The following is a 72,089-nucleotide window of genomic DNA, read 5'->3' as shown; positions in this document are numbered from 1 at the left end:
TGTCACTATAGGCCTTGTTAACTCCTCTCTAAACATAGTGCTTATGGTTTTGACCATAAGGCTCTATTTTGATTTCATCACTCCAGATTACAGTGTGCCAGAAACTGAGAGGCTTGTTAAGGTGGTGGTGAGCATATTGTAACCAGGCTTTTTTGTAGCATTGGTGCAGTAAAGGCTTCTTTCTGGTAAGATCCATTACATTGTTTTGCAGGTCTTTTGATGGTTCTTTTCTGCTCCCCTTGGATCGGTATCTATCCTGCTCAGTGCTTCCACATGAGAGTTAACTCACTATTTATACACACTCTAATTGCAATTTAAAAAGCCACAGATGTGGGAAATTAACCTGTATTTGCCATTTTAACCTGCGTGTGTCTGTACCAAGGCCAAACATTCCAAGGTATGTAAACTTTTGATCAGGCCCATGCAGGTTATTTCTGTTATCACTATGATTTAATCACTTCAATACCAGGCACTTTTACCCAGGGGCGGACTGACAACTCATGGGGCCCCCGGGCATTAGGGGATCATGGGGCCCCTATGTCCTTGCCCAAACTCCAAAATTCCTATGAAAAAAAAAAAGTACCAGGGGCATCTCATGGGGCCCCCTACTGACCCCGGGCCCTCGGGCAGTTTCCAAATGGTCAGTCTGCCCCTGCTTTTACCCCTTTCCTGCCCGTGCCAGTTTTCAGCTTTCAGTTCTGTCACACTTTGAATGACAATTGCTTGGTCATGCAACATTACCCATATGACATTTTTATCTTTTTTTTCACACAAATAGAGCTTGCTTTTGATGATATTTAATCCCTGCTGGGTTTTTATGTTTTGCTAAATAAATGAAAAAAGACCAAACATTTTGAAATTAATGTTTTTCTTTATTACTGTTATAACATTTTGTAAATAATCTTCATAAATTTAGGTCAAAATGTTTGCTATATTTCTTTGAAAATAACCCAAATCAGTGTATATTATTTAGTCTGTAGGAAAAATTTAGAGTTCACGAACTATGGTATATACAGTGGAGAAAATTATTTGATCCCCTACAGATTTTTGTAAGTTTGCCCACTTACAAGAAATGAAGGTTCTATAGTTTTTATCATAGGTGTATTTTAAATGGTAGAAATGAAGGGTCCATAGTTTTTATCATAGGTGTATTTTAAGTGGTAGAGACAGAATATCAACCAAAAATCCAGGAAAAAACAAAAAAAACACACAGAATACAAATGTTATAAATTGAGTTGCAGTTTGTTGAGTAAAATAACTATTTGATCCTCAAGCAAAACATGACTTAGGTCTTCGAGAAACCCTTGTTGGCAAGCACAATGGTAAGACATGTCTTGTAGTTAGTTACCAGGTTTGAGATTTTGGTCCACTTTTCTTTACAAATCTTCTCAAAATCCTTAACGGTTTCCATACAGGGCACTTTTACCCCCTTCCTGCCCAGGCCATTTTTCAGGTCTCAGCGCTCTCAATTGCGCGGTCATACAACATTGTACCCAAACAAACATTTTATCATTTTCTTCATACAACTAGAGCTTTCTTTTGGTGGTATTTAATCACCACTGGGGTTTTTATTTTTTGCTAAATTAACAAAAAAAGACCGAAACTTTTGAAAAAAAAACAAAACACATTTTTCTTTGTTTCTGTTATAAAAGTTTGCAAATAAATAATTGTTCTTCATAAATTTAGGCCAAGATGTATTCTGCTACATGTCTTTGTTGAAAATAACCCAAATTAGGATGTATTAGTCTGTAGGAAAATTATAGAGTTCACAAACTATGGGATATATCTGAATATTGATCAGTCCTGAAGTACTGACATACAAACTAATTTCTTGAGGTCCAAGAATGTCAGAACAGTACAGATATCCTCCAAATGACCCCTTTTTGCACAGTAGACAGTCCGACGTACTTCATAAGAGGCATGGCGAGTTTTATGAAGGTGTATTTTTTTTTTACATAATTTTTTGGAAAATTAAAACATTTTCTTTTACATACTGCCACCAGTGCAGTACAGTGTCATCATATAACTGGCATGGCGGTGATCAGGGACACTGACTGGTGACAGTATGAAAAATATATAATTTTTTTTATTTTTTATTACTTTTCTTTTTTTTAAGATTTTTTTTTTCATATCTCACTATGACCAAAGTAGTACAATGTTACCATAGTAACATTGTACTACTTTGGGGAAGTGATCAGTATTTTTTTTTTTTTTTACACAATTTGCTTATAGAAAAGAATTACTGTTCTATAAGCAAGCATTTACCTGAATGACATCGATTCATTCAGTGTTTTTTTTTTCTGTGCTTAGCTGTGATTTGGCCACAGCTAATCACATGACACAGCTGGGCTGTGATTGGCCCAGCTTGTGCACGTGATCGCTGTAACCATTCATAGCTAGACACACTAGTATACAATGGATGGCATGAATGAAGCCATCTATTGTATACAACTGTCATGTGACCTGCTGTGATTGGTCAACGGGGCCGGTACTCAATCTGTCATCGGCCGTGTCCAAGCTACAGAATTTCAATCCATGGCAGCGTATTGTGTTACCAATGGTAACTGTGGTCCCAACTGCCTTGAGATCATTCTCAAGCTCCTCCCGTGTAGTTCTAGGCTGATCCCTCACTTTCTCATGATCATCCTTACCCCATGAGGCAAACTTTTGCATGGAGCTCCAGACCGAGGGCAATTAATGGTTATTTTGTAATTCTTCCATTTGCGAATAATTGCTCCAACGGTTGTTTCCTTCTCACCAAGCTTCTTGCTGATGTTCATGTAGCCCATTCCAGTCTTCTGCAGGTCTACAATCTTGTCCCTGATGTCTTTTGACAGCTATTTGGTCTTGCCCATGGTGGTAACTAAGAAGGAGTTTGTGTGGACCAGTTGTCTTTTATACGCATAACGAGTCGCTGTTAGGAACACCTTCCTAAACTGAAAGGACTAATCTGTGTACCACATGAGCACATAGCCAGTCTGTGGGAGCCAGAAATATTGTTGGTTGTTAGGGTATCAAATACGTATTTTACTTACTGAACCTCAATTTATACCATTTGTATCGTGTTTTTTCTGGATTTTGGTTGATATTCTGTCTCTATCATTTAAAATACACCAATCATAAAAATATTGATGAGAATGTACAATACAAATGTAAAGCGCTGCGTAAAATTGACAGTGCTATATAAGTACCTATAATAAATCATGGACCTTTCATTTCTTTGTAAGTGGGCAAACTTACAAAATCAGCAGGGGATTAAATATTTTTCCCACTGTATATATCTGAAAATTGATCATTCCTGATATACTGCTGGCCTAAGTCACCTTTTTTTTTTTAAGTAGACCGTCCAAGGTATTTTAGTAAGAAGCATGGCAAGTTTTTTTAAGTTGTAATTTTTTGTCACAATGTTTTGGAAAATGAAGAAATTAAAAAAAAGTCAAAATTTTTAAAAATTCTTCTTACTGTCACAAGTGCTGTACAGCATAATCATATAACTGGTGGGGCAGTGATTGGACACTGACAAGATGTAAAAAAATACAAAAAAAAAAAACTTGTGACTTTTTTTCCCCATACAGTGTTACCATAGTAACTCTAATTGTGCTTAGCTGTGATTGGCCACAGCTAATCAGATGGCTGTGCTTGGGCCTATCTGTACCATGTGATCACTGTGACCAATCAGAGCTCATCACAAGAATACACAGTAGAAGACATAATTCAAAGCCTTTCATTGTGTTCAATTGACATGATCTGCGGTGTGTGGCCACAGTGATGGTACTGGCAGCAGGCCTGTACAGTAATTTAGTGGCTGTGTCAGGTGGATGCAGCGGGTAACAGATTGTGCCAGAGCACGGCCCATGGCTTGAGCCTGGGAGGATGTCCTATGAGGTGTTAAAAAGGAGTCAAACCACCATGTGCTAATAAATGGCTTCATATAATCACTATTCTTAGATAAAAGTTTTTGGCATGATTAGTCATATTTTCTATATCCATGACAAAATGTCACAATTTCTGCCAGGGTGTGCAAACCTTGGGCACAACTGTATATGAGAACTGATTGTCACATTCATGTTAATAAAATTGATCCGATACTTTACTAAAACCAAACACGATCATGGTATACATGTGTCAAAAGCCTGTATATATCACACAACTATGTTATGCTCATATTTATGCACCTGTATTTTCATGTGTATGCACATTAGCACACACTTGCAGCTAAACAAAATATGGTGGATTCACACTGCTTCTGAAAATGATCCTATTGAATGGTCTTTTGCAACATATCTTCACAGCATAACTACTGTATAATGTCATGGATCTCAAGGGCTTTTGCCTCTGATGCCTCATGAAGTTACACATGCCGCGATTCTTTAAGTCGCATCTATAGCTACCTTTTCGATCGAACTGTGCAGTCCTTTGTCCATGAGTGAGAGTATTCATCATTTTGCACTTCTGGACTCTGGGGGCAGCTACACTTCTCAAATTCCATAGAAAAATCAGAGCGCTTGTGAGGAAAGCCCGGAAATAAATGCAATGGCGTACATATACAGCAGTCAATATGTACAATACAAAAGTTTAATAGACCAATAAAACCATCCATGAAATAGTATGGTGCAAGACAAGGACTGGCCAAAGCCACGGGCTGAAAGGAATGTTGGAAGCTGCTTACTTGTATGTAGACATGGCTGTAGGGAGCCTGGATGGTGAACTTCATAGATTGGAAGAGTAGTGAACTATTGACCATCTGTGGGGCATCCTCAAACAGAAGGTTGAGGAGCACAAGGTCTCTTAACATTCACCAGCTCCGTGATGCCGTCATGGAGGAGTAGAAGAGGACTCCAGTGGCAACCTGTGAAGCTCTGGTGAACTCCATGCCCAATAGGGTTAAGGCAGTGCTGGAAAATAATGGTCTCCACACAAAATTTTGACACTTTGGGCCCAATATGGACATTTTCACTTAGGGGTGTACTCACTTTTGTTGTCCGCGGTTTAGACATTAATGGTTGTGTGTTGAGTTATTTTGAGGGGACAGCACATTTACACTGTTATACAAGCTGTACACTCACTACTTTACATTGTAGCAAAGTATTATCTCTTCAGTGTTGTCACATGAAAAGATATAACAAATTATTTACAAAAATGTGAGGGGTGTATTCACTTTTGTGAGATTGTGTGTGATTATATATATATATATATAGACACACACACACATACACACACACACAATGAATATAAATGAACTGAAATGCAATAAAGTAACAGATTACAAGTTACATTTTTTATCTATAAAGCACTAGTATATACCATTGATAAAATAATCAGATCTAATTAATATAATGTGTAATAATATAACTGTAATGCAAATATATATTGAAAAATGTGTAATCGGAAAAAGAAAAAAAAGGAAGAAAGAAGAAAGGGAAGGAATCAACCATAATATAGGTACACCCACCCCTTCAGGGTGGGGCTGTGCTTGTTTGCTGATGGTGGAAAGATCTGCTGGAGTCATCCCTTAACTCTGTGTGAAACCACTGGTGTTTTATTCCCATACTGTGAGCATCACGATGGATGAGCCTGATCTGTGGAGGAGCTTTTTAATTATAATGCACATTTCATATGCGCTTCTGGTGAGTGCATTCAAGAGAAGTAATTTATCATGGAGTCACCTTTCACCATGGATATTTTTATGGACTATTTATTGATGTATTCGCTTGGATGATTTTATTTATATTGGACATTTCACTATTGTCACTATCACAGTGTTGTTTGACCACCTTTCGCTATTAGTCAGCACAACACTTTTTATCAGTTATTATGATTCACTTTAGTGCCACTTTTAGAGTGCTTCACTTTTTTCTGCGTACTTTCACCATTGTCACTCATTTTATTAGTATATTTTACTGTGATTCATTAATATTTATATTTCTATGAGCGCTGCACTTTACATTATTTAGCTCCCAAAGGTTAACACATCGAGTAGCTGAAAACACATTCCTACTGCTCATTAGATATTTCAGTCTCTAATGCAGGCCATAAACGAAAAATCGGTAGTTGCTGCCATGGATGCTGCCACCAATGCTTATGAAAAAACGGCCGCTTTTCATAGATTTTCCAGCATGACCGATAAAAAGAAACGAGAAGAACCGTGAAAATCGGCTGACAACATTGCCCCACTAACGGTGCGAATATTGGCCAATTTTTCATTCGGATGAAAATTCGGCTGATAAAAGATCCGTCTATGGCCTGCATAAGTCTTTTTTTCCCCCACTTGATTAAGGGAGTAGTCTTCTTAAATTCTGATACAAAAAACAATGGAGAACCACCTGCGCTACCCTGAATACACTATTGTTCTAGGAATGGGTTGCCGCTGACACCTGGTTATACACCTGGATAGAATGGAATCAAAATTGGTGCTGCGCTCCCACACTTATATAAATAATTAAATAAAAAATGAGGTTTCAATTACACCCCTAGTAATTCCTCCTGTGTGTAATTATCCCAAACTCAATTTTTCATATTATTATAAAATCTTATGCAGTGATAGTCGTTGACATTGAAACATCCAGTAAAAACAATATATATACCCAAAGTATCTTTACAGTTCTATAGCTCCGTTACTCCTAAATCAGGTGGTATAACCCTATTTCACAACCTTCTACAATGTAAATCAGAATTTAACAAGTAAAAAATGAGGTGTCAATTACACCCCTAGTGAATCCTCTGTGTAATTATCCCAAATTCAATTCTTCATATTATTATACAATCTTATGCAGTGATGTTTGATAAACCATATGAAATAAAATAATGTGCAAAACGCATAAAAACACAATACATAATCCCACTTGTGTCCCTAAACCGGGTGAAATCACAAACATGTACTAAACCACACGTGATAAAACACTTGGTATAAATAAATGCCCAAAGGTGCAGCCGAAATAGACTGACAGATGGCACTATTGTGCCTATAAAACAAACAATAGGACGGTCAGGATAAATGGACCCTGACTATGACAATCTACAAGGACTATAACAAATCCTTCAACATAAACGTACGACCACCACTTAACAAGTGCCCACATGTACCAAAGTATAAATTGCCGTGCTCTCGTCCCTAAACTTGGGACTATACTGCTATATAAATAGCAGGAAGAAAAAAAAATAAAAATAAATAAAATATTGAGTGAATCCACAAACGAAAATCCCGTGACACTCTATGATAAACACTAGAGATGAGCGAATCGAACATGGCAAAGTGGAATTAGTTTCGAATATCAGGAAAAATTCGATTCGCGCCGAATCCGAAAATTAGCAAACTTCGGATGCACGAATCGAATTTTCCCAAAAATGGCGGCGACATGTGTGGCGACGGAGCGGGGATCTCTGGGAAGGCGCGCAGACAAGGCGCGCTGACCCATAATGCATTCATTCATGACGTGATCGCATTAGCCAATCAGCAGCCAGCCAGCCAGCACTGTGTAATGGTGGAGCTATAAATTGCGGCCATCTTACAATTCTCCATTAGCCTCCAGTCATTCAAGAGAGACAGACCTGTCTGTATTAGGGACAGAGTTAGGGCCAGAGAGACTTTAGGGCCACAGAATCGTTACTCAGGGACACAGAATTGTTACTCAGGGACAGACACAGAATTGTTACTGAGGGACACAGAATTGTTACTCGGGGACACAGAATTGTTACTGAGGGACACAGAATTGTTACTCAGGGACACAGAATTGTTACTCAGGGACACAGAATTGTTACTCAGGGACAGACACAGAATTGTTACTGAGGGACACAGAATTGTTACTCGGGGACACAGAATTGTTACGGAGGGACACAAAATCGTTACTGAGGGACACAGAATTGTTACTCAGGGACACAGAATTGTTACTCAGGGACAGACACAGAATTGTTACTGAGGGACACAGAATTGTTACTCAGGGACACAGAATTCTTACTCAGGGACACAGAATTGTTACTGAGGGACACAGAATTGTTACTGAGGGACACAGAATTGTTACTCAGGGACACAGAATTGTTACTCAGGGACAGACACAGAATCGTTACTCAGGGACACAGAATCGTTACTCAGGGACACAGAATCGTTACTCAGGGACACAGAATCGTTACTCAGGGACACAGAATCGTTACTCAGGGACACAGAATTGTTACTGAGGGACACAGAATCGTTACTCAGGGACACAGAATCGTTACTCAGGGACACAGAATCGTTACTCAGGGACACAGAATCGTTGAATTAAAGAGTATGTCAGACAACACGCAGAGGAGTGGCAGAGGAGGCAATGTTTCAGGAGCGAGCAGACGTGGCAGCAGAGGAAGGGGTCGAGGCAGCACTAGTCGCAGCCAGAGGCCAGTGCTCCCGGTGTCATTCAGCGGTCGTGTCTCCACCGACAACCCTGCCGTCTTTGATTGGTTGGCTCGGTCGTCTTCCTCTTCCCAGGTCACCTCTGACACCTACAGCCAACGGTCGGTGGGTACGTCAGACACAACCGTTAGTTGGCATGGCCCGGGAGCAAGCCCACTGAAATCACGTGTCCTCTACCTGCCCCTGTCCTTTGGTGTTCCCTCACCAAGCGAAGTATCGCATGCTGTGGGCTCAGCCCCACTGTACAGTGAGGAAGAGCTAACAGAGGGCGGTCAGGAACGGGGGGAGACATCCGCCTCTTCAGCAGCCAGGCGAAGAAGTAGTGGCGAGGAGAGTGGCTCGGTAGCCGGTCTAGAGACAGGTCTGTCTCCTGACCCACACGCAGCCGAGGGGGCTAGTAGTGAGGCGGAGACCCTAATTGATGATGATGAGGCTGATCGCACTTGGCAGCCTCGTCGTCATCAGGCTATTGCTTCCGCATCATCAGGAGAAGAGGGTGCCAGCTTGGCAGCGAGCAAAACAGTCGGTGGGTTGCCCAGGAGACAGCAGGGTCGCAGCAGTGTCAGTGGAGGCAAACGGCCACGGAGTAGAGCACCAGCTCCACTGCAGCCTACCACCACGGCCAGTAGTGGTGCCGGTGTGCACGGAGGAAGTAGCAGTCAGCCAGTGAGGAGTAGCGGGGGCAAAGTTTCCTACTCGGCGGTGTAGCAATTTTTCGTCAAGCCGCCCGAGGAAGTAAACGTAGCCGTATGTCGACTATGTGGCCGGAAAGTCAAGCGTGGCCAGGGGGGACTACAGCGTTGCTTCAGCATATGCAGCGTCTCCATTCAGTGGCCTGGGAAAACCGTGATAAAGATACGGCGGTTCTGCCTGCCCCAGCCCCCGCTTCATCACCCGCTCCGTTACTTGCTCCGTCACCCGACGTCAATCGCCCTCTATCAGCCAGTCAAGGCTCCAACACCTCTGCTGAGGGGAGTTGTCGCTCGTTGGCATCTTCCGCTCGTTCAGATGCTCCTTCTCCTGCTACTCCTCTTCACGGATTCCGTCAGCAGTCTTTCTTGGAATCCGTTTCCAAGAGACAACAGTTTGCGAGCACGCACCCGACGGTGCAGAAGCTGAACGTCCTCCTGTCCAAGTTGCTGGTGCTGCAGTCCCTCCCTTTCCAAGTGGTGGACTCAGCACCTTTCCGAGAAATGATGGCTTGTGCCGCGCCACGGTGGAGAGTGCCAAGCCGGCATTTCTTCGCCAAAAAGGCAGTGCCAGCCCTGCATTCACATGTAGAAGAGATGGTGGGCCAGTCTTTGAGCATGTCGGTCTCTGCCAAAGTGCACGGCAGCGCCGACGTGTGGAGCTGTAACTACGGTCAGGGACAGTACATGTCATTTACGGCCCACTGGGTGAACGTGGTGCCGGCACAGCCACACCAGCAACTTGGACAGGTCACGCCGCTTTTGCCTCCACGTTTGCACGTCCTTGGTCCAGCAAAGATGTCCGCCTCTACCACCTCTTCTTCCGCCGTGTCCTCAGCCGCCACCCCCGTGCCAAGTCCCATTACCCGACCGGCATATCACATGTGCAGGGTGCAACGGTGTCACGCTGTGCTGCACCTGGTATGCCTTGGCGAACGTAGTCACACAGGGGAGGAACTTCTGAGTGTAATGAACAGAGAAATCGACAGATGGCTGTCTCCGCGCAAACTGAAAATCGGAACCATGTTGACCGACAACGGAAAGAACATGGTGTCTGCTCTGCGTCAAGGAAGGTTGTGCCATGCGCCATGCATGGCTCACGTGTTCAATCTGGTTGTCAAGCGGTTCCTAAAATCCACCATCCCACTGCAAGACATCCTTAAAATGTCACGTAAACTTTGCATGCATTTCAGCCATTCCTACACCGCAAAGCACACCCTCCTTGAGCTGCAGCGGCAGAACGTAATTCCACAGCATCGCCTGATCTGCGACGTTGCAGCAAGGTGGAATTCAACCCTACATATGTTAGACCGCCTTTACGAACAGCGAAAGGCCATCACCGATTTCCTGATGTTACAAGCGGATAAAGGTACTCCCCTGTGTAACTTAGATGTCAGCCATTGGCAGCTCATGCGTGACACCTGCCGCTTGCTCAGGCCCTTTGAGGAGGCCACGCTATTCGTGAGTCGGCAGGACTATGGGATGAACGACGTCATTCCTCTGTTGCACGTCCTGGAACAAATGCTGTTAACAATGGCTGGTCAGGGTGCGGTAGACGTGGCGCACAGATCTCAACGCCACATGACCCCTGTGGGGGCAGAACAGGAAGAAGAGGAGGAGGTAGAGGAGGACATTGGTGCTCAGGAATTATTGAGTGAAATGGGTGGTTTTTCCACTCAGCGGACAGGAGTGGAGGAGCAGGAGCATCTGGTAGAGGAGGAGGAGGAGGAGACAGAGGACCCAGACGCACCGTGGCAGTATGCTGTGGAGATGGAGGCAGGGAGTCCCTCGCATTCCTTGGCACAAATGGCCCATAGCATGCTCGGTTGCTTGCGTAGCGACAGCCGAATAATAACCATCAGACAGAGGGATGACTTTTGGCTGTCCACCTTGTTGGACCCTCGCTACCGTTCAAAAATGGTGGCCTTTTTCACACCTGCTGAGAGGGAGGCCAAAATAACGTACTATAAAAACCACCTATGTAGTCAGTTGGTCTCTGCCTTTCTGCTCCAACATCCATCCTCAGACACTGTGGGCCCTGTGCGCTCGCGTTCCGCTGCCATGGCAGCAGGGGAGGGGTGGGGTGGTAGGAGCAGTGGCAGCTCCACCAGCAGCGGCTGCCTCAGTCTGCAGTCGATGATGAGTAGCTTTCTTCACCAGCGCAGTGAGGAAACTACTAACCAGCCGCAGCAGCAGCAGCATCAGGTGGACCTGGAGCAGGACCTCAAACAACAGGCTTGGGCCTACTTGGACAGCACCCTGCCAACCAAGGTAGACAATCCCCTTGACTACTGGGCAACGAAACTTGACCTTTGGCCCCAACTAGCTGAATTTGCCCTTGAAAGGCTGTCATGCCCGGCCAGTAGCGTGGCATCGGAGCGCGTGTTTAGTGCGGCAGGAGGTATTGTAACTCCGCGGAGGACACGACTGTCCACCCAAAGTGTGTAGAGACTCACGTTTGTGAAAATGAATCAGGCGTGGATTAGTCTGGATTTCAGACCACCAGTTCCTGACACAACTAACTAAATCCGCCATGAATCATGCCCCAAACGTTATTATTTTTAACATAGGCCTCTGTATGGCCTTCAATTTAAGCTGCTTACGTTTCGCCACTCTGCCATGGGCCCCTGTACCGCCTCCTCTTGCTGCTGCCAGGTCCAGAGTGTGTCATGGGTCCCTGTACGGCCTCCCATTGCTGCTGTCTCCATCGCCACACTCTGCCATGTGCCACTTTCAGGTCTCCTCACACTGCTGGTGGGTTCCATTTTGTCATAGGGTGCTGGCAGATTACGGGCCTCCCATTGCTGCTGCCAGGCCCGTAATCTGCCATGGGCCCCTGTACCGCCTCCTCATGCTGCTGCCAGGTCCAGAGTGTGTCATGGGTCCCTGTACGGCCTCCCATTGCTGCTGTCTCCATCGCCACACTCTGCCATGTGCCACTTTCAGGTCTCCTCACACTGCTGGTGGGTTCCATTTTGTCATAGGGTGCTGGCAGATTACGGGCCTCCCATTGCTGCTGCCAGGCCCGTAATCTGCCATGGGCCCCCGTACCGACTCCTCATGCTGCTGCCAGGCCCGTAATCTGTCATGGGCCCCTGTACCGCCTCCTCATGCTGCTGCCAGGTCCAGAGTGTGTCATGGGTCCCTGTACGGCCTCCCATTGCTGCTGTCTCCATCGCCACACTCTGCCATGTGCCACTTTCAGGTCTCCTCACACTGCTGGTGGGTTCCATTTTGTCATAGGGTGCTGTATGGCCTCCCATTGCTGCTGCCTCCACCGCCACACTGTGGCTCCACACTCTGGTTTTGGCCCCGTGACTGCCCAAATGAGTGAAGTGTGCGGTGATTCTAAGATCGACGGCACTCATCTGCATGTCATACTGACTGACAGTATTATTTCTCTTCCCCAGCAGACTCCAAGGGCATTTAAATTAAAGGTACAGTGTTCTGCACTAATATAAAGGCTCTCTGAGGCCTAGAAACCCTTTTAATAAGTTAAATTCGCAGCGAATATATTCGACTCCAATCGAATTTATTCCGCGAATTCGCCGAATCAGCCGAATCGAATTTTTGAATAATTCGCTCATCTCTAATAAACACATAACTTAAATTTATAACAAAGTCCACAAAAACACGTGCCACCAATTATTATTATTAAACAAATCCTCCATGTGTGTAATCTTCAGGATATAGAAACCTGCAGCAATCAATATAAATCTGGCAGGTGAATAAAAGTGTAATCCTTCACCAGTAAGATTGCCCCCTCACCTTCATGAAGCGACCCCACAGGGTCAAACTGCTTTTTTGCTATTAAGCACAGCCAACCGCTCAATCCTCCACATCAGATTCTGTATCACAAACAGTGGTGGTATCCCCCTTCAGAACTTACAGGTATCACCTTTCCTGATATCCGGATGGTTTTCATATGATCTATTTGTACCTCAGCTTCCTCATCAATGTTTATAAAACAAGAAGAATCCTTCCATCGTGTGATATTGTTTCATTTATTGATAAAAAAGAATACTATAAATGCTCACGTGTTATGAGAAAAAAGTGCTCACAGATCCTCATAAGAACTCCTGGGTGTACTCCTATGGGTGTATCAAGATGGCCCTTCTGCCAGAAGTGATGTCACCACATCTCCGTCTCTCATCCAACTAGTTGCATCACTAATCACGTGACTTCATCAGGAGCCATGATGACAAACTGTGCTATTTATACCGTCCTCATATTAATCTAATGGAAAAATCCCTGCCATCGGCCATTTTCCCGAAGACCAGCTGCCATTTTTCAAGAGTCTTCCCTATTACTATTGTCTCTCTGGAACTCCTATAGAGATATATGCTGGTGCCCATTTTCCCAGAGACCCGCGGCCATTTTTAGAGAGACCATAGTCCCCAAAATGTCCAGGATTGATAAGGATGCAAGGATTTGCTCAGAAGTACCTTGCTAACCAGTCATCCATGATCATTTTATTCCCAGAGCTCCTTTTAACTTATGGGGGTATTTAATCAGCACTATTTAATACTCATATTCTTTCTTTTTAAGTAAACTCTCTTATTGTTAAAAAGCCACTTTATTATCAATGAGTTGGGCACTAACCCCTCCTTATATGCACTCACTCTAAAACTCTATAATAATAATATTATTATAAAACCCTCAATACCACATGACTAAATCTATTAAAAAAAAAAAATATATATATATATATATACACATATACAGTATATATATATATATATATATATATATATATATAAATCCCTGCCATCGGCTATTTTTCAAGATTCCTCCCTATTACTTTTGTCTCTCTGGAACTCCTATATAGAGATATGCTTGCGGCCATTTTCCCGGAGACCACTCTAAAACTTCATAATAATAATATTATTATAAAATATTATAGAAACCCTCAATACCACATGACTTAATCTATTAACAATTCATTATATATATATATATATATATATATAATAAAAACTAGATTAACAAAAAACATATATACCCCCTTTATTAAAATAAAATATATATTTATCCAATCCATATTTTAATACTACTAGGGGACTTTTAAAATATTCTACCAAGTCCCACATCTCCCTAGGTGTGCAAAATCAAGCCCCTACCTTTTTATATTTTATTTAAAACTACATTACTCTTTTAAAATAAGATATAAAAATCCTGTTAGGGACCAACCGGTGGTAACCTCTAGCGTTCCACAGACCAGGATTCCCCTGGGGCGCGGAATCTAAGTCCTGACCTGCTTGTTCACCAGAGCCCCTGATGGTGGGGATGGACTTGGAGCAAGCCGAGACCAGGTCGCGACCCCTGGGTGCAGCCAGCCGTGGTAGAGGCACCTGTCGGTGGTACGCAGTGGGTGAGAGTCTGATGTGAGGAGGCAGAGTAAGCGAGGTCAGACAGGCCGGGTCGGTAACAGCGGAGCAGGTCGGTACAAACGGCAGGCAGAAGAATAAACGGGTCACGGTCCGGGTTCGGCAACGGGATCAAAGGTGCAGGAGTAGGCAGGAGAATGGTCAGGCAAGCCAGGAGTCAGAGCAGGAGAAGTCAGCAGATCAGGGTCAGCAGCAAAGTAACTCACAGAACACAGGAAAGACCATACGGCAACTAAGCACTGTCAGATTCCATTTAAATAGGGCGCCCTGCGCTCCTATTGGTGCCAGGCGCGCGAGTGCGCGAGCGCCGCTGCCGTCGCGGATGTCCAGGTCCTATCACCCGCACGCCAGTGCGTCTCGGCACATAGCGCATGCGCAGACCCATGCGCCGCGATTCGGCTCAGGATCCCTAACATTGCCCCTCCCTACGGGCAGCCTCCGGATGCCCAACCAGTTTCTCCTTTGAGGCTGGTTGTGAAGGAACTCCTGAATTAACCGAGGGGCATGAACATTTCGAGCAGGTTCCCATGAGTTTTCCTCTGGCCCATAGCCTTTCCATTTAATGAGATACTGTGTTTGCCCCCCCCCCCCCTCTGCCTGCAGTCAATAATAGCTGCCACCTCGAATTCCTCTTCCCCATTGATGTCTATGGCCTCTGGGGGTCTAGATCTACGCTCTGTAAAAGGATCTGCTACAGCGGGTTTCAGTAGGGACACATGAAACACAGGGTGGATTTTGAAGGACTCGGGAAGTGCCAGCTTATATGCAACCTCATTAACCTTACGTTCTACCCGGAAAGGACCCACGAATTTGGGTGCCAACTTCCTTGATGGACATGCCAGTTTCAGATTGGTAGTGGCCAGCCACACCTGGTCCCCTGGATGTATAACCAATTCCCTTCTTCTCTTTTTATCAAACATTCTTTTACTGTCCTCCTGGGCCTTTGCCATGGTTTCTTGTAACAACTTGTTATTGGTTGTAAAGAAATTCAGGGTCTCTTGAGCTGCTGGGACTGATTTCTCCGGGATCAAATCAGGTAAAAAAGAGGGATGGAAGCCATAATTAGCGAAAAACGGGGATTGCTTAGTGGCAGAGTGGCAAGCATTATTATACGCAAATTCTGCTAGAGGTAAAAGTGTCAGCCAGTTGTCTTGGAGGAACGATGCATAGCACCTAAGGTATTGTTCTAGTGTCTGGTTGGTTCGCTCAGTTTGTCCGTTTGTTTGCGGGTGGTATGCTGAGGAGAATGAAAGTTCGATTTCTATCCCATCGCACAAAGCCATCCAAAACCTTGAAGTGAACTGAACACCCCGATCAGATGCAATGTTCTTCGGCACTCCATGTAGTCTTACAATTTCTCTGATAAACACCTGTGCTGTTTCTGAAGCAGATGGTGTACCTTCCAATGGAAGGTAGTGAGCCATCTTGGACAGCTGGGTCTAAAACCACAAAGATCGCAGTATGGTTTTGTGATGGCGGTAAATCCACCACGAAATCCATTGCGATCATGCTCCAGAGTCTGTCGGGCACCGGCAATGGTCGCAGCAGGCCCCAAGCCCTGTCTCTGGTGGGCTTGTTTCTGCTGCAGACGGCACAGGATTTGACATAAGTTTCGCAATCTTTGGCCATGCTTGGGCACAAAAACATGCGTTGGACCAAGTACAATGTCTTGTGTACCACAAAGTGGCCCGCTAATTGGTGGTCATGGCAATAGCCCAAGACCAGAGCTCGCATCTCATCAGGTACCAGGATCTGCTCCCCCCTCCACAAAAGACCTTCTTTGCTTTGTAATGACACTCCAGGTGGCCTAGGAGTTCCCGTGGAAGCAGCTTGTAGTCTGGTTAGGAGTTCAGACTGAAGTAGCAAAAAGCTACCCGCCGGCAGAATGGTATCAGGTTTGGCTGTCTCACCAGGGTCTTCAAACATCCGGGAGAGAGCATCCGGCTTAGTATTCTTAGACCTGGGTTGATAAGTGATGTGCAGAGTAAATCTCGAGAAGAACAATGCCCATCTGGCCTGACGCGGCCTGAGGCATTTTGCTGTCCTCAGATATTCTAGATTTTTATGGTCGGTATAGACCAGGATGGGATGCAATGCTCCTTCCAATAGATATCTCCATTCCTCCAGTGCTGTCTTAATCGCTAACAACTCCCGATCCCCGATATCGTAATTTCTTTCTGATGGGGAGAGTTTTCTAGAAAAGAAAGCTACTGGGTGCATCAGCTCCTTTACTCCTACTCTTTGCGACAGAATAGCTCCTACTGCATTTTCCAAAGCATCTACCTCCAGAATGTAGGGCAATGAGGCATCAGGATGACTCAAAATGGGGGGCTGCCATGAACAGTTTTTTCAAATCTTCAAAGGCGGCCTGTGCCTCAGGTGTCCATCGGAAACGCACCCCCACCTTAGTAAGCTGAGTGATGGGAGTTACCAGGTCCGAGAAATTCTTAGTAAATTTTCTGTAAAAATTGGCAAAGCCAATAAATCGCTGGACCCCTTTTTTATCCGTGGGAACTGGCCATTCTAAAATTGCAGATATCTTTTCGGGGCCCATAGCAACACCATTGGTTGAAATGATCAACCCCAAAAAGGGAATACTGCGCTGCTCAAAGCTGCATTTTTCAGCTTTAGCATACAGCCCGTGCTTGCGCAGTCGCTCCAGTACACTCCTGACATGACCCCTATGTGTCTCCGGGGATGAGGAAAAAATCAGGATGTCATCCAAATACACAATCACATAGATGTCCAGGATGTCCCTGAAAATGTCATTCACAAAATGTTGGAATGTAGCCGGTGCATTACAGAGACCGAATGGCATAACAAGGTACTCAAAGTGCCCGAACCGAGTGCAAAAAGCGGTCTTCTACTCATCCCCCTCCCGTATGCGAACCAAATTATAGGCTCCCCTGAGGTCTAGTTTGGTAAAGATTGAGGCCGTTTTTAGTCTCTGAAATAATTCAGAGACTAAGGGAAGGGGGTACCGGTTCTTCACGGTGATTTTATTCAGGTCCCTATAATCTACGCAGGGCCTCAGGGACTGGTCCTTCTTCTCTACGAAAAAGATTCCCGCCCCGGCTGGTGAAGTGGAGGGGCGAATAAATCCCTTCCGCAGACAGTCATCAATGTAATCTTTTAAGGCGCCCAACTCACGTTCTGACAGCGGGAAGATTCGGCCAAAGGGGATCTCAGATCCTGGGAGCAGGTCAATGGGGCAATCATAGGCCCGGTGTGGAGGGAGAATCTCTGCACCTCGCGGGCTGAACACGTCAAGGAAATGATGGTAGGCGGGAGGCACAGTTTGTGCTAGATCTGTATCTGTATTCACACACAACAAAGTTGGGGGGCCTAGTGATGACTTTAGGAGATAGTGCTCCTGGCAGTATAGTGAGTGAAACTGAACAGATCCAGTTTTCCAGTTAATTTGGGGATCATGAGCCCGTAGCCATGGGAGCCCCAAAATCACTGAAAATAGAGGGGACGCAATGGCGTCCAAGCGGAGGAGTTCCTGGTGGTGGCCTGCTACTGTGGTGCATGAAGGAGGGGTCTCCCGATCTACCAACCCTGATTTAATTTAGGAACCGTCAGCCAGGAAAATATTCAAGCCTCGTTCTTTGGACAGTAACAAAATCCGTTGCTGAGCTGCAAAGTTAAGGTCCACAAAGCAACTGCAGGCCCCAGAATCAATAATAGCCATTACCTGCATGGTTCTTCCTGGGAGCTGGAACGAGAAGGGCACGACTACACAAGTCTTTGGCGTTCCTCAGCCATGAGAGATGGCCGCATTAACCCAAATTGCATGGGCTCTGTTCCGTCAGCTAGTCCAGGACTCAGATTGCTAACTGCAGGATGTGATGGGATAGGAACCCGTGGCAACATCCATGTTGGCCTTGACCCTTGACCAGACCTTTCCTGCCTTCGTTCCTGTAACCTACAGTCAATCTGAATTGTCAAGGTGATTAATTTCTCCAAAGAATCAGGCACACCTACCCTGGCCAATTCATCCTTAAGGGGCTCGGACAACCCTAGGCGGAACTGATGGCGCAGCGCCGCATCATTCCACTGCGTATCTCCACACCATCGCCTGAATTCCGAAGCATAATCTTCTGCTGCCCGGCATCCCTGCTGCAGAGAATATAGGGCTGCTTCGGCCAAAGCAGCTCACTGAGGATCGTCATATAATTGTGTCATCGCTTTGAAAAATTCTGCCACAGAGTCCACGTGCGGATGGCGAGCCTCTAGTAGACGATGTGCCCAGGCCTGGGGTTCACCCTGCAGTAGGGATATTACAAATCCCACCTTCACAGATTCGGACGCAAACGTTTGAGGTTGGAGGTCGAAGTAGAGCTGGCAGGAGTTCAGGAAGGCCCAAAAGTTCCCTCGATCCCCATGGAACCGCTCGGGCATTGGGACTCGAGGCTCCGGCGGGGGAATGGAGAACACTGCTCCAGCGGAGGGACCCGTAGGGCTACTAGTAGGAGGTGACCCGACCGGGTCTGACGCCGTGACAGTAGGTGCGGCTAGGGACTGGACACATCCCTCCAAATGTTTATAACCGTCTTCCTTGATGTTAAGTCTGGTCAATGGCGAGTCCTGTTGTATTGCACATTACCTGGACAGAAAGGTAACTCCTGTGGATGACAAAAACAGGTACTAATCACCCATACTGGCAAGAAAACTGTCAGTGAGAGCGAGCCTATCAATAGCAAGAACCTCCAAGATGTATGGGGACTGAGAATCAACATCCTGCCCTGTGTCTTCTTCTTCTGTTTCATCTACTTCAGGGATTTCTACCCCGATTCACTCTCTTTATATGTGTCTTGTATCCTAGGATCCTTTTGCACTCTCTTTACCCTTGAAGCATGGATCCAGACTTGAGAATAGGCCGTTAAGTTTGCTGTTCTTGTTACAGCAGTCACCACAGTTGGCTCCCCATACGGTGGATCCGTAACCTTGTGCTTGTGGCTTGCTTTAACCACTACTTGGTCTCTTGGTTTGAACGGATGTGTCAGTTCCTGTGAAGGAATAGGAAAAGAAAGACACATCACTGCAGATGGCATTCAAAAGCCACATAAGATTCACAGCATGTTCTTCCTGAATCAGCTACAAATCACCTGGCATTAATACCATTTGGACCTCTTGTCCAAGGTGTGGGAAAGGGTCTTCCCATCAAAATTTCAAAAGGAGACATTTTAGCAGTTGTGTTAGGAGTCATCCTTATATCCGCCAGTACTGCTTGCAAGTATGCCTTCCACCTAACATAAATGCTTCCTGTGGCTTTTCACAATTTTTCTTTAATTGTACAGATCGTTCTTTCCGCTACCCCCTCTTTTGTCATGAGACCATTTTGGTCTAAGGACAAACCTTTCCCCGCAGCCGGGGTCCTGGAAGCCTCCAGCCCAAAATTGAGGCCGCAAATTCCGGCACAGCCCGCCGGGCGCTGGCGTTTTCTTGCCCATAGGGGCACACAGAGGACAAGGGGCCAGCTAGCAAGCAGGGGGACTCCCCCTGAGGGTCAGAAATCGGCCGATGTGTCCGGCGGTCGAGGGAGAAGTTCAAAAGGCAGCCATCCTGGCTGCTGCTTACGAGCGCCCCTCAGTATGTGCCTTACATTTTATCACTGCAACAGTACAGGGTTTGTGCATGGCTTCTAACAAATCATTCACCAATGAAAAGTGTGAAATTCCATTACCATCAGCTGCTATAAACCCTCTTCTTTGCCATATTTTGACAAAATCATGTACCACTCCAAAAGCATATTTAGAATCTGAGTAAATGTTTACATCTTTTCCCTCAAATAACTGACATGCATTGGTTAAAGCAATCAATTCTGCTGTTTGTGCTGAAAAATGGGAAATGGTTTTGGCTTCCCACACAATATCTGGGAGTTGTACTACAGCATACCCAGTGAAGTATGTGTTGTCATTTGGTCTAGTACACAAGCCATCTACAAAAATGCCTTGATTATCTGGTTGGGGATCCTTCATCTTATGTGCAATTCTGCAAGCGGTTCCTATTACCGTGATAATGACTTACTATTCTCTTTGTTGGAGTGGCTGTACAACACTCACATAGAGCCCCTGACAATTCCTATCAACACAGGAGCTTTATAGCTTAAAGTGAGCAAAAATCAGAATATCTCTAACAGCTCCTTCTCTCTGGCACTTGCTTTCACCAACTGTGAGTCAACGGAGTTAACCTCGTCAGAGGGGTGGGGTGTCTTGTTAGAATGAAATGTTAGAATTTTTGTGCTCTTGATCTAACAACCGCACAATAAGTAATATAACAACAGCAAAATAAACAAAACATTCATATCATTCTCAACAGGTTGAAGGAAGTATTCCTACCACTATTTAAATTTGCCTAGGCTAATCTTTTTGTCAGCTACCTCGGCTCAAACAAACCTATCTCCTGTGCTCCCACAGCATTAGGGTTCTTTGAAATGTGCCTGCAACCAGGGTGTCATAAGAAAAGAAGTCTCACTTACCTCTGGTGGCGAGGCCACATCTCACTTCTGACACCAGTCCAATAGGTTAGTACTCTTTGGTAGGTACACTTCTGCTGGCCAGCCTCCGTTCAACCTGTAATGAGTACGAGCGCTCGGAAATAAGACATCAGACACATGTGGTCACTCAGTCTATATTCGACTGAATTCAGGTCAGAACAGCTTATATACAGTTAAGAAAGGTGATGAGACATTAGTCCCCTGGGCTAATAGAAAAAATACACATGATATTCAAGGAACAATAAATAATAGTCCTCCACGATAACAAGAAACAGATGTATGTGTAACAGGAAAACTATCTCAGCCTCTCAAAATAGCAAAGTTATTTATACAGCTCTTTACATATATATTGTACATTCACATCAGTCCCTAACCCTCAAGGGGTGTACAATCTAAGGTCCCTAACTCACATTCATAAATACACATACTAGGGCCAATTTAGACAGGATCCAATTAACCTACCAGCATGTTTTTGGAGTGTGGGAGGAAACTGGAGTACCCAGAGGAAACCCACGCAGACACAGGGAGAACATGCAAACTCCAGGAAGGAGGTGCCGTGGTTGGGATTTGAACCAACAACCCTAGTGCTGCCAGGCGGAAGTGCTAACCATTTAGCCACTGTGCTGCCCACATTCTGTGCACGTAAAACCATTCTTGTAGTTCAGATAACAATAGGAGGAAACTTTCTACATCCTCAACAGCGAATATGTCTATACCACATAAAAAGACATATTAAAAAAAAAATGTCATTATATTAGTTAAAACATAACTCCAACAATACCCACTGGAGAGAGTGAGAGAGCTAGGCTTCAGAGCTAGGGAGGAGATGCTCTTGGATATCCACACTCTGGGACTTCTCACAGCGTTGGGAGTTTGTGGTGGTTTTTGGCAAGGATCATTTGATGGGGGTGAAGACACAAGACCCCAGTTGCAAAGCTGTTTAAACCCCTCTTTCAGAGAGGTAATAGCTACTAGCTGATTCTGTTGTAAGACCAGGATTTTGGTTGGAAAACCCCATTTAGAGGGTAGGATGCTATCTTGTAGGACCATAGTGATTGGGGCAAATTATTTCCTTCTCTGCGTAGTAGCTGCTGAAAGATCTTGATAGATCTTGATAGATCTTGATAGAGAGCTACACCCAGGTATGGGGGGGGGATTGCCTGCAAGCATTCCTGGCCTCTCTGAGAAGCTGATCTTTGATGTGATAAAAATGAACATGTGCCAGAAGGCCTCCAGGGACTGTGTCTGGGAGGTGCATCAGCTTTGGTATTCTATGTGTGCGATCAATAAGGAGATCTTTAGGGGTGAGATCAGGCAGTAGCTTGAGAAATAGTTGTTTCAGATATGGTATAAGATAGTTTGCTCTGACAGACTCAGGGATTCCTCTAAATTTTATGTTATTGTGGCTGGATCTATCTTCTAGATCTGTGTGAGTATAACCTGCACAGAGGACTGATCAATTAGACTGGCTGCTGCTAGCAAAATCACAAATGTGTACTGGTGAACAAATGTGTGAGTGCAAAGGTAAAAATTGCTGCACCGCCTCTCCCAAAAACTACTTTAAATAATTATATAAATGAATGAACTCCCTACTACACAAAGGGTCCCCACAAATGTGCATGTGCTATAATGCCCCGTGGGCTGGCAATTATATCCCTCCTCTCCAGTGACTGAATCTCAAATAAACCAATAAAGTGCTTAAACAACAATAGTGCTAAAAATAGCACATATACAAAGCCATGAAACTGTGTTTACAGTGAAATTGTATAAAACAATGTATATAAAATTGAAAGTTCCAAAAAAACCCCAAAGAAACCCCCATCTGCATCTGGTGTGAATATTAAGTAATACAGTAGTAAATCTTCTTAACCATAGCAATTTTATGGCCGGCTGTGTGGGCTTAACACCTCTTTATGCTGATGACAGACTCCATAGTGGAAACACCAATCAATCGCTTGTGACAAAACTCCTCCAGAACCTCCACAGTACTCCTCCACCACCGTAAACACATCAAAGTGAAACTTCCATAGTGTAACACCATATTTATTAGGTAAAAAACATTTAAAATTTCACTTACATAAAAACCATGTGTATGGCACTTTAAATCCCAGCACAAAGCAATTCCTTCTCAGAGGACAGAGTGCAGCGCTATCAAGCCCACTCTACATGTTTCGTCGTATGACGACGCTGTCACTTTCAGTTGCAATTTTTGGATCTTTGCTGCTTGCTCATCATGAGCATCCAGCACTTCATTTTGTGCTTTAACTATGTCAGATAGTTGGGATTCAATGTGATCCAAACGTTCTTCCAGACAGTCCAGCCTGGTAGATAAATGGTTAATAGAAGAGCACAGTTCTCTATGCAGACCTGCTTGAAGAGAACGTAACATAGCTTTTAGTATAATTTCAGTAGCTGGAACATCAGCACCAGGGAAGGTAGCTAATGGTTCAGTATAGCCTCCCTCATGATCTGGGTCTTGTGCTTCCAGAGAAGCCCAGTGTTCTTTTTGGGTAGAAGGAAGGTAGGAGAGAAATCCGGGAGACTGCAGCTCTCTTACCTCTCTCTGTTGCTGTACACAATGGAGCATCCTGAGGAGATTCCTCCATGTCAGAGAGCTGATCAGTGGCTATTCCATCTGACTGAGGTGGTGGTGTGTGAGAGCGGCCGCTCTCCGTGGTTCCATCTTTGCTTCTTCTCTGTGCCAGCTTCATGAAAAAGTCAGTGAGATAGCGGGGACCTGATGTTTGAGATTTTTTTCTGGTCCTATCCCCCTCGGTGTCTCTCCAGCCTTCCTGCTGGAGGTGAAATTGGCAGGCTGGGATGCAAAGAGCCACTGTATTTACCCTCGGAAGCGGAGCAGGTGTGGATTAAGCGGCCATGCTGCTTGATGGCCAGGACACACCCCTGACACTTTAAAAGTTTTTTCAGGTAATCAGTTTAGAATTAACTGTAAATGAGGGCTCCAGATATTTCTCTCAGTCCAGCATGCATAGGGATACCTAATATGTACAGTATAGGCACACCCAACGCATGCTTCTGCTTTCTTGTGCACATATGGTCTGGGGCTTTTAGGAAGAATTTTTTGTTTTGTTTTTTTTATACTTAAATGTATTGTTATCAAATAGGGGCTTGATAGCACAGCAGAAATGACAGGTTCTTATTAAGAAGACAGAAGATCACTAATGTCACCTAAGGAAATGTATATTATATAGGGCGCTCTTGTTGGAGCCCAACTGTCAGGAATGGACTGGCCAGCAATGGTGGGACTCACCTGCCTTTTGATCTGCAGTACCAGGGCTGGCCAGCGGGTGCTCCCAGCAATCAGAGACTCAACCTTTCAGCCAGCTAACACCTGGAACTGATTATACTGGTGTATTTAAGATACTGATTAGATACTGGCTGTATCTGTCCTGCATCCTGTTTCTGTTCCTTTGCTGACCCTGCCTGATCTGAACCGCTGCTGACTTCTCCTGCTCTGATCCCGGCTCGCTCCTGACCATCCCTCTGCCTGACCCTCTGTACCACGCTGCTTGATACCTGTTCTGATCCCTGGCTTGTGACCCTGACCATCCCTCTGCCTGACCCTCTGTACTACGCTGCTAGCTACCTGCTGAACCTGGCCTGTGACCCCGACCCATCTCCGCTTGCTCCCCCTGTACCTACCTGCCCTATTGATATTGACCCGGCCTGCCTGACGACGCTTGCTTGTATGTACTGTTATCTGTGGGTGGTTGGTTTGGTTTGTTTGCACTGTATTATGTTTAGTATTGCACTGCGTTTATGTTTGTATGGTTAGTGTTAATAAATTATATTGTTTATCACATATCTGAAGTCTGCGTTTCCCTGCGTCAGTCACACACCTCTGGTCACACCTGGGAGCCCTGACACCAACCTTTGTAGCTGTAAGATAAAGGTGCCAGATGGATATCAGGGATGGATGGAAGTAGTAACACTGAGGCAGCTCTTAGAGTGGAAGCAGGTCTGAAGAAGGAGCCTATCAACCTTTTTTTCCGAAATGCATTACCGCCCCTTTCACCTGCTACATCTGACTTTGCGCTCCAAGCTTCATTTTTTATGCACAGGCACATCCTGGACTCTACTTCCTGATCCTATAGGCATAGCTTGCTGCTGGACGGCTGGATGTCCCACCTGGATCTAATTACCACACAATGAGCCTTTTTAACAGTTTATCTTGTAAGTGCAAATTTTCCATTGTCTACTAATAAATTGTTAATACTGCACTTAGAGGCACCTTCCTCTCTTTTTCATGTCACCTAAGGACCCCACTGAAGCTGATAAAGCACAGATCCGCTTCCTCTCTGGCTACAGCAGCCAGCGAATGATAGCTGGGACCCAAGAATTGACAAAATGCTTGATGCTTCTAGGTGAAGTCGCCAGAGAAGAGCTCAATGAATAGATCTCCCTTCTTTCCCAAGCCATCTTCCAGGACAGCTTACATGAGCGCAAGAGAGGTCTCTCCCACCTAGACAGGAAACACATGAATTGCATCGTTATAAAAAGATCTTAACCCCATCAGTTTGTGTTTTCTCTGGTCAGACAGGTTCACAACCGTACATAGTACAGGAAAATTCTTTACCACTGGAGGGAAGACTCAATGAATTACCACAGTGCACAACAGCACCATGGTAGTTCATTGAAAACTACAAGCCGACATCCGCTGTCACTGCTGTCACAGGGAGAGAGAGTAGCAGTGGGAACATGTTACATGTTCCACCCTAAAATCGGATAGAACATGTAACATGTTCCCAAAGGTTTACTTATCCTTTAAGCACTCTGAAAAGTAGGCGTAGAGAAGGTTTCCCCCAGACTGGACTTAATCTAACAGGGAGAACTTTGGCACCCAGCAGCAGATATGCTAGCTCTCTAGGTGTGGCTACTGAAAGAGACCTATTGAACCAAAAGGGCCTCTCGTATAGAAGCCTAAACACTATTATGAACAGCAGGAAGTAGTCCACTAATACAATTTATGGTAAAATGCTAAAGAAATTGTCAGAAAGGTTAGCAACTGCATTAACAGTCCAGCAATCAACTCCTTTCTGGAGCTCCTGCAGGATGGAGCAAACAGCTTAATAGCCAATACATTGGAAGTCCAGGTAGCTGACAAGTTTCTTGGAAATACGGTTAGCAGAGAAACCTTTTGTCAAAAGATTTGATTGCCATATTTAGGAAGAAAAGATCTCTGAAAACTGGACACATTACTGAAAAGACTCCAGAGAGCCCCTTTCCGTTCCTTTGAGGAATGCTTCCTTAATAATAATTTATTAGTATATTTTTTATTTAGGGTTAGGGTGTTAAGGTTAGGGGCTAACAAAAACACACACACTGTGCGTTTCCATTCATTTCTATTAAATAAAAACACTCAAAAATGTGCAACTCTGCCCGATTTGAGCATTAAAAAAGCTCCAGAACTTGTTTGAGCTTCAGGCTTTTGGCTTCAGGAGACTTGGAGTGGTGATGCGAACCATCTTCATTGAGAATGATTGATTGATTTTTTTCTCCTCTGGTGTTTTGAAGCTTCAAACTTTGATCTACAAATCACTTAAGTGTGAATGGGGCCTAGATTCAGACAGTTCAAGGACCCACACAAATTGGGAGCAGTGGCTGTGTCCATGCAGCCATTGCGTCCAAATTTAACATGAATGTGACTGCCTGCACAGGAATGCATGGAACACCTGTGCATTCCCATGCAACTGCTGTGTCCTAATTTTTTTGTCTGTATTTTTTTTTGGGCGGGGGGGCTTTGATGAGATATCAGGGGTCTTATCAGAAGAACCGAAGACCATTCTTTTCTCTGCAGCCTCAGCTGCCCTATAGATCAATAGAGGTATCTGTATACAGACTCCTATTCATTCACAAATTGAAACATATTAAAAACTATTTACTATGCATCAGTGATGGATGATCACAGAAGAGATCAGTACCAATCTCTCACTATGTTCATTCAGTAAAGGAATTAACCCCCTCCATCCTAACAGCATTCTCCCACCTCAGCAGCAGCTACAGCCAGAAGGAGGGCATGGGGGAGAGCTGGCCAGCAGAGTTGCAGGGAGGGGCTCCTGGGATCCTTGGGGGGGCACTGCAGGAGGGTCATAATGGTGGGGGATATATTTACAGATTTTTATTCCATGTAGCTCCCCTGCTCTCCTGGGGGAGAAAGAATGGGTGCTGAGGGGCAGAGGTGCAGCAGAAGAAAGGCGCACTAAAGGGGGGCATTTTAGCAGCCAGTGGCAGGGATGTGGAGTGGTAACAGAAAGCAAGGGAATAGAGGGCAGACAATTGGTGGTGGTGGGGGGCACATTTTAGGTGAATAGCTCTGATCAATGGCTTGTCAATCACTAATCAGAGCTATCAATTTGTTCAGAAGAAGGTTATAGCAGAAGGAGGAATGATAGGAACCCAGCCAGCTGGAAGCAGTGATGTAGGTCCACACGGCATACAGGAGTTAATGGAGGAAAGCTGTGGACCCTGGAAAAAAATGAATTAATCATTTTTGGAACATGTTTAATGAGATCACAAGGGAGCAAACCGTTTGTGGGTGAACAGTCGAGGGACAACATGTGATTTTGTGTGGTAATGGCAATGTAAGTGAGGATTTTTTTTTCCTTGTTTTCTTTATCTTTAATCTTTCTTAGTCTGTATATAAACATGGCAGTTCTTTGTCGATGTTTTACTTTGTAGTAAGGAGATCCCCCTGATAATTTTTGAGAATGGGGTTCTCAAATTTATTTGATTTTCCTTTATTGTAATTGATATTTTAGGGCGTGTTACATGTAATGAATTATATAGCATTTAATATGATGGAATACTCTATACTGTAATCTATATCAAGTCTAGGATTGATGTGGTCCTTGTGGGACTTTGGAATGGTGGCCTGGAGACACAGCTCTTCTTTTGACCCAGTGGAAGGACTGGTATATATGGTTTTCAATGCTTATGTACAGGAATGTAAGTGTGGTAGGTCTTTTTAAATCTGCAGCTTGCACACAATAAGTATGTTTTGTTTTCAGTTTATTGTTTTTAGTTTTTGAAAGTATTTTTGCTCAATTGCAGAAGTGGTGAAACCCTACCCCTGAGGCAGAAGAAAAAAAGGCAAAAAACACTTTGACACGCATTGGGTTACTCCGCATAAGGACCCTTCTATACTTTAGCAATTTATGCTGTAAGTCTGGTCTGGGTTTGGGGATACTCACTGCATATGTAAATGTACTGTGTATAGTCATGTTGTTTTAAACAATGTTATGTCATAAATGGTGTTAACACAATACGAGTTTTAATATTGTATACAATAAAGTTTATAATCTTTAGTAATGAAGTCTGGTTATCTTAAAAGTCCCAATAAAGGTAATATTTGGTGTTTTTATACCTTTTGAAGGGACGGTGGCAAACCCTGTCCACACAAGAAATTCCTCCTTTTTTATTATTCCAGGTAGCTGGTTTCCAACAGACACAGTCCTTGCCTTGGGCCACGCCCCTCTACACACAGAGGGTGGGGCCTAAGAAATGACTATGTCTGTACAAATCAGCTACTTGGAATAAATACTATGGTGACATTCCAGAGTGTGGTTTTGTTTTTGCAATTTCTGCTGAGCAGGACGAGCAGAGGGAGCCAACATCTATTGCATAAGGAAGACCTGAGCAGTAATGTAACAGAGCTTCTAGCAGTGCAGTTTCCTTGTGGGATTTGCTATAAAAATGTATCTATAATTATTATTTTTTTTTCATTTTGGATAGAGTAGGCAAGCGATAGCATTCTTAGACAGTTGTCACTAGAACAGATGTCCCCATTGAAAGGGATTACCCGCTTCTTTTGTTCTGGTGAACTTTTTCATCTCTTTTTGTCTTGGTGACATTGGTCCCCATGTCAAATAGAGAGAATTAATCTACCTAGTGGACATGCAGAAAGCAATAAAAAACAAAACAGGAGGTATTTGTAGATAACAAAATTGTTCTGCTTGAGAAAAATGCACCACATTGTGGAACCAACCTCATTAATACGATTTTCCTGCCGAAATTTGCTTATGTCTTCAGACACTTCCCATTTTGGGTAGCCAAAAGTACTTTCTGCAAAACAGACAGTATAATCTCTTCCTTCACCAACCCCCCCCCCCCCCCCAGATTTGCGCTTACCACCTCACAAAATAACATTAACCAAAGCAGGTTTGGTTCTCTGTAGGCTACTTTTTTAGCATCAATTATGGTCACCATCAGGTGGTGGCTCACCCTAACTGTGGGCAACCCAACAGTATATTTGGAGGCAGCCATCTTTGCTTCCATCAAGACCTAAAGACCCTGACATGAAAAGGGTCCTGCTTCTTCCACCAAATTACCTCCCCCATGAAAACAACCTTACGGGCATGGAAGGCTGCAACCAGTTGTTCCCACTCTCCTCTCTCTTGCCTGTCTACCCCCCCCCCCACCTCACTTTGGGACAATCCTAATCTCTAACAATTCAGTATGATCCCAGACACCAACATGTGAACCAAAACAGGCATCAGCTTGGCCAACTCCTTTTAATGGGTGTCCTGTGAACCTTTAATTCCCTGAAGGCAAACTACAACCTGCCCAACTTGATATTCTTTAGATATATCCAGGCTAAACATGTTGTTCGGTATCCATTCCCCCTAAATAATCAACACAGCATCCTAACCTGTCCTAACCTATGCAAACCACTTTCTTCCCTTTACACAACACTTATGATATATATGGATGACTGACATCTCTGATCATTAGGATGATGATCGAATGGAAGAAATAGCACAGTTCCCTTTCCTTATTTTTTCAGCCTGATAAGTTAATTCACCTAACTTTTCTAACTTTTATACCCCTCAGAGATTGCACCATATTAGTCCTGAAATTTCAGCTCTTTGCAACAAATGCCAAAATGAAGTTAGAGCTTTTCATACTCTTGGTCTGGGGCTGCCCCATTATCCAAGCCTATCAGCAACAGGTTATATCTAGACTGGCTATTATAGAAGTTCCACTAAACTTTTACCCACCCATCTGCTGACGACCCTGCTTCACCGAAACACGGCAAACACCTCATCTTCCATGCAGCATACTATGCCAGATAGGAAATTCTTCTTAAAAGAGAAGTAGGGCTTTTTTTCCCCCTATTTATACTTGCCTAGGTGGCTTCAGCATCAGTCCAATTCTGAATCTGTCACCCGATGGCTCTAAGGGTGTAAACTCTGTGTTCACATGAGTTTTCACAGCCGCTCTGAGCAGAGAGCAGTGACTGTCAGTTCTCACTGGAGCTCTGGGCTGTGGAGGGGGAGGAAGCAGCTAGCTCAGGCTCTCAGAACTTTTCTGAGAGGCTGAGCCAGGTGCCGCTCCAGACTCCGGAGTGGATCCCGACTTTGAAGTCAGGATCTTTCCCCAGCCTGGGCCGGCTGAGTGAAGTCAGCAGACAGCAGTCCACTGTCAGCTGAAAACGGGTCGCAGGAGTGGAGAACAAACTATGAAAGGACACAATGGGGTGCCAAACTAAGTGCAGAGGATTAAAATAATTTATTAAAATACAATAGCCTATAGCTACTCACAAAGGTAGGAGAATGATAAGCAAGTATGTCAGTCCAGACCAGACGGGCGACCAATGGGAAGACGAGGACGGGTCAGGTGACGTGTTTCAAAGCATCTGCTTCTTCTTCAGACCTAATTGGATGTTGGGGATGTCGCTCTCTTATAGGAGGAGGACCAGACCACTGACTGCTTCCATCCCAAGAAACCAGGGCTCTGACTGACACCATCGGCCCCCCACTGGCCAAGCCGAGGACTGACATACTTGCTTATCATTCTCCTACCTTTGTGAGTAGCTATAGGCTATTGTATTTTAATAAATGATTTTAATCCTCTGCACTTAGGTTGGCACCCCCTTGTGTCCTTTTATATCTCCTACAGAGTATTGCTTTGCTCTATGGGGAGCTGCCACTGCTAGTGCCTCCAATATGGACTCAGTGGACTTCATGTGATATTTTTACATTTTATACATTTTTACATGGTTTATTGTTGCCCTATTGTCGCTACATTTGTTTTATCCAGTTTTATCTTATCACAAGAGTTCCCTTTCAGCGCCAATTATTCTTCTAGTGGAGACCGAACTACACTCCTGTGATCCAAGTCAAAAAAGCTTTGGCTGTACTTCTCCTTTAAATGAAAGCTCAAATTCCCCCGTCCTACAAGGACTGGTATGCAGCTATCCTAGAAATGCTACTGTTATACCAAGTAACCTAAATGAGTAGCCTGCCAAATTTTATAAAATCTGCTCTGCCTGGCTACAAGGAATCAGAAACTGCTCTGCGCTCACACGGCATACCCTTTCCCTTTCCACACCACAAAAGTAATGTTTCTTTATTACCGCCTCCATCAAACGACCTTTAGAAATTAGAAATCATCCAGAGATTACCTTTCTGATGATGGTGGACAGCTTTCCACCATTCGCAAAACACAGCCGACTATTGTGCAACTTGGGGAAATATGGTCAGTTCTCCTAAAGACAATATCACACCACCGTACAAGACATGGCCACAGAAGTTTGTATTTTTCTTTCCATTTTCCAACATATGCTTGCCGCTGGCAGGAGGATCCAGAAAATAAGATGTGTTTCTAGATGTGCTTGATACTAGATGTGAACACAATATGCAGGAATATAGAAAGTGGTAGTGACATAAATACATACACCTTATGAACTATGTAATTACTGTATATGTAATTATGTGAAATGAAATGTGGCTTTTTACTATTTAGGTATTTATAGGTATGTTATTGATACTCTAATTGCTGTTTTTAAAGCAAACTTTGATTTTGACCAACACAATAGGGAAAACTAGAAAGTTCAAAATCTGGTGCAGCTCTGCATAAAAAACAATCAGCTTCCAGGTTTTATTGTCAAAGCTTAATAGAACAAGCTGAAGTTAGAAGCTGATTGGCTACCATCTACAGCTGCACCAAATTCTGGTGCACCAGTTTTGGTAAATCTCTATCTTTGTGTATCTTGGGTTGATAGATGTAGAGACCTTCCCTTCTCAGATCTAAACCTCTACTAGATTGTTACTTTTTGCACAGATTTATAGCCTAAAATAGATATCTCCCATCCCACCTACTTTAGATTTATGAAAGCAATCCGTTGATACACTTATTTAAAAGATTAGTGTATCAGCATAGGGGATCTCCAGACAAAATTACAAGTTTACTTTGATGGGAAAATGGCTGCACACCTCACCTCCACAGATGATACTAAATAGGCCTGGTTAGAAGGCCTGACGAAGGAGTGAGCATGCTTCAAACGCGTGCCATCTTGGAAACCTAGTCCATGCGGTGACTTCATCCCTGCGAGACTCCCTGCGCCCCTCTGCTACTCCCCGAGCCCTGGACACCACTGGAGCTGCAGGAATACACCCAGAGCACGGCCAAAAGACCTGATGCTCCCACTGGACCTCCATCACTCGACATGCCTACCTGTTACCTATCTATGTGAGTGCAATTTTACCATTAAGTCTGCCTGATTTTAACCTTCTACACTTAGAGTGGCTCTGCTGTCTCTCTTCTCTACCTGCATTAGGAGTATCTACAAGCTCTTACAGCTGGCTGCCTCCTCGGACAAGTCCATACTACTACAAGCCCCCCACTAAAGATGGACTTGAACACCAACTCCACATGGACCTTCTACTAACCCCCATTGCTGATGGTCCATCCCCAAACGCACACATGGTAGATGCGTCTTAGTGCTACCTCCCCCCACACACCTCTGGTTAGTAGATTCTACTAATACACCTGGCATTTTTAGTTTAGTTTTAGTGGTGAATAAGGAAGAAGGAGTCAGCTGGACACAATAGGATATGGCGTGAAGATTCTTTATTAACCCATTAAAAATAAATCAGACAATTGTTAATTCATATATTCAAAATTGGTATAGTATAGTAATATTCAACACTGATATTAGTATGTTTACATTCAAATGGGTATAGTGTGAATACATTTTTATATGTAACCTCCCCTGTGAACGCTAGACAACATTGTATTACATTATTGTTGGAGTATGTGCTATGCAAAAGGAAACATTTATGGAGCTGTAACTGTTTGTGGTTTATTTGAAAGGACTGTTCTAAAGGTAAGGCAGTGGGTAGGGTGTGTTGGCTATTGTTTGAATGCTATACTTTTGCAAAACATTTTTTTAAAAGCATCTGTTGAAAAAAATAAAGTCTTTCTTTTTCCTTGGGAAAGTCTATTTTTTTTAATCTGTATTAGGTTATGTGACTAGTTTAGATGTTCCTGAACACCTCCATACGGAAGGTGGCATTCTCTGTATCATAATCAAGATACAAGTTCCAAAGCTGTGCCATCACTTTCAGAGAAGCTAAACAGGTGCATATTCACTTCCACAGGATCTAGTAAGCAGGTTGATTCAGACATTTTCATTAATCAAAAGCTGGAGTGGTCTACTTTTAGCTGTAGTGGACTACATTTTAAACCCCAAACCAAAAATGTAATATATTGCAGCTTACTGATCCATGTGGGGGTATTAGTTTTCTTTTTTAGGCTTTTACTCTCTGTTTTAATCAAATGATCTGGCTAGTAACACACTTCCTCTATCAGAGTGCCCCAGCATTGTCAGTCTGGGGGAGGGGGAGCTAGATATACTAGCAGATTTAGATACACTAACAAATTGAAGCCAAACTGCAGCTCACACTGGAGCTAAAGCAGTTACAGTAACAGTTTTTTGTTTCTTTTGGGATAAAGGTTTTACATAAGTAAAAACTGATCATTGTAAGCACCCCTGTTAGTGGTAAATGATTTGTCTCACACCTCTAACTGCTACATCTGTAGGAGAGCTTGTTATATTGAAAAATAACAGATTTACTGACTGAATCACCAGGTGGAAATAAAGGGAAGAAAGCTTAAAAAAGAAGACTAATGCAGCCATCATGTAAAGGAATTGGTAAACTGCAGTATAATAAACAGTTGCTTCTGGGTTTATTGCTGCTTTAAATACACTTTTGATTAATAGACATTTAACCTCTTGCTGTTGACCGTACGTATACATGAGGCCTCACTGCAGTTGTTCTTTTTCCATGAAGCCGCATATGTACATGCACGTCTTTGTGCTGGAGCACTGCCAGCACAGAGACTGGGCTCTCACCAGGGGCCCCAGGTCTCGTACGAACGATTGGGAAATGGAAGGTCTGATTTCCGATCACCTGCTGACTGCCTATCACAGTGGTCAGTTTCTGTACAGCCTTCCCTTGTGTGTGTTTCCTGCTCTAAATGGAAAGAAAGGTACATTGTATCTTTTTTTCTCCTTGCAGAGGAGAAAATGAAAAATAAAGATGTGTGTGTAAAGAAGGCATAAAGATAAAATATGAAGAAAAATAGCTAGATCAGGGTTTGATCCAGGTCAGTGTCAAGGTTAGGGTCAAAAGTCAGGGTTAGTGTAGTTTAGGTAGGATAAAACAAAAGCATTTTTTTTAATTAGTATCAGTGTTAATGGGGTTATTTACTAAAACTGGAAAGTATAAAATCTGGTGCAGCTCTTCATAGAAACTAATCAACTTCCAGGTTTGATTGTCAAAGCTTAAAGTGTTACTAAACGCACAACAGTAAAATCAGTTTGTATATGCAGTAAAGCATACTTGTTATACTCAGTGTGGAACTTAAGGGGTTAATCCTCTCCATTGTGTAAAAAGGATGTTTGATCCTGTCTTCTCTGATCCTCCCCTTCTTCCACATTCCCCATTTTATCTACTGATAGAGCACAGCCTCGGGGGGCACTCTGCACATGCTCAGTTTGGTGTGTACTGCTAGAGCATTTTTTTCTTTTTCTTGGAAGGATGCGTGTGATCAGCACAGGGCCAATCAGATCTGCACAGACAAAGGGTCAGGGGTCATGCAATTTCCTTTGCAGTGAAAGGAGAATGAAAACTCCTCCTACAAGCTGTAATAAATGCTCAGCTGGACACTGATAGAAGGCACAAGACTGCTGTATCTGCTGATTAGAAAAGGTATTTAGCAGTTTATATTTACTAAAATAATTGCATTTCCATGTTCTGTGTACCGTGGGAGACCAGATATAGTGAATGCAGGGTCCTGGGTTTAGTAACACTTTAAATGAACAAGCTGAGGTTAGAACCTGACTGGCTACCATGTATATAGCTGCACCAGTTTCTGCACTCTCCAGTTTTAATAAATCTACCCCAGTGTGTTTTAGAAAGAAAAAAAAAGTTTCTTGGCCCTACAATGGGTACAAAGAACAAATAACATACACATAAGTGGCATCACTGCTATTGTCAGGAGCAGAAGAATTTATTATGAGTTGTTTTTGGTGGTAGGTTACGGTAATAGCGAGAAATATGCAGCTATGTTTTTTAAAAAATATTTTTTTTACTCTTTTGGGCAAGTTGTCCTTTGATAATAAAAAAAAACCCCAAGATATCCATTACTATTTATTACTGCTACTATTTACTACAGAATGAAAGCCTGGTTTATCCTGAAAAAATGGTATAATCCACCTGGATACACTAAGTAGTGATGATATGTACAGTTTTACTAACACATGTAAATAGTTGCAAAACTGTGTTCAGGAGTTATATAACAATGTAAACATTATTATTCCTATATGAGTTTTTGAAGTTATTTAATGCATACTGTCATTAAGTAATACAATCCCTATTTTGCTTCCCAAGATCATGTTGCTTGATTTTTGATACAAGTGCTTTTGTATTCGGGTGCAGTGCTGGCATCAGCAGATCATCAGTGGAACCTCTATGACTTGGAAGATTGAGCCTTTTTTCCAGTCAGAGATTTTTGGCACTTAGGCTGGCCATACATTATACAATTATCTGCAGATTTTTGGTTTAGATTTACCAAAAACCATATAATAGGAGGACAAACCTAAACAACACTTTCAGTTGTATCCAATTAGGCAGGCCCTTGCACTACATAGTTGAAGGTAAATCTAAAGGAAATTGGGCAGAAAATCTGCAGATAATTGTATAATGTATGGCCAGCCTTAGTCCAAACACTGGGAAGTTCAGCCCCTGAGGACCCTCTGGGTTCTTAAATAACTGATTTTACTGAATGTGGTCACAACTATGTACTAACACCATTTAGGCTCACAGATGGCAACTTCACTTAAGACCAGATTTTGCTATAAAAATAATTGGTAAATATAAATATTTAAGTCAATTTTAAATGCATCATCAATGTGTTTATTACACTAGTTATACAGGTAAAGCCAGTGTATTTCTTTCAATGTATTTCTTCTAATCAATTACAGAATAATTCCTACAAACGTTTGTATTTGTGAATAAGGTGTTTGCAGTTGGGGCAGTAGTGGTTCACATCTTTGCAGCTGTTTACACAGCAAGGTATAAGGCAGCAGCCTAGCATACATCTGTAAAAAAAAAAGGAAAAATACAAAAGTAAGGTACTTAATAACTCATGCTAGCTAAACAGCTCCAGTCTTCCAAACTGCTCCGAAATCATCCCTTCAAACAGCTAACAGACACGCCAAACATAAATGAAATAGGATACTGAATTCAGTAGAGTAAAACTATAAACAGCTGAATTAGTTCAAATATAAAGTGTATAATATGGAAACTTCTCTTATATACGCTTCCTCTGCCCTATTAAATATACCATTTTATAGCCATTTGAAAAGCAAAAAAAAATTGCTGCTCTTTTCAGACGTTCATAGCTGGCCTGTGTGTTGTGCGCACTTCCGGTTCTATCGCAAGGAATATAATTAGAACCCCCAATTAGTATATTGGGAGTACAGAACAACTTGTTTTTATGTTGTAAAGAACATGATAAGAGGGCTAGGCAGCGCTGACACCACTCTGCACCAAAATGTGGCATGCTCTCAGCTCACAACAGGATTTAAAAGTTAATTTTTAGTCTGCTTAACTGCAATTTTTCTGCGCTTGTAGGGTCTTTAACCTCTTTGCTACCAAAGCAATTTTTGCTTTTTTTTTTTACACAAGTGTTTAAAATCATTTTAGACTAGGATATTAATTAAAACCTCCAAACATATATTTTCTGAAAGCTGAGACCCTGGAGAATAATATGGTGGAAGTTCCAATTGTTATGTCACATTGGTATGTAAAAAATACAATGAAGTTAATTTTAGAGCACACAATTTTTTGGTATAATATAAAAGATGAAGTTGAACTAAATAAGCATATCAATCTGTAAAATTGTGTATGCCCATAGTACCCTATATTCCATAGGCGATGCTTTAAAAAGTCCCTACAGTTCGACACTTTGGACTTAACTGTGTATATTGGTCCTAGAACGATTGCCCAGTGATATGTAACAAGTGTAGTGCAAGTGAATGTTTCTTACATAGGTGCTCCCAAAAGGTGCATTTACATTCCTATGTGCACATACACTATATTGCCAAAAGTATTGGGACACCCCTCCAAATCATTGGATTCAGGTGTTCCAATCACCTCCATGGCCACAGGTGTATCAAATCAAGCACCTAGGCATGCAGATTGCTTCTACAAACATTTGTGAAAAAATGGGTCGCTCTCAGGAGCTCAATGAATTCAAGTGTGGTACTGCGATAGGTTGCCACCTGTGCAATAAGTCCATCTGTGAAATTTGCTTGTTACTAAATATTCCATGGTCAACTGTTAGTGGTATTATACCAAAATGGAAACAACTGGGAACAACAGCAACTCAGCCATGAAGTGGTAGGCCACTTAAAATGACAGAGCGGGGTCAGTGCATGCTGCAGCACACAGAAGTCACCAACTTTCTGCAGAGTCAATAGCTAAAGATCTCAAACTTCGTGTGGCCTTCAGATTAGCACATTATTGCATGGAGAGCTTCATGGTTTCCATGGCCGAGCACCTGCATCCAAGTTTGAAATCACCAAGTGCAATGCAAAGTGTCGAATGCAGTGGTGTAAAGCATGCCACCACTAGACTCTAGAGCAGTGAAGACGTGTTCTCTGCAGTGACTAATCATGTTTCTCTATCTGGCAATCTGATGGATGTGTCTGGTTTTGGCGGTTGCCAGGAGAACGGTACTTGCCCGACTGCATTGTGCCTAGTGTAAAGTTTGGTGGAGGGGGGATTATGGTGTGGGATTTTTTTCAGGGGTTGGGCTTGGCCTCTTAGTTCCAGTAAAGGGAACCCTTAAGGCATCAGTATACCAAGACATTTTGGACATTTCATTCACTTATCTTTGTGGGAACAGTTTGGGGATGGCCCCTTCCCGTTCCAACACGACTGCACACCATTGCTCAAAGCAAGGTCCATAAAAACATGGATGAGCGAGTTTGGGGTGGAGGAACTTGACTGACCTGTACAGAGTCCTGACCTCAACCCCATAGAACACCTTTGGGATGAATTAGAACGGAGACTGTGAGCCAGGCCTTCTCATCTGACATCAGTGCCTGACCTCACAAATGCACTTCTGGAACAACGGTCAAACATTCTCATAGGCACACTCCTAATCCTTGTGGACAGTGTTCTCAGAAAAATTGATGCTGTTATTGGTGCAAAGGGTGGGCCAACTCACTTTTGAACCCTACAGACTAAGACTGGGATGCCATGAAAGTTCATGTGCGTGTAAAGGCAGATGACCCAATACGTTTTGCAATATAGTGTACATAAGGGCGGGGCAGACTCACAATTTTTTTGCGGGGGGAGGGGATTCTAAGTGCTTGGCTGTAAATTTATATTTTGACATTGATAAACTCTTTGTACCATGTTCTGTTTAACCGCAAGCCTATTGGCACTTTTACCCCCTTCCTGCCCAGGCCAATTTTCAGCTTTCACAATTATGCAGACATGCAACACTGTACCCAAACTAAATTTTTTTTTATTTTTTTGAGACAAATATAGCTTTCTTTTGGTAGTATTTAATTACCACTACGGTTTTTATGTTTTGCTAACCAAAGAAAAAAAGACCAAAAAAAATAGTTTATTCTTAGTTACTGTTTTTCCTTCAGTGATGTGCACTGATGAGACTGCACTGATGGGCACTGATTGCCAGCACTGAGGAGGCACTGATAACCAGCACTGATGGTTACTGATAGCCAGCACTGATGGGCACTGATACAAAGCACTGATGGGCACTATTAGCTGCACTGTTGGGGCTACACTGATCATCAGGGCACTGATGATCAATACCCTGATGATCAGTGTAGATGTCCCCTCTGAGAAATGTGGCTTACCTCTCCTCACACGCTGTCAACATGAGGAGAGGACTACCGATAACTGGCATTTCCTGTTTACACTGATCAGCTATGATTAGACACAGCTGATCACATGGTAAAAGGTGGCTCTGATTGGCCCTTTACCTGGACATGTGATCAGCTGTGTCTGCAGGACACAGCGATCACAGTTCGTGCGCGGTGCGCTCCGCAGGGGGCGCTCGGGGTGTGTGGTTCTGAGAGAATGTCCACGGATGCCCTCCCAGAACTAGCTGACTGCACTATAGCTGTCTTTTTGCTATAGCGCAGTCAGGAACTGGTTAATGAGACAGCAGATGATGTCTCATCTGCCCTCCACTGAAGTTAATGAAGAGCACATCACACTCTACTAGCTTCTTCCCTGTCCGCAGCAGCCAAGGACATCAAAAACTGGAAGTGAGGTTATATAAATTATTTCCAGGTTCTTTGGAGGTAGGGAAGATCAGTGAATGGATGTTCTGCCCTCCCTCCCCTACAACCAGAGGCACCTGCCATGCGGGTCTTGGACCCACAGATGGGACAGCAGAGCATGAGAAGCATGACGTAGAGGGTTTACATTTTCAGAATATACAGAAAACAATTAGGATCTCTCTTTTAGGAAAGCCAGCAAGCCGTTTTTGGAGTGTACACCTTCCCTTCCCCAGCTGGAAGACACAGTGGCAGTAAAAGGGTTAATGGCATAAAGAATGGAAAACATACATATATTACAGGGATGCGCTGCATATGTTTTTTTTTGCCTTTAAGGGTTTTGCTTATTGAGTGCAAATACAGTGTCTTGTGACTGTATTTATCCTCCTTGTTTTTTCCTTTTTTCTGTTTATTTTTTATTACACCCTGGAAATTTTTTTTATTTTTGGGGGCTTTGTACCATATAATGTATACAACATGCCTATGACTTTGAAGGTCCAAAATATTTTTATTGTGACACAAACAATAATTAAGACAAAAAAAAATCAGAAATCTTTAGCGTATTCACCCTCTTTGCTATGGGTAGTAAGATGTACTCAAATGTCAGAAGTCCCATAATTAGATGATTATATATGGTACACTTGTGGGCAATAACATCTTATCACATGATATCAGTATAAATGCAATACACCTCTTCTGAAAGGCCCCTGAGTCTGCAACAAGACTAAGCAGGCAACATGAAGACCAAGGAGCTCTTCAAACAGGCCAGAGATAAAGATATAGATATAAGATATAGTTATAGATAAATATAGATCAGGGTTAGGTTATAAAATAAATCCCTAACTTTGACCATCCCATTGAGCATCATTAAAATATTAGAACAAAATGGAAAGATTATGGCACTGCTACTCAGAGAAGAGAGGGTTGCCCACCAAAACTCACAAATTTGGCAATAAGGGCATTAATCAGAGATGCAGCAAATACACCAAGGACTGAAGGAGCTGCAAACATCTACAGTGGAGATGGGAGTATCTGTCCATTGGAGCTCTTTAAGCACACTGCAGATAGCTGAGCTTTATAGAAGAGTGGCCAGGAAAAAGCCATTGTTTAAAGAAAAAAATGAATACAAGTTTGGAGTTTGCCAAACCACATGCGGGAAGCTCATCCAGACACATGGAAGAAGGTTCGTTAGATGGACTAAAGGTGAACTATCTTAATCATAGAATACAGGACACAGGACTTGTATTCAAACACCATGGGTTATAAGCCACTGTCTTCGGGACACTGGCAAAAACTTTGCTGGGAACTCCCCTATCTCATCCTCATATAACTCCACCTATTCCGTGGGACTCCAGTTTTGCTGGTATCCTTAGGTAATGGACCTATTCTCCTATGGAGAAGTTCCTAAACTTTCTTTTTATTTTTCTCCACTACTTTGATTAACTTTCAATTGGTGGGTTTTTCCCACAGATTGCTGTTGCTTGAGATGTGACCTAGTTGCATCATGCCTACGGGTTGTCACCTGACAATTCCACCATGAAGGCAAGGCTGCCTACTTTTCCAGAGACACAGACCCAGGACATCAGCCAGACCCTGGTTTACAGCAGTTCTTTTCTTGGACATGCAAATACCTTCTCATTCTGCATCAGTTTCATGAGTACCTTACAGTAGATCCCCTTACCTAGCAATGGCTGAGGCAAAATGCAGAGGAGCTGAGAAAAAAGGACACAATAGCAGTTGTGATACTGACAAATCTGAGGAAAACCAGTGAAATGTTCAGGGTGATAGCTGTTCCTTTGCACTGAATCAAGGTCCAATATTAACAGCTCCATTCCTTTAAAGTGCTTGCAAAGGCTCAAGGTTTCTTATCTTCATGCATTCTATACATGAAGGTAAAAAACCTGTGTGTAGCTGCCCCCCCCATACTCATCTGAACCACATTGCGATCCAGTGAGCCTCGGCTCTCCTGGGACTCTCCCTCCTCATTGGCTGACACAGCAGCGGGAGTCATTGGCTCCCGATGCTGTCAATCACAGCCAGTGAGCCAATGAGAGAAAGGAACAGGGCGGGGTCGGGTCACAGCACTGTGTGTGCATAAACACACAGAACAGTGGCTCAGGAGTGAGCCTGCTTGGATGCCCCATAGCAAGTTGCTTGCTCTGGAGGCACTCACTAGGAGAGAGAAGCCATGAGCACTGGCAGAGTACCTGAGAAGAGGAAGATCAGGGCTGCTCTGTGCAAAACCACTGCACAGAGCAGGTAAGTATGACATGCTTGGGTTTTTTTGTTTGTGCTTTTTAATCTGCCTTTAATATCACTTTAATTCTATCTCTCTCTTAGGTGCACAACAAATGGTCTATCTCACGAAGGAAGATTTCACTGCAAATCTGTCAGATTTCTTTGGAAAACTCTTGGTCCTTCTAGAACCTCTAGGGCTCAAAAGCAGTCTTCTGCTTCTCCACTACCTGAACCTCCTACCCTCTTTGAGGAATATATTGCGGAATGGGAGGTAGATGCAGAAGAGAATCCTATAGAAGAATATTCACCTCCTGCATGTTATGTACGTTGGACACAAGCTACGTTTTCACGTCATGTTTTTTCTACTTATTGATAGTCTCTTCCAAGCAGAATTGGAATCTCTCAGCTTAAAGACGCTTCTGTTGGCAGTAAACAGCTGGCGAAGTGTAGAAAGATTTTCCCTTGTACATACACACACACATGGGTACTTAAATGTGCTTTACATAAGTATTCACCAAATCTTGAAAAGGTGTTCATCCCTCCAAAACTCTTTGCTGAGTTATATCCTATGGAAATGGAATTTATGAAAAAATAGTCGGTGTTGTGGTAGTGGATCCTGCCATTTCACTTCTCAGCACGCATCTCACGGCCTCCTATTGAGGATATAAAATCTGGATGTATCCAATAACAGATGGATAGGGATTTGTTCCCCTTCCATCCAGTGGATCAGATCAGATGGCAGCCGGGTGTAAATGGGCAGGAGGTCCATTTACCTCTTACTGCCCATAGAGGAGAGCAGACTTATGGAGAGTGGACATGGACCTGTCATCCTCCTGCTCAGCAGGGATCAGCAGACAGGTCCCCTGCTGAGTAAGTGGATCGCAGGCGGTGTCTGACCTATGTGAAAGGGGCCTTATCAGAAAAGTAGTCTGCTGGTTTTAGGTGTATTGCAACTTAATGTTCAAGCCTTGCAAATATATCTGTATAACTTACCCAAAGAAAAAAAGCAGGCAACATAAAAGTGTTGTTAAGCAACCTGACTTGAATTCAATTTTTGTGACACATGGCACATTGCAGGATGGACAAATAGTCTGGGCGGGGATATCTCTCAGTTCAGTTTTCAGAATGACTTGTGGCATAAGCACTATTTAAAATGTAATAAAAAATGTATTAGTTACACGTTTCAGCACAAAAGATAAACTCATTACACACAATATGATGTTACATAGCAAACTCACCTGTCTGGGTCTGAAATGCTGATTCAGTATAGGGTGGTGGTTGGGGATAGGCCGACGGGTTCCAGCCTTGAAAAATGAAACAAAAAGCCCAATATAATCTATCTTTTCTATTATATCAATTTTCGACTTACAGGGTTTAATTACAGCACATCCTTTCCTATACATGGGGGTACAGGATGAACAGAAACAAATGTCTTTTTTTTTTCAATAGCACCACCATCACATATTATTCATTTCTTTCATATTTATATGACTGTTTAGTATGTGGTCCCTTTTTTGTTTTACTGGCCTAGTACAGATGATTTGGCTGCTTTGAATCAGTCTTCAAGCAATAGAATTATATCATTCTATTGGACAAAATCTGAAATTTCAGCTGACATTCAGGCTTAACAAGAGGAGGTACAGGATGGGAAAGAGAGTTTGCTTTGAGTGCTGTCATTGCTGAACTCTCCATTTGAAAATGCTAGTCGCCTGGACAATTTGCTGATCCAAAGATTTTAATACTTTTTGAGTCACTAACCCAGAACAGACAGAATCTTGACTATTCTCTGGCTTTATCAGCTGCATTAATGTTCTGGGTTTTTGTGAAAATGTTATGCTCACAAATAGGCAAGTAATGAGGATTTTCAATATGACAGCATAGACAGCTTCAACTACTGATGCAAGAATGTTAATAAGTAACTAAAGAATTTATAAATCCCCTATGTGACAGATGCAAGCGGGATCACGGGGATCTGATACATATGTTGTGGAGATGTCCAAAACTTCATAGGTATTGGAAGGAGGTAGTAACTACCCTTAATTTGGTGTTTTAATTCTGGATCCTAAGCAGTGCCTCTTGGGTATTTTAGATTCGGTAACGCAGGATACATTTATATTAGAGGCCCTTTTCAATGCCTTGTTCCAGGCGTGCAATGCACTTCTAGTGTTCTGGACCTCTGATACTCCCCCCACTTTTGCTGACTGGAAGCAAAATATGGGAATTATTTTACAATATGATCGTTTAGTTTACCAGCATTGAATACGTTCAGGTAAATTTGCGAAACTTTGGGATGCTTGGTTGGCCACTCCAGGTTTAGCCTCTTTCAATTTAATAATGCATAGGCTGTTGTAGTTGCTTTTGATTGCAATTTGATTATCACTTTCTCAAGGCCAGTTTATGTCTCCCTGGTGTATTCCCTGGTGGGGGGTGGGGTGCTCTCTGTTTCCTGCGGGTCCACTGTTGTGGGGATACTCCTAATGTCCTGTATATGCTAAATTGCTGTATCATCTGATTGCATTGTAATATGTTATCTCTGTAATGTTGCATAAATTCTTGGATTTCTAATTGATAGCACTGGAAGGTTTTCTCTATTATGTTGTTCGGTTTGTTAATTATTGAGTCGTTGATACCATTCTGTATATGCTTTGTCATTTTGAGATTTGTATGACTTCACCATTAATAAACGTCATTTATGATTTAAAAAAAAAAGAATTTATAAACAAATTGATTCTCTTAGACATTTTTTAATTAATTGTAGATTAACAATAAGACTCATTCAGCTAGTTCCTATTGAAGCTTACCTGCTGCTGGCAGCTGAGATTGGTCCTGGACAATGACTGGATATACTGGGCTTGAAGCAGGAATATTGAACCCTGCTGCAGGATATCCAGAGTTTATTGCCTGATTTCCTAAGAACCAAAAATTAAACATCCATTAGAGTTACATATTATTTTGAAAGCAGGTGCAGTTAGCTAGTCTGCCAGTAGGTGGCTCTGTCCTAAAGTAGTATGGTAAAAGGAAAGTTACAAGCAAGTGATAGTTCCTCTTCTATAATATTCTCATATTCGTGTTTCAATGACCCCAATCCACAAGCTCCCCTTTTAGAGAAGTCCTTCCTTTAGTGATGTCATGGGTTTAGACAGGACCCTTATATAAGCCAGGTGGAGATGTGTCTTAGGCCCCATTCACACCTGAGCATTTTGTAGTGAGAAGCTCCAAAACGATGAGGGAGAAAAAAATCAATATTACTCTATGGAGATGCTTAACATCTCCACTCCAAGTCGCCTGAAGCTCAAAAAAGTTTTGGAGCTACTTTTGGAGCTCCATTCAGGCAGATTGATGTCTTTTTTGGCGCTATTTAATTCCCATAGAAACACGTGGAAATGCGTACATCGTGTTTTCATGCGTTTTTGTGCGACCATGAGTGTTTTTCTGGCATGGTAACAGCTGATGTCACAGATTACATTTTTCTCTATTGGCTAATACAAAAATGCCAGAACTCATAAAGCCCAAACATGCCTCTTTGCTTTCAAAGTCTCTACCCTGATCTGAGTGGATTTTCTGCAGAAACACATAGTGCACAAAGAACTGTTCCACTAGCACTTCAGCCACAGTGGATGCTTGCTGGTTTTTTGTGGGTAATGCCTGAGGGTATCTAGTGCAAAACGTTTGCAAATGCACATAAAAACATGCAATAAATGCACGCACAAAATGCACAAAAATGTTACACTCAGATGTGAATGAAGTCCTGGGGCAGATAAGGCATGGGAACCAAATATCCCACACCTATGCAGATGTCAGCACAGCCAAGGTCCTGCTCAGGGCTTAAGTCCCAGGATAGGTGTACAGAGTTCAGTAGGAGCAACTGCAGCAATCCTGTCTGTGGAATGACTAAAAGAGAGTCATGAGCTGGATGCCTAAAGTCTAATGGGCAAGTCAGAGCCTTCTGAGTGAATACTAATGACTTTAAGATCATGAGAGTAACTGAAGGGAGCATAAGCAGCTAGGTAGAGCTATGGAGTGAAACGTTAAATGAGAGACTGATTAGGGGAAGATAGCTGCTTAAAAATGCTGCATATGCTTTCACATGTGAATACTGCGGACCTTTCACTAAGTGTGATTGACTATGTACTGTCAGGTGACCCCAGATAGTATATGTGATTGATTGTTATGCCATTTTCCAAGTACCACCAGTAAAGTGCAGCAAAATAATCATTGTGTGTGTGTAGAGCTACCCCCTTAGAGATTGCTGAGTAATTTTTGGGTTCCCTGTCAATCTCGACTGCTTATTGAAAGCCCAATGTCTGCTGACACCACAGTGCTCTGGTGACCCAGATAAATAACACCTGTAAAATAGACTCACACGCAGAGTAGTATAAACCAAAATAAAATGTATATTTAATTTGGAGGTAACTGAGTCAAGAATAACCAAACAACTCTGGTATTGGCAGCAAATCTGATCACTCTTGGTAACTGTCAGGAAAAGTAACAATATTTATAATAAATCAGTATCTGTTAACAGGCTTGCTTTCAGAAATAATCCACTGCCTCCAGTCTGAGGGGTCTGTTGAATCCCCAGTGAGCAGGAAAGACTATCAGTAACAGATAAGCTCACTGTGGGTCCTCAGAACTAGATAACAAGGATTAAATGTGAAATAAAGTTAATTCTCAGTTATAATAGTGTCCCCTTTAAAAGCTCTATAATGTCTTCTGCGTGCCTGGATCTCTTTCACCCAATCAGTGTGGTTCGGCGGATTACCGATGGATAAAGACAGTCCATGGGGGCCCTCTGGTTCAGACTTGAAATTCTGCTCTCTCTCCTGATGTCAGAGTGGCCTACTTGGCAGCATGGCGGGCTGTGTGGTCTGTAAAGTCTTTCCTCTCTCTCTCTCCAATCCAGGCTCCGCAGCCTAGTTCAGCACTTCAGCCGTCAGCACACCTCCTTGCCCTGGAAGGCTTCTTCAGAGCTTTTTCCCACGTCAACGTAAGTCAGTATTTTGAGTGCTTTTATCTTCCTTCTTTCTCTGCACTCCTCCTAGAGAGAAACATTCCCTGCTTCTTCTGTGAATTTGTCATCTCCTGGATTGATAAGTTCATCAGCCTCTTGGATTGGGGGTCCTGTTTGAGAACCCACTGGGGAATCAATTACATGTTCAGGATAGAGGAAATCTTTGATGTTGAAACCTGGTGAAGAAGTTGGCTCAGGAAATCTGGCAGGGATTGTTTCTGACTTAAAACTTGTAGAAGGAGCATCTGAACTTGAGACAGGGTTACATGCCAAGAGGCTGTCTTTTAGAGTCATTAAGATTGGATGCCAATCTATTCCTGTATCTACCCCTCCTTCATCTTCATTCCCCTCCTCTTCTGGGTCTAGAACTGGCAGTGGAGGGGATGGGGGAGATCTACGAGCCAGAGTCCCGCAATGGGTGGTGGTTCATTTACCTGGATTTGGACCCAGACAGCATCAGATAAGGGTAGGTGATGGTTAAGGTGTCATAATTTGACTGGACCTCTCTTTCCCTCTGGCTGGATCTTATAAACAGGTAGATTGGGTAACTTCCGATAGACAATTAAGGGTTGAGATTTCCAGCAAGCTGCAATTTTCTGTTATCCTGGGATCCCAAGATTGCTTAGTAGCACTCAATCTCCTGGTTGCAACACCTGTAGTTTCACCTTGGTGTCATAACATTGTTTATTTCTCTGCTCTGCTAAGTGAGAGGTGCGCCTAGCTTCTTCATTAGCAGACTCCAACTGCTAGTTCAGTCTCTCAACATACTCTTGATGTGATAAGGGGGTCAAGTGATCAGGAGCAGTGCCAAAGGCCAAGTCCATGGGCAACTTAGCCTCCTGCCCAAACATCAGACGATAGGGAGAAAACCCTGTGCCATCATTCTCAGTACTGTTATGGGCATGCACCACTGTGGCAATGTGTTGACCCCACCGTTGCTTCTTCTCAAATGCAAGAGTGCCCAACATGTTCAGAAGAGCTTTGTTGAAACACTCTGGTTGAGGGTTATACAGGATAGTTCTGGACTTTTTGATGCCTAACAAGGTCAATAACTCCTTAATCAGTTTGCTTTCAAAGTCTCTACCCTGATCTGAGTGGATTTTCTGCAGAAACAAATAGTGCACAAAGAACTGTTCCACTAGCACTTCAGCCACAGTAGATGCTTGCTGGTTCTTTGTGGGTAATGCCTGAGCGTATCTAGTGAAGTGATCTGTCGCTACCAGGACATTCCCTCTCCCACTAAGATTGGGTACCAGACACAAGAAATCAATACGCACCAGCTCCATTAGCCCTTGGCTCTGGAGGTGGCCCAAGGGGGCTGTTGGTTTAGGTAATGTCTTCCTCTGGATACAGCTGAGACAGGTACAACAGTACATTTCTTCAGATTTCATATGTGGCCAATAGAACTGGTCTCTCACCAACAGCTAGGTTCCGTCCTACCCCAGGCGCCCATGATCATCATGTAATGACTTCAACACCGTTTTCCAGAATTTCGCGGGTAAAAAGAGCTGTCATAGATCTTCACTTTGGGCTAAGGGGCCCCTTCGGGAGACCACCCCATCCCTCAGTTTCAATCTGTCCCACTCTCGATGGACAATCTTAACATCAGGTAGATCTTCTATCCACAATAGAGAAGGTTGCTTCTTCACAAAAGCTCTTCTTGTGAGCTGACAGAGGGAGTCTTGATCCTGAGCCTCTTGCATATTGTTGTTGTTTAGCTTCACCTTTCAACTGAGATGCATGGCAATAATAGGATGAGATGCAAGCACTCTTGGCTCCCACTACTGCAGCGTACACAACCACTTTGGCTACATACTCAGCTCCCTGACTCATGGCTTGTACTTCCTCTGGGGATACCTGCAGCCAGTTGAATCCAGAGTTCTGGCGCCCATGGGGTCTCCTGCTTGGAGCATTTGCATCCTTAATTCCTTCTCCAGGCCTGTACTTCAGGCTGAAATGGAAGCCAGATAGCGCAGCCAGCCATTGGTGTCCAGTGGCATCTAGTTTAGCCGTGGCTAGCACATAGGTAAGGGGGGTTGTTATCTGCCTTCACAAGGAATTAAGCCCCATATAAATAGTCCTTAAACTTGTCTACCATGGCCCACTTCAGGGCGAGAAACTCCAACTTGTGTGTGGGGTAACACTTTTCAGTGGGGGAGAAGCTTCGACTATATATATATATACTCAAACCAACATTTTTTTCCCTCACCTGTGTGTATGACCAAACTGTTAAGTGAGGTCATATAAAGCATGTGTCCCTTTATTTTGGACTGTGATGAGATGGGATTACTATCCAATGGGTTTGGGTCTCCTTCACTGCTCTAGTTGTCCTCCTCCATCAGATCAGATGCCAAAAAAGATAATCAAAACATAGTGCTTTATCCTTATAATCCTTATAAAGCATTTATTAAAAATGTGTCATATTCCACTCACATGTATAACATTAGTATGCGCTTTATACAGGAAAAAACTTATCCAGATTGCCGCTAGCGGTCCTGGCATGCACAGCCAGCCGATATCTGTCTCCACTGCTTTCCGAGCATCGTGATGTCAAAGCCGCAGGGCCATGTGGCTTCATCAGGTGGAAATCTATTCGATTAAATTCATATCCCCACTGTACATTCCATTAACCTCTGGAGCGTGACCTGTGTTGCGGATACACCATGAGACATGTAATCACATTCAAAGGACCCCAGTAGGCTGATGAAAGCAGTTTTTTCTCTATCTTCAGGATGCATAGGGATTTGGTAGTATCCACTCTGCAAGTCCAGGACACTAAACCATTTGGCTCCTGATAGACACTGCAGAGCATCTTCAATTTGGGGGGTTGTATATTGGTCTGGGACAATCCGCTTATTCAGAGTCCTATAGTTGATGCACATCCGTAAGGTACCATTCTTCTTGCGGACCACTGCAATGGGACTCCTTGACTCTCGGATGATCCCGGTCTTCTTCAGCTCAGCCAGTTGTTCTCTTAATCATTCCGGGAGAACAATCTCTCCCAGCTGGTCAATCTATCTCTGGCTCTCTTCCTCCGCTCCTTGGACAGAGGGGAATCTTGTAAGCCAAACTCCTTCTTACCCAGGTTGTTTGGTTTGTCAGGTGTACTAACTAGGGTGGCCACATGTACTTGCCCCAATAGAGCTGGGGCCTTTAGAGTTATGAGATCTTCTGTTTTGTTACAGGTTTGGACGAAGACATTTCCTCTGTTGCGTTGCAGGGCCTTTGTCATAATCACTTCTGGTATAATCTCCACCCCAGATATTCTGCACCACTGTGGCAATGTGTTGACCCCACTGTTGCTTCTTCTCCAATGGCAGAGTGCTCAACATGTTCAGAAGAGTTTTGTTGAAACACTCTGGTTGAGGGTTATAGGGGGTAGTTCTGGACTTTTTGATGCCTAACAAGGTCAATAACGCCTTAATCAGTTTGCTTTCAAAGTCTCTACCCTGATCTGAGTGAATTTTCTGTGGAAACCCATAGTGCACAAAGAACTGTTCCACTAGCACTTCAGCCACAGTGGATGCTTGCTGGTTCTTTGTGGGTAATGCCTGAGCGTATCTAGTGAAGTGATCTGTCACTACCCGGACATTCCCCCTCCCACTAAGATTGGGTACCAGACACAAGAAATCAATACGCACCAGCTCCATTAGCCCTTGGCTCTGGAGGTGGCCCAAGGGAGCGGAAGTGGACTGCTCTGGCTCAGGGGTACCTTTCCGTGAACTCTCTCCATTTGCTTCACTAACACCAGATCTGAACACCTGTGCCGTTACTGTGTCAGTCAGCTGTATACTCTGTTCCTCAAGCAAAGGGGGATCCCTTTTGCCCACTCAATCAGCACCAACACATTGGATGCATCTGGATTATTTCTGATATTGATGATGCTTCCTCTCTGGTCAGGTATGTGGGCTGATAACATCTGCTCAATCTGTTCTTCCGGCCAGTCATCTCCGGGAAGGCTCAGCACCATACATCGCTCTGGCTTACCATTCTCCTCCTGGCACCAGGCAATGACTTTAGAGGGATCTATGCTTTCTTTCTGTGGTTCACAGATTCTCTGAACAGAGAAATGCCAGGCAAGCCCCCAGATGTAGCACTACCTCCTTAGGGATTGCTAAGTATTTTTTTGGTTCCCTGTTAATCTGGTGCTCTTGTTGAAAGCCCAACCTCTGCTGACACCACCATACTGTGGTGGCCCAGATAAATTACACCTGTAAAATGGACTCACACACAGAGTAGCATAAACCAGAATAAAGTTTATATTGGATTTGCAGGTAACTGAGTCAAGAATAAAAAATTCTGGTATTGGCAGCAAATCTGATCACTCTTGGCAACTGTGAGCAAAAGTAACATTTATAATAAATCAGTATCTGTTAGCTGGCTTGCTTTCAGAAATAATCCACTGCCTCCAGTCTGAGGGGTCTGTTGAATCCCCACTGAGCAGGAATGACTATCAGTAACAGATAAGCTCACTGTGGGTCCTCAGAACTAGATAAAAAGGATTAAATGTGGAATAAAAGGAATTGTCTGTTATAATTGACAGTGTCCCCTTTAGGAGCTCTATAATGTCTTCTGTGCTCCTGTTGGGGCCCAATTGATGTGAAGATACATTGAGGGAGGGATGATAGTTCCTCTGGGTAGTCACATCAGAGATAGTAAGGAAAAAGGAGAAGATTCAACACTTCCCTGATTGATGGTAAAGAATTAGTGCAAGTTTCCTTTTAAGAGCTCTGACCATGAATTGAGCTTGATGTAATAAATAGCAACAACTGACATAAATATCTATAGATAAAAACAACTCCCTCTGTAATAGGAATCCTGCTCTGCAGAGAGGGAAATGGGCTTGTTGATTTAATTGGCGCTGTATCTTGGACTATAACAGTATATAATGTGGTCAGCTTAAACGATAACTATACTGCAGATATATTCCATCAATGGTGCTGGTATAACTAGTCCACAAGCTTGGGCACTGTGTGTATTGTTTACAACTATGTGCAAGCAGATAACTGAGGTGGTGTACTATTGATGTTCACTTTGGTAGTGGATGCATGGGTCTCTCTCGCCTGATCAATGTGCCATGAGACAGTCCACAGGCCCTCTAGTTCAGACTTGATATTCCGCTTTGTCTCCTACTGTCAGAGTGGCTGGGTGGTTTGTAAATTCTTCCGCTCTCTCTATCTCTCCAATCCTGGCTCCGCAGCCTAGTTCAGCGCTTCAGCTGTCAACACACCTCCTCCTTCAATCTACCTCTGCACTCTCCTGGCTAGTCTCCCGGGCTTTGATATTTGTTTGCTCCCGCCCATATGCTACCTCTCCTGGGAAATGTAGCCCTAGCCACTCTGCTTATCAGCCAAGTCCTGCTGTTCAGAAATATAAGTTCCAGAGACCTGTTCTGTTAATGTAAGCAACCCTAAATAGCAGACCACCACCATCTAATGTCCTCTTTAGTATATTGCAAGTAATAACATTTCAATGGGTTACATGTACATTCCTTCCTTGGGGATATAAAGAGCAATGGCCGGAATGCCTCTGGCATGGAGTGGGCACAATATGGTGGAGGGTATACCTCAGCAGGAGGCTTAGTGTTTCAGAAAGGACAGGAGTAGGACAAGGAAGGATCTGTACTCTTGAAGCCAACATCTTGCCAATTGCAGAGGCCCTCTCACAAGTGTGGAAGGCATGATGCAGGCAGTATGATTAGAGAAGAAGTGAAGGTGTGACAGCAGGCAGTATGTCCAGAAGATATACAAATAGCATATGGCACAAACCTAGAGTAAAAAACAGAGTGGAATACAGCAAATTAACAATAGAGCAATGGTAAGTCCATAAAATTACTAAAAGTCCATAAGAAGCACCTATAGGCAGCTCCCCCAATAGACTGGAATGTCTCTCTGTAGAAATGAAAAAAGAACACAAGGGGGCACCTCTAAGTGCAGTATTAAAAGTAGTTTAATAATCCATAAATATAGCACTCGCATGTGTGAAGAAGTAAAAAGCCATGTGGGCTGTGGTCCCCATAATTTCTATAGATTTTTACTTCTTCACACATGTGAGTGCTATATTTATGGATTATTAAACTACTTTTAATACTGCACTTGGAGGTGCCCCCTTGTGTTATTTTTTCAATATGTTCAGAAGAGAAATACAAAAGATTGACAGTGGACAGTTTGTGCAATAGAGAAGTGTGGAAGATATGACAGTACTGTGTGTGCGGATAAGACAGTATGGCTAGAAAATGATTGTGGACATGGGCATGATAATAGCAGCAACTGCTCCAGAAGACAAAGTTAGAGGTATTGCAAACATTGCTGAAGAAGACAAGTTTTATATACAAACAAGGAGTTTCAGGGATGAAGATCTGATTCTGGGATGAAGATCTGATTCTGGGATGAAGATCTGGTTCAGGGATGAAGATCTGGTTCAGGGATGAAGATTTGGTCTCCTGTGTTCCAGCCCTTTGTCTTTGAATGTAGAGGGCCCTAAATCCCCGTACCACTCAGTACAGTGTTCAGCTCCAGCCTGCAATGGACTTGTTCAGGCTGCTTGCAGCGGGGCTGGACACTGCAACTATCCCTCCTGGATGCACTAAACAGGCCAGAAGAGATGCACTGCAGCCAAATGCCCCCATGTTGTTCGTTAAGCCTGTGACTAAACTGTGAAAGAAAAAGCAGCAAACTAATGAGCTCGTCTCTGTGTCACTCTTCTTCTATCAGCATGTTCCTTGTACGGCAGCCTAATGATTGGCTTCTTGTGCTGCTTCACTCTCTTCCAGCCTGCATACAGCCATTAAAAGCCATAAGAGGCTGATAACAAGCAAATATAGCTACTTACACTGCTTATTGTAAAAAATACATTTAGAGATGTAGTCATGAGCTTAATTAATTTATATCTTTTATAAGTGGTGGGAGGAATTCTCCCTCATTCCTCCCACCACTTCATCCCCCTCAGCCACTTCATTCCCCTCAGCCACTTCCTATTGTTCCACTACCTCCTCCCTCCTAGATTGTAAGCTTGAAAGAGTAGGGCCCTCTTACCCCTCGTACGCTGTCTGTTTTTGTTGTACTGTGCCATGTATTGTCCCCCCTATTGTACAGCGCTGAGCAAACCCTTTGGCGCTATATAAACTCGATGTAATAATAATAATAACTTCATGGAGTCCAGCTTTAAATAAGTTGGCCAAGTGGTGGGTCAGAGGTGGTGAAATCAGTTGAAGGACAGCTAATACTTTCAGTGTCACTGAATTGCATGCAGCCAACATATGCAAAAATGCAAAGTTTTAAAGTTTTCAAACCCCCCTTTTTACAGGAACATACTAATTATGTTATTTGGGGTTTAAAATCTCTGCACTAATAAACACAAAAATCTACCCACAATGTGTGAAAATGTCTTAAAAATCACAACTCTGCATTAAATAAAATGTAAACAAAAAGCTGCCAACATGAATATCCACATAAAGATATTACTAATAATCTAAAACCATACAGGTAAAGCCCTATCCTCAGTGTTCACAAGCACAAAACATAGGTGTAGCACTACCCCCATAGGAGTCGCTAGAGATTTTGGTCTCACTATAGTCCTGCACAGCCAGGCAACACACATTTCCTCCTAGCCTAGCACTCCAGAGACAATAAACAGTCCTTGAAAGTGTTTTGTGGGATTTTTTTATTAGGGGTGGGGATGGGTGGGGATGAGGGATACATGGAATGCCCAAGGAACTGTAAAACTGAGGACAACTTCCTGGAACTATGTACAAGTACTCAGAAGGGTGTTCTCTTCTTGGAGAGCTATCCTGCCTCTCCTTGTGTACCACCTCAGACCCCAGATGAAATCTCATCTTCACCCAGCTGCCTGAGGGAATCCCTGAGCAAGGGGACCCAGAAGCTGCCACTTTAGATGAAAGCAGATGGGAGTTAGTCAGGTTTCCCATCTGAATGCCCTTTCCCCTTATATGGCCCAGGGGGTGTGGGGTTACTCACCCAGTCTCTCCTGCAAGCTTGTGGGTCGGTGGCTGCCTTCAGGCCTTATGCTGGGCTGGCTCCTTCCCTGCTTCCCAGGCTGTCCTCTCTCAGGGGACAGTGAGGCTGAGAGATCCTCCCTTCCAGCTTCTCCAGGTAGGCCCCTCTCCTGGACCCAACTCCCAGCCTCCACACACACCATCCTGCTCACTCCATCTTCCACCCGAATTCTCCTGCTGCTGGGCAGACTCACTACTCTTAAGGGCTGTCCTGACCCCATACCAAGCCTCCTGCTTTGGGATTGTCCAGGATCTCCCCCGCCCACTGAATTCTAGGTCAGGGGGAGGTTTAAGAGAGCTGATCTACAGAGCCTTTCAGCCCCGACTCAAATTTGAGCCTCTGACTGTTGCTCCTGGCTGCTATTCAGCCTCCTACTGAAAAATAATTAAGGAGGGTGCTACATAGGTAATGTCTCTTTAAATCTGCAATACACCATGTGCAATATATTTTTAAAAAGTTCTTTTTTAATGATATGGTCCATGCGGGAAGAGATGTAGTGCCCTGAGTGGCTGAATATCTGCGGTTCCACGGCCCTGTGGTGTCGAATATATGCAGTGGAAACTATCCATTTGGGGCCTGTGAATTGCCCATGAAATCCTGGGAAAGACATCTGAGCAGGTCCAGAGTAGGAAGGAGTGTGGAATGGTGATATTACAACAAGCACTTTTTGACCTCCTTGAGATATAGGGGTCTTATTACAAGGTAAGGAGTTTGGATATCTTTTCTGATAGTGGCTGGATTGGTTTGCTCACATCCTGGCACAGGAGAATTTGAATCTTTTGTTTCCACATGCACTTTTGAGGACTTTTTATCCCTTTATTATTTTGAATACAAAAAGGGTTTTATTGGGACTTTATTTTAAACATAAATTGCAGGTGGTGTATTTTAGATTTAAAGGGACATTGCCTATGTTTGTAAATACTGAGGACAGGCTTTACATATATGGTTTTAGAATGTTATTTGAGGTACAGTATAATGACAGATCCTCAGTAATATTTTGATTCTCTGTATGGGAAATAAATGTACTATTTATTGAAAAATAAGTTTACAATTACCTTGAAATTCAGCATTCATGTTGACCATGTATGGTGGAGGTACAAGAGATATACCGGTATTTGTGGCAGGATATTCTGGTGTTGTGTGTTGCTGTGAGGTCATAGTTAGAGGTCTGTATATTCTGTTAAAGATAATTTCTAATTAATCAATTAGAACATGTTACACAATATTGAAACAAAACAACTTAAAGTAAGCATCCACCGACACCAATGTTGGTAAAAATGTTCTGTGCCCGGGATCCCCCAGCCCCCCGCTTATACTTACCAGAGCAAATCTCAATCTAGGAGCCATTGGCTCCTGCTGCTGTTAATCAAATCCTTTGATGAAAAAACAGGGGGAGTGGGGCAAAGTTGTCTGTGCCTATGGACCCGGGGCTCAGGAGCAAGCCTGCAGGAGTACTCCCTTAGCAAACAGCTTGCTAGGGGGGTGTTTGCACAGCCTACCTCTTCTTCCAACCTGAAGGTGGCAACATGCCATTTTTTTTTCAGATTGGTAGGAGTCTGTGGCTTATCAAGCAGCCATGTTGAGGAGGACAGTGATCCTGTTGGATGCTGAAGTCCTGTGAGATTTGGGTGGCCATCTTGATGAAGGAGCCCAGTAATTATAGGGGGCTGACGTCATTCAGCATGCTCACAGTTAGGCAGTAAGGTAGTGAGAGAGATCAGCAAGGTAGGGAAAGTGCAAGTGTAGAAGTAGGGAAAGGTTCTTGACAAGCAGTATGTTTCCTTTACAGGGTGCAACCCCCCCCCCCCCCCACATACACACACACTGTGTCTATATCAGTCTGTTGCACATGAACGGACTGCCTCCGGCTGTCATATGCATATGCCATAAAGGCTAAGTGAAACACAGTGATTATTTATCATTACCAGCATGTGGGTGCAGCGTGGCTCCACAGTAATTGTTCACTCACAGTCCAGATGCAATCAGTATATCTTGAACTAACAGAGTCTGTCTGGAGGGGAAGAATGTGGCCTGGCCTTCTTGTACCCGAAAAAGATGCCCAAGGCAGTTGTAGGCCCTAAGCTTTCCCTTCTTGTTTGGAAGCTCTCCCTGCCGATAATACTGTCCCTCACAGGCGGGGGAACCTGTCCCTACACTACCCACACGTAAATGTGCACCAAAACCTGGATAGCAGGGACTTAAAAAGATTCTGCTTGTAGCAAGTAGCAGGATGGTGGTTGTTTGTCACGTCCGCAAAAAGTTTCCAATTAATTTGTTAAGGGTCAAGTCTGGGAAACATGAGGGGCCAACCCCTGGGGTGGGCTACGCTAGGCATCATGTACAAGGTCTGTCTCTCTCTCTCACTTCACATATGCAAGGTACCTTTTGCTTTAGTGCCTTTTTCTCCAGTGCCCTGGGACAAGGCTGAGGTTGTTATCAGGGAATACTTGACGTTTTAGAGATGATCGTACACCATGTACACTTGCACAACAATTGTCCTCCAGTTAACACTCAGGTCCCCGTGTAAATGTGAAAAAGAGCAGACAAGGGCGCACTCTCATTGTGCATAATGCGTTTCGGGAGATAAACCCCCTTCCTCAGAGCTCTGAGGAAGGGGGGTTTATCTCCCGAAACGCGTTAGAGTCTCCTTATTAAGGACACAGCATTTGTGTGACTGTTATTGCGGACCACATATACTGCTTTTATCTTCATTGGTTTGTGAGTATATATCCATTTGTCTATTTAATAGACACGGGGTATACCACGGTAATGTACGATGAGAGTGCGCCCTTGTCTGCTCTTTTTCACCAGTGTTCAGATTTCCCGATCTTTGAAGGGTAGCACCTCTTCGTCTGGCATCCTGAATTTCTTTTAGTCTGCATGAGGATTGGAGCGCTGGTTTTGTTTGTTTGTCATTTGGATTGCACCGCCTGTAAATGTACATCTACATGCTGAACACTTACCACAGCCACCTCTCCAGCATTCTCCACTACCAGTCCCAGTAGCAGCACATTGCGTGGGCTTCAACATGCACTTGACTTTAGTCCTCAAAGGGTTAACTTTTGAACGTCTGTACCTCTGTACAGGATAGGAACTGAGAAGTGCAGTTCTATTCTGGTTGCTGTGAGAGATGAACCGCGGTATAGAGAGTACCGACAACATCTCTCTCATGTCTAAAGGCAATCCCACCTATAACAGGAACACGTTGTGACAGGCTGCTTGCTAACGGTACCTTTGTTGCTTGTGGCAACCACAGGTATAACTTGTACTAGAGTGACTCTTAACATGCAGACTCTTCATACCCCATGTGCTAGTGACCCAAGCTGTAGACTAAGTGCAAAGTTGTTACTTGCATAACACCCCTTTTTAAAGGACTTCAAACCAGGTGGATGAAAAGTTTCAAAAACTTTACCTAACCACTTGCCTACCAGGCACTTATACCCCCTTATTTACCAGGCCAATTTTCAGCTTTCAGTGCTGCCGCACTTTGATTGACAATTGCGCGGTCATGTACCCATATGAAATTTTGATCATTTTTTTCTCACAAATAGAGCTTTCTTTTGGTGGTATTTAATCGCCACTGGGCGCTTTACTTTTTGCGCTATAAATAAAAAAAGTGCAAAAAATTTGAAAAAAAAAAAAAGTTTCTTTGTTTCTATTATAAAATTTTTCAAACAGGTAATTTTTCTCCTTCACTGATGTGCGTTGATGAGGCAGCACTGATGGGCACTGATAGGCGGCACTGATGGGCACTGATAGGCAGCACTAAAGGGCACTGATAGGCAGTACTAATGAGGTGGCACGGATAGGCGGCACTGATAGGCAGCACTAATGAGGTGTCACGGATAGGCGGCACTAATATGCAGCACTGATAGGCGGCACTGATAGGTGACACTGATGATGGGTACTGATAGACGGCACTGACTGGCATCACTGCTGGGCACTGACTGGCGGCACTGACTGGCACAACCGCTGGGCACTGACTGGTGGCACTGACTGGCAGCACTGCTGGGCTGCACTGGTGGGTGGCACTGGTGGGCGGCACTGGTGGGTGGGCACAGGTGGGTTGCACTGGTGGGCACAGGTGGGTGGGCACAGGTGGGTGGCACTGCTGGGCACAGGTAGGTGGCACTTCTGGGCACAGGTGTGTGACACTGTAGAGTGACACAGGTGGGTGCACTGCTGGGCACAGGTGGGTGATCTGCTGGGCACAGGTGGGCGGAGCTAGTGGGCGCACTGCTGGGCACAGGTGGGCGGAACTTGTGGGTGGCACTGCTGGGCACCGATCATCAGGGCACTGATCATCAGTGCCCTGATGATCGGTGCCGATCCTCGCTCTGACAACTGCCGGTTCTCGGCAGTACTTTCCTCACGATCTGACAGCGTGAGGAAAGTGCAGCCGAGAACCGGCACTTGCATTTCCCTGTGATCAGCGTGTCATTGGACACCGCTGATCACGTGGTAAAAGGCCGCTGTGATTGGCCTTTTACCACATCACATGATCAGCTGTGTCCGTAGGACACAGCGATCACGGAGATCGCCGGGTGCGCGCCCCCTGGGGCGCGCAGGAGAGCGCGTTCTGGGAGGACGTCATATGACGTCCACCCAGAACTGGCCGGCCGCAGTGCAGCCATCATTCGGCTATCTGCAGTCGGCAACTAGCTAAGCAAAGTGCAGAACAGCATACAGTCCAAAGAACACAAAGTCCACAGAACAACAGGACTTTCCTAAATGCTTTCATCAACAGTCATTATTCCTAATTCCCTAATCCTTAAACCTAACCAGGCTATGTGATGCCCCAGCGTACCTGCAGAGATACAGTCCATGTGGTTACAACATTCAACAGAAGCATACTCCAGCAGCTGGTGTCTTTGGAGTGGACCCCAACTCTTGACGACTTTACATCTTGATGGCAGGCTGTTATTCTTGCACCCTTTTCCAGGTGTAGCTCTCTTTGGAGAACTGGGGAGAGGGCCAAGACCGACATAGACCAAGACTAGACAATGGTGACAGCATCGACGGACTTCTCTGACCCACTGTCCACTTTTATATACATAAATACAGTGGATAGGACCCAAAGATCCCGCCAAAAGCTAAAGAACTGAGAAGGACATTAACCCTACCCTCTCATCTGGGGCAGCACTTAACTAACTGATTTCAACCTGACTACGTGCTGACCCAAGATGGCTGCCATGAGTCACATGGATACAGCGCAGTCAACCAGAACTCTGCCTCTAGGAACCAGTAATCCACAGAGAAACCAAGTTTCCCTTAACTTCCTCTCTGGGCTGTGGTGCTGCTCCAGTGCCACCTACAGTACAGGAAGCAGACTGCATCTGCCTACAAGCACCTCTTTAAGAGCTCTCCTCTGGCACTGTTGAATTGTAAATATTTACAACAATGCTAAGTATAGTCTGCTTTTCAACCACTGTTTTGCATACCAGTAAACTGTATACCCCACAGCATACAGTGGGGCAAAAAAGTATTTAGTCAGCCACCAATTGTGCAAGTTCTCCCACTTAAAAAAATGAGAGAGGCCTGTAATTGGCATCATAAGTAGACCTCAACTATGAGAGACAAAATGAGAAAAAAAAATCCAGACAATCACATTGGCTGATTTGGAAAGAATTTATTTGCAAATTATGGTGGAAAATAAGTATTTGGTCAATATCAAAAGTTCATCTCAATACTTTGTTATATATCCTTTGTTGGCAATGACAGAGGTCAAACGTTTCCTGTAAGTCTTCACAAGGTTGGCACACACTGTTGCTGGTATGTTGGCCCATTCCTCCATGCAGATCTCCTCTAGAGCAGTGATGTTTTGAAGCTGTCGCTGGGCAACACAGACTTTCAACTCCCTCCAAAGGTTTTCTATGGGGTTGAGATCTGGAGACTGGCTAGGCCACTCCAGGACCTTGAAATGCTTCTTACGAAGCCACTCCTTCGTTGGCCGGGTGGTATGTTTGGGATCATTGTCATGTTGGAAGACCCAGCCATGCTTCATCTTCAATGCCCTTGCTGATGGAAGGAGGTTTGCACTCAAAATCTCACAATACATGGCCCCATTCATTCTGTCAGTTGTCCTGGTCCCTTTGCGGAGAAACAGCCCCAAAGCATGATGTTGCCACCCCCATGCTTCACAGTAGGTATGGTGTTTTTTGGATGCAACTCAGCATTCTCTCTCCTCCAAACACGACGAGTTGTGTTTCTACCACAGTTCTATTTTGGTTTCATCTGACCATATGACATTCTCCCAATCCTCTTCTGGATCATCCAAATGCTCTCTAGCAAACTTCAGACGGGCCTGGACATGTACTGGCTTAAGCAGGGGGACACGTCTGGCACTGCAGGATCTGAGTCTCTGGTGGCGTAGTGTGTTACTGATGGTAGCCTTTGTTATGTTGGTCCCAGCTCTCTGCAGGTCATTCACTAGGTTCCCCCCGTGTGGTCCTGGGATTTTTGCTCACTGTTCTTGTGATCATTTTGACCCCACGGGGTGAGATCTTCCATGGAGCCCCAGATCGAGGGAGATTATCAGTGGTCTTGTATGTCTTCCATTTTCTAATTATTGCTCCCACAGTTGATTTGTTCACACCAAGCCACTTGCCTATTGCAGATTCAGTCTTCCCAGCCTGGTGCAGGTCTACAATTTTGTTTCTGGTGTCCTTCGACAGCTCTTTGGTCTTCACCATAGTGGAGTTTGGAGTGTGACTGTTTGAGGTTGTGGACAGGTGTCTTTTATACTGATAACAAGTTCAAACAGGTGCCATTGATACAGGTAATGAGTGCAGGACAGAGGAGCCTCTTAAAGAAGAAGGTGCAGGTCTGTGAGAGCCAGAAATCTTGCTTGTTTTTAGGTGACCAAATACTTATTTTCCACCATAATTTGCAAATAAATTCTTTCCAAATCAGCCAATGTGATTGTCTGGATTTTTTTTCTCATTTTGTCTCTCATAGTTGAGGTCTACCTATGATGCCAATTACAGGCCTCTCTCATCTTTTTAGGTGGGAGAACTTGCACAATTGGTGGCTGACTAAATACTTTTTTGCCCCACTGTATGTGATGCCAATGCTATATCGGTCTGTTGTGCCTGTTGATTATCTATTGTGCCTTCTCAATTTCTACAACATAAAATAAGTGCCATTTAACCCTGTGTCATGGTTCTTCCAAATAGGGATAGCGAGCAAGACTTTATTGTGCTACACGCTATTTAAAGTGAGGACTTTGTGATTTGCTCAAATCCCTTTCACCCTAACCTGTGTAATTATTACTGTCTTGTTGGTTCCAAAGCCCTATTCCATGGAAGCCACGGTTTTCATACATTACATTGATTATGGCCCAGCAGCCTGAAAGAATAAGTTGCTTCTCTGCATTTGACTTAGATCAAGTGTCTGAGTTGGGAGTTGAAGGGTAACGAGTACTAGTCCATCTCAGCATTGTGGTATATCCCAATGCCATCACATGCTGCTATTGGGGTGGAGGCTGCTGAACTCTCCCAAGGAGTAATTACCTCTCTGGGTCCTCTAGAGGAGGTTCAGACAAACTTTAAGTTGCCCATGGAGAAGCCAATATTTTGTTGGAGAACTTTGATGTACCAGAGCATGCACACATCAAGAATGTGGTGTGGCTTGTGTTAACCAAGACAGAAGGACATTCCTTGTGAGAGAAACTATGCAAGGGGTCTTCGATATTGTGTTGACTGCTGAAGGAATTTTTACAGATATGTTTTCCATGGCTAGGAGGAGTTGTGAGGACAAGAGTTTGGGAGGAGGAAAAAATATTTCATTTCATAAAGAAGAAGTTGTGGTGTTAAAAATGTACTCACTCTACATTATGTGCCATTACAGAACATTGCGCTTTTCCTTAAAGCACTGGTGTCCAGCTGGAAGATTACAGATGGCCTCAAGTTCAACCCCCAACACCTTCAAAGGGATGCACAGTTGCAGTGCATTTTCACACCCCAATACCCAAACCTTTTGGTCCTGTCCATTTTTTGCAGCATATCACAATGCACGCTGAAGAAGTTGGAGTGCGGTTACACCCAACATTGGTGTCAGTGGACACAGTAATAAACCCCAATATTGCTGTCAGTGGATTCAATATTGAATCCCAATATTGTTGTCAGTGGATACAATAAAAACCCCCAGCATTGGGGTCATTGAATGCAATACTAGCTCCCAGAAATGGTGACAGCAGGGACAATTCCGTTATCCATCCAGTGTGGATGAGGGAATAAAATTAGGTTTTTTCCTACTGGTTGAAGAAAAAAAAAATTCCTCATCTATTGGCTGATTTACATGTTTTTGATATGTTATTCCAGAATAGTTATCTAGCCAGGTGCTGACATAAAGTTCCTTGAGTAAAGACTGTTTGCATCAACCACTGTGGGACTGCAAGTCCTAGCATGTCCGCACATTAAAGTTATTCTAATGGCAGAAGGTTTTTTACCCTCCTGCATTCTGTTCATGAAGGTGAAAAAAACTTCTGGGTGCAGCTCCCCCCTTATGCTTAACTGGGTCCCATTTTGATACATCGATGCATAGCTCTCTCTCTTCATTGACTCCCACAGCAGTAGGAGCCATTGGCTCCTGCTGCTGTCAATCACAGCCAGTGAGCAAAGGGGAACGGGCCAAGACATGCTCTGTGTGTGAATGGATAATGTCCATTCACAGGAGTGTGGCTCAGGCACGCCCCCATAGCAAGAGGTTTGCTATTGGGGGCACTCGGCAGGGGGTAGGAGCCAAGACCGCAGGCGGGATATCCAAAAAGAAGAGGATTGGGGCTGTTCTGTACAAAACCATTGCACAGAACAGGTAAGTATAACATTTTTGTAATTTTTTTTTAACTTGCAACCTTTAGAATAATTTTAACTTCCCATTGACTGCTGTTGTCCTATCTTGATTGGCTTAGGCCAGGTGCCAATGGAATAAGAGTGTTAAAGAGAAGAATCATGAGATATATAGTTCCATCAGATCCAAGGGGGACTGCTCTATGCTGGGAAAGTGACTACAGCTCCCAGGGGCCTTTACAACAAAAGAGGAAAGAGGGCGTTTTTATGCCCCTTGCACATAGGCATCATAATTTATTGATGTTTACCCAGGAACTTATTGACAGAAAGTCCCTGAGTAAAACAATTCTGCGTGTAAAGACCTTGAGTAGCGTTGAGTATAAGCGTGTATAGATGAGAAAAAATCTTCTTCATTGCCAGTGTTGTAATATACTCATTTATACACACGTAACATGCTTATAGATGCATAACCACATGTATGTGCGTAAATACTGCACTCAAATGTAAACATTTCTATTTTTGTTTTACAGCTCTGTACTTGTCACTGTATTACTGATTTGTATTCTGTGTACATGGATCCATAGACAACAATGCATCTAATTTCAAATCAGTAAAAAAAAAGTGTTTTTTTTACTCCTGTGTGCAGAAGCCTTACAAATCTACCCTGGAAAACTGGAGGCACTTGGCACCAGATCAGGGACAGATTTTTTTTTTTTTTTTTTAAGTCCGCAAACGTGCAAACTAGAACGAAAAACCCATAAGTGTTTCACAAAAAAGTGCAAGAGCAAAAACACCACACAAAAAGTGCACTTAGGGGTGTGCTTTGTCCTACCCCAGAAGGGGTTGGACCACTACCCTGATCCCCCGGGGCACGAAGCTCCTGACAGGGACAAGGTTCCCATTTGGTCCTCCTGGCCAAAAGGCCTGGTGGACCACCGTTCCTTATGCCCAGCCGAAGCCGGACATCCAGTACTAGGCCAGGGGGTTCTCCCGAAGAGAAAACCCCCTAGGGACAGGGGAGGAAGGAACCAAAAGGCCACACATCCTCCCCCTAGACTTCAGGGCAGGCCCGAGACCCACACCCTCCATCCTGTGAGAAAAACACACACATAAGTAAAAAGGGACAAACGTGGGGTGAGAAAAAATAAATAAATAATTAAATAATCTATAAAAATAATAAAAAAGTGGTCGTGCCCAAATTGGGCACTGACCAGACCCTGAGGCCTGTAGCAAAAAAATTGCCCAGGACTTGGCCAAAAGGCCCGGTCCTAGAGGCGCAGTGCAAAAAGTGTTTTAAACGCGGTGACCATGTGCTCATTCACAACATGGGGTCCCACACCCAAGTGCTACTCAGAGCACCCCTGAGGCGACTACCCAGGGGGCACCATGTTTGCGGACTTTCTGCCTCCTCAGCCCCTGGCCAGACCAAGGTAGAGCCGTCCAAATCAGGAGGTACTGGGTCTTTCCAGTTTTCCCGGAGGAATTACTCCCAGGGCCCCAGCTTAACGTGTGGCGCTCCCCGGTTTCTGTCCCTCCGGTACTAGCCTTCCGGACCCCCATCATACCAGTGAGGGTACTATACAACAGCCATCCCCGCAAAGCTAGAATGGCTGGGAGCACCCCCACTGGACACTGATAAGAACAGATACTACACTTGATATTAGCCAAAAGGCCGAGAAGCCAGATCAGGGACAGATATAGAAGGGAAAGCAGAGTGTGGAGTTTGCAGCACCCATTTCCTACACAGCCAGTCCCTTGCCTGCCCAGAGACTCAGGGAGGCATCGCCCATGTGCTTGCAGTCACAGTTGAAGCCTAAAGCAGAACCACTGGTCCACCTGAAATATTCTGTAATCATACAGCAGAGTCACTGGTTTGTTCCCACAGAAACACCGACTGGGTTGTGAAATCATCCTGAGTGGCAAAAAATACTAACAAGTTCATCTGAGGTCTGTGCATCAGCATATGAAGGACCCTTCTGACAACAGACTAAAGCACAGGAGCTAGTGAGAGGGTTGCTAACCCATTCTTTCCATTGCTTAACAGATACTGACACTTTAGTCTGCCAAAATGTGCTTCTACCATCCCTTCAAGAACCCACCCAGCCAATCAGACCACTTGTAGACAATTGCCTTGGCTTTGCTAGTTCACCACCTGAACCTAAACATCATTATAGGGATAATCTCCCTTTCTCCTCCCACCTGTCGCTTACATTGTATTTGCTACACTACTGTGTAGCATTGCTTCAGTAATCTGTATAAGCGCCCAATTGTTTATTCTGTTTAACGGCCTACTGATTTTGACTAGAAGAGAATCAGATGTGCACCACTGTAAGGTCCCCAAACAAGCCAGCAAACTTTAAGCGTTGTCTTCTGTTACAATATATATATTTTTTACTCATTTCATTTGAGTATATTATTAAATAATGGTATCCTTACATGCGGAATCTGTTATCAGTTGCGTTGCAAAGAACTGCAGGCTGACTTGGACTTATCGTGGTCACATAAGGGTGACTTGGTATAGTCAAAAAGGGGTCTTGTTCCTACAATCTGGCTGTCACCACTGTGCCCTTAGTTGTCCCTGCTACAGTTTAAGCTGATTTAGCAAAATCCAAATCCTGCTTGTATAGCGTTAAGGTATTGCATTTAACTATTTCTTGCTGGATTATTATCCTGGTGTAAACTGCTTTTATAAACACAGTTTCACTTAAATTGGTGTTTTTAATTCCTGGTCAGGGGTGTGTCAGAGTGGTTGACACAGTAATATTGGGTGTTGTGCCCTCTGGGTCAGACTCAAAGGGTGTAATAATTTTGTTGCTCCTTCGGGAGAGCACTACAGGGAGAATATGCTTTATCTACTGAAATCAAAGAATTTCAGATAACAGTTTTTACTGCAACATGAATTCAGGCTGTAAACTAGGCAAAGATAGAAAATACATTTTCCAAGTACATGATTCATTTATAACATCAATGACCTTGGGTGTGCATGACTATTCCATCATTCTTCAGAATTCCCTGAACTTCCATCATACAAAATCCACAACCATTAAATGAAGTCAACAGGAAAAGAATAAATGTAAAAGTGGGCTCAAGAGTTTTTTCAGCAAAGATAGCAACATTGTTTGAAATATTTAACAAAGTGCAGTGCAAAACATATCAGAAATAATATGATTACCGGAGTGTAAATACATAAGAAAGCCTGATTTATTACTATGAACCTTATTGGAATCTATTGGTAATACATTTATTAATTACGTATGTAAACTCCTAGATTCTCTTTAATAAAAACACTGCAAACCAGCATAGCTTCTGTACTTACTCTACCTCAGAGTTACACGGCTAATTATGTTTAAAGCGGAGATTGAGCCGTTTTTGTGTTTACTAAAAGTCAGCAGCTACAAAAACTGTAGCTGCTGACTCTTAATAAACACACATTTACCTGTCCCAAAGTCTAGCGATGTTCTCACCCATGCCGTCCCTTCTCCCCTTCTCTCCTCCATGGCGTCAGCATCTCAACTGTGGGCACCAGGCTGTGACAGCTTGCGGTTTCGCAGCCTGGTGCCCACTGCGCATATGCAAGTCGCACTGCGCCTCCTAATTGGTCTGGCAGTCTTCTGGGACCTGTGAAAGTTCCTAGGAGACTGTTAGGGATCCAGGTATGACCAGAAATGTGTGGACTGACACAGGGAAACACAGGCTTCAGAAATGAAATAATAATAGAATTTATTAAGAGCCGCAACAAAATAAACAAATGCAGTGCAAACAAAACCAAACCTTAAACTAATATAAATAAGAACAATTGTCGTCAGGGCTGGAGAGGTGGAGTGGTCAGGCAGGCCGGGTCAGGAACAATCGGGCAGACAAGCTACAAAGGAGCAGGCAGGAGAATGGTCAGGAAATAGCCGGGGTCGGTGCAGGCGGAGTTCGATCAGTGTCAGGGTCAAGCAGAGAAACCAGGCAGGCAGACGACAGGACCAGGTACAGGGGCTCATGGGAAACAAACACCAAGGCACTGATTGCAGGCCTGGTCCTGCTTAAATAGACCTCCTGCAATCAGCCTCAGGTGATGGCTTGATTGCAGGAGTGAGACCCTGGCTGCTGAAAGCACCCTCTGGTAGGAGCTGGTACTGCAGCCCACAGAGCAAGTGAGCCACAGCACCACCAGTGGTGAGTCCATTCCTGACAGAGACTGTGGGAGGGAGAAGGGGGCCGAACGTTTGTCTCACTTCGCCATGGCGATCTGAGCCAGAAGTGGGAGCGGGTACCTGTCAAAACCAGGTACCCGCTCCTCCCTTCCCCCCAAAAGGTGCCAAATATGGCAGTGGAGGGGGGGGGGAGGAGACAAATAAGTGGAGCTTCAGCTTTTGAGTGGAATTCCGCTTTAAAGAAGAATTTCAGGTGTGGATATTTTATACATTGTTACATTGGTCCTGTAAGCTGGACATCACTGAAGCAAACACCACTACTTAAGGGATTTCCACTTGCTTCCAGGTACCAAACCAAGTGGCTGCCTTTCTGCATTCTGAACACAGGAGGTCAGCCACTTGGCATGGAGGCCGTTTACAGAATTCTTTGCATCTTCTGAATGAATGCAAAGCATTTTCTGATTGGACAAGGTGGAGAGGTGAGTGGTGACTTCAAAGCCTAGATAGTGGAAATAATATTTTAAAATCCTGATTTTTATTTAATTAAAATGCTTGAATGAATTTAACTTTCATGGCCACCAAACCCACCTCCAATCTTTAGCACTTTATTTTACAGAAACATTAATTCTGAGGTCTCCAATAGGGACTGTGGCTGTGCCTTCCAGGACTACAAGATTGTAATTTACTGGGGCTCCCCAGAGTACTTGCATGCAGGAATAAAAAAATGTGACCAAAAAACCCCCCCAAAAAACATGCCATATTGTTAGCACCAGGCACACATGCCAGTTATTCCTTTAACATGCCAGTCCCTCTATTTCAGCAAGTAGTTAAATATCAAGTTTATTCATAGAAATTTGAGTAACATGTTTTCACTGTAGACCTTATTAAGAGAAGTATGGACTTTTGAAAAAAACATTATACTCACCTAGGTAGATGCAGCATCGATCTGATGTTGCATCTGCCCTACCACCGGCTCTGCACTGAGAACTGAGCAGTCAAACACCGATTACTCAGTTCTCCCCCTCCACTCTGAGCAGAGATCTGTGACTGTCAGTCTTCAGCTCTCTGCTCTGCCCCTCCCGCACTCATTAAAGCGCTGGGCTGTGGAGGGAGCAGCAGGGGCTGTCTCAGGCTCTCAATGGATTGCTGAGTGGCTGAGCCAGGTGCCAATCCAGGCTTTTGGTTTCATCCTGATCATATGGTTGGGATCTTTTCAGAGCCTAGACTAGCTCTATGACGTCAGCCAAAAGTGAGCTTCAGCTGAAAATGGGTCACAGGAGTGCAGATTGAACTGTGATTCATAGAAGAAGCATAACCAAAAAAAGCTTTGGCTATACTCTTTTAGATAAATGTTCTATAGTGACCATCACTAAAAACAAACCAGACCTGTACAATATGAGAACTAACATTTGGGAATCATTGCTGGTTACAGTGAGCATAGAATATTTGTCTTATTGTAAACAAAGAAGTTGATTTAAATAAACTGCTGAATTGAAAATTACCCCTACTTATTCACATGCATTATCTCAATATGTCAAACACTCCCCCATTAAACAAACAGGCTCCCTCATTAATACATTATTAATGTGTATCCATAGCAATGTCCACACATTGACCACAGCCACCCATACCAGTTACCTCCATCTTCATTTAATTAAGCCTCTCCAGATAAGCCAAAGCCAGCCAGTCACTGTCCCTATTGTCTTCAACTGAACTAGCAACTGTGTACCCATCCAAGCACACATGGTGTAGAAAATTCTTCTCATAGCTGGAGGAAGGCCACACAGCTAAATGGGGCAGGTATAATCCTTTTGCGGCAAGCTGCTGTAGCCCGAACAATGAGCTTTCTGTCTCTGGCTCATGGCATGATGACGTTCACCACAACAAATGTACACCATTTTATTTCCATATATTAAAAAATAGTAAAGGTTGAATGATCTTGATTAATTTTTGCATAATAGAAAAAAGAATTTCTGACCTGATCAAGAATTGGATTTCCGTAGGTTTAATAAACTTCCACAGCCAGTTGGTTTATGAGTGATCAGCAAAGCTGAAACACATTGTACCATAAAGAAAGGGTGAGGCTGGTTCAAAGTTTAACCAGCTAATCAAATGACTTTCTTGACATTAGAAAGGAAACAATGACAAACCATTCTAATAACTGTTCCCCCAGGGAGGAAAAAAAGATGTTTTTTTCATGAACTTTGCCTTTGATGTTCTATGTAGCTTTCTGCTACCAGGAGAGGATTTGGCCCAGTACAGGCAAGCACTTTGGGGTGATTTGCTTGGATATACCTGCTCAAAGTGTTTAGTATTCTCAGTCATACTGGTGCCTTCTGATGCACATTCCTGTGGATGAACTTCACAGTTTAAATGACATAATCAATCCTGAAGTGATATACTGCACCAATTAAATATGCTCTTGGGCTGATACATGGAACTTTGTTTGAACTTATTATCATCTTCTGAAAATATATACACAATGCTAACTTCATCTGATGATGCTCATTCCTACTGTTTATGGTATATAGGTTAGCAAAAATAGTGATGATTCAGTCATTGAGGTCATATGTGTTTACATGTCTGGAATAGATTATTTTCTATGGTTAAATTTATTTTTGTGATCTATTTAAATCAGTTTTGAAATTTACATTTTGTTGGGTTTTGACCTAATTTTTGGAGAAGTACCCGAAGGTCATTTTGCATATATTTTTCATATTTTTGATCTCGCTGTCAAATCAGGCAGTTTTTCTCAAGTATTATTCATCGAGCTTTGATAATTTCATACCGACTGTAGCAACATTTTATGTTATTATAATGTTAACAGTGAAGCCCTTTGTGGTCCTGTCATACTGTAGACCCTATTCAAAGTTTAACATGTTGTGCACTTGCCGTCCGCTTTATAGCAGATGTACTGCTACAGAGCGGACGTTCTGTGCAAAATCGTGATTTTGCACTTCCACCACTGTGGGGCCTGCTTCCTGCCGGAGCTCCACTTCTGCTGTGATTGGACACAACAGCTGTCGGCTAATGAATGAGCACCTATTCCTGTTGATCATAGAGGAGACTGGCAGAACACAACTCTGCCTATGTAAACAAGGCAGAGCTGTGTTATGTCAACAGCGATCTGCTAGATTTTATTCAGGGAATAAAATCTAGCAGATTGCCTAGTAAAAACAGCACACTGTACACACAAAAACGCTGGCTAGGCACTCAATTAACCATTTGATTGCCCTAGATGTGTAACCCCATCCCAGCCAGTTTCATTAATACTGTAACAGTGTATATTTTTAGCACTGATCATTGTATTAGTGTCTCTGGTTCCCACAAAGTATCAGTTAGTGTCAGACTGTCTGCCGCAATATCGCAGTCCCGCTAAGTTGCTGATCACTGCCATTATTAGCATAAAAAAACTAAATTCAAGTATATATACCACCATTTGTAGAAGCTATAAGGTCTGCGCAAACCTATCAATATACAGTTATTGGGGTTTTTGTTTATCAAAAATATGTAGCAGAATACATTTTTGCCTACATTTATGAAGAAATTAGATGTTTTAACCTTTTTTTATTGGATATGTTTTATAGCAAAAAGTAAAAAAATATTGTTTTTTTTTTAAAATGTTGGCGTTTTTTCATTTATTGCGCAAAAAATAAAAAAACCAGAGGTGATCAAATATCACTAAAAGAAAGCTCTATTTGAGGGAAAAATGACAAATTTCATTTATGTACAGCATTGCATGATCACGCAATTGTCAGTTAAAATAACGCAGCGCCGTATCGAAAAAAATGGCCTGGTCATAAGGGTCATAATCTTCCAGAGGTCAAGTGGTTAAAAAAACCTTCAGCACATAGCTGATATAAAGAGTGCTTTTGTAAGGATCATTCCTATTACCTGCATGTTGTTGGGACATACGACCAACAACAGGTTGCCTGATGTTCGTTTTATCTGTTGGGTATTTGATCAGCAGACATCTCTATGTTGCTTATTTAGTACTCATCTTCCTATTTATTGCTTGTAAGCTGGGCAGTTGTCTGTTGAACTTCTGTCCCCTCAATTTACTGAATGTCATTATTCTGTAGACTATCTGCTGGTACCTAGTGTTCTAGGTAGTTGTCAGTCAATCATCCATCTTCAGGACCCTCATCAGCTAAGTTAGGTCATTGTCCCTTGTTTTTGAGCAGGTTAGTCTTTCATTCCTGGCTTCTGCTCAGAATTCTCTCCTTTTCCTCTCTAACGTCTATAGTAACCAAACCCTACCTTCCATCCCCATCCTGTGCTCAGATGCAAGACTTTAGCCAATTATGGTTT

The 72,089-nt window shown here is 43.6% G+C and overlaps 1 protein-coding gene and 1 pseudogene across 1 annotated transcript; both read right to left on the bottom strand.

Annotated features, from left to right (window-relative positions):
- Positions 1-32,815: 32,815 nt before the first annotated feature.
- LOC149472201 (lipopolysaccharide-induced tumor necrosis factor-alpha factor homolog) lies at positions 32,816-69,821 on the bottom strand. Its single transcript, XM_089692192.1, has 6 exons — positions 69,757-69,821; positions 55,903-56,024; positions 44,626-44,733; positions 43,063-43,128; positions 42,818-42,968; positions 32,816-36,367 (listed from the first exon to the last, which is right to left on the bottom strand). Exons 2-6 carry the CDS (start codon positions 56,003-56,005, stop codon positions 36,259-36,261), a joined length of 537 nt encoding a protein of 178 aa, XP_089548318.1. The 5' UTR covers positions 56,006-56,024; positions 69,757-69,821; the 3' UTR covers positions 32,816-36,258.
- LOC149472202 (U2 spliceosomal RNA) lies at positions 65,205-65,320 on the bottom strand (annotated as a pseudogene).
- Positions 69,822-72,089: the final 2,268 nt, after the last annotated feature.

This window comes from Staurois parvus, unplaced genomic scaffold, assembly GCF_062004578.1.
Source record: "Staurois parvus isolate SC_StPar_1 unplaced genomic scaffold, SC_StPar_1.0 ptg000022l, whole genome shotgun sequence".
NCBI lineage: Eukaryota > Metazoa > Chordata > Amphibia > Anura > Ranidae > Staurois > Staurois parvus.
The sequence above is the reverse complement of the archived record's forward strand: the minus strand, read 5'-3'. Positions and strand labels throughout refer to the sequence as shown.

Coding starts and splice junctions, on each gene's coding strand:
- LOC149472201 (XM_089692192.1), bottom strand. CDS start 56,005: ATGACCTCACAGCAACACACAACACCAGAATATCCTGCCACAAATACC. Junction 43,129..44,625: donor ATCTCAGCTGCCAGCAGCAG/GTAAGCTTCAAT, acceptor TCATTTTTCAAG/GCTGGAACCCGTCGGCCTAT. Junction 42,969..43,062: donor AGCATTTCAGACCCAGACAG/GTGAGTTTGCTA, acceptor CATTTTAAATAG/TGCTTATGCCACAAGTCATT.